Source organism: Lytechinus pictus, chromosome 2 (genome assembly GCF_037042905.1).
Source record: "Lytechinus pictus isolate F3 Inbred chromosome 2, Lp3.0, whole genome shotgun sequence".
Classification (NCBI taxonomy): Eukaryota; Metazoa; Echinodermata; class Echinoidea; order Temnopleuroida; family Toxopneustidae; genus Lytechinus; species Lytechinus pictus.
The window spans coordinates 45,438,529-45,510,617 of NC_087246.1; the positions used below are offsets into that span (position 1 = coordinate 45,438,529).

Genomic DNA, 72,089 nt, shown 5'->3' on the forward strand with positions numbered 1-72,089 from the left:
ACGAACCTGTTCTAGTTTTGGTTTCATCGTGGATGGTGCCCATCCGTATAATGTGTCCATCCAATTCTGTTAAGAATAAAAGGAGGTATGCAATGGATTAACACGAGTCCTTATCATTTTTCTCTTCGGGGGTGGACGCCCCTATGATTTTTTAACGAAAAAGAAGAGAAGAAAAGAGAAATAGTGGGGGGTAAGAAGGGAGTGTATAAATGGATTGCGATGGCTTGGTAGTGTGACTATAATACTATCAATCCCCTACCAAAAAATACAAATAAATGAATAAATAAATAAATAAATAAATGAATAAACGAATGAATAAATGAATAAATAAATGAATGACTGAATAAATACATGAATAAATAAATAAATAAATAAATGAATAAATAAATAAGTGAATGAATGAATTAATCAATAATTAATGAATAAACCAAACTCAACTTTGGGTCATATGACTATAGGACCCGTTGAAGAAAGAGTTGCCTTGAAACACGCATCTAAAATCAAACGCAAGACCTGGCTGCCACTGATTGGTTCAAAGTTTCTCTTGATTTCTGCTATTGCGTTTGATTTTATATCAACAAGTGGGTCTTCACACAAGATCAGCACAAATACAACTTGCAATTTCAGACATGTCAGACGAACCTTCTGCGCAAAAGACACACTGCCGGGGACTTCAGGCCGCACTTTTCTCAAGTGAAGGGTTTGCACAGCAAACTAGTTCCCATTTCATAAGTTTGATCAATGACGAGTTGTCATTTTACAATAATATATGGAGTTAAATTTCATGGTTTTGTTTGGTTTTATGGTAGCTGCTAACGCATTTTAACCTTATTGGCAACAACTTTTATCAAACGGGACCAAGTCACATAAAACCTGTTGTCATTTAAAAATGCCAAAAATGCAAATCAAATTAGCACCACTTAAAATATGGTTTGTATTGATTGCTTTGGTTAAATTGGGGGAAATGTGGACAACTATATTTTCAGAAATATTATCATCATTTTGTTTATGAAATGAAGATACTAGATAATTAAAGAACTATGAAACAAAAGTATATAATATCAAACGCAAAACAACAAATGAACATAAGCGCCCCCACCCATGCATGCTTGGAGCAAATTACAGTTTGTATAGGTGCAGATCTTTCACACGCGGTATATTTGTATACATAAAAAGGTTATTAGAAAATCGAACTCGACTTTGATTAGTTCATTGTAACATAGGTTTGGCATTAGTATTAGTTATCATTGATTTCAACAGAAAAACCTATTATTGATCTGGATTTGCTTTTGAACTAATACCTTGGTCACATTTGTTCTACGGCGGCCGTACGGCGAGTCGAAAACAGCCGTTTTATTAATTTTAATTCAAACCACCTATATGAAGTTGGTACAAAAAAATGTTAAAACGACTGTTTTCGACTCGCCGTACGGCCACCGTAGAGCAAATGTGACCAAGGTATTACAAACAGGCATCCCAAAATCAAATAGTAATAAGAAAACCCAAGTGACTAGCTTTTGGCACTTCAGATCAAATCTTCATTTAAAAACCAATGAAATTTTCTAAATCCCCTTTCATTAGCATCATAACATCATTCTTTAAGTGGATTTAGGGTTAGTGAATTAGTGTTCTCTGTCATTAGCTTTAACAGAATCATTTTATTTTTCTATAGCAAAATGAAACCTAAAATCTTATAATATGAAGAAAATATCGATTATTTGAATTTAGCACCTTTAATAGCAATCTTCTTTTAAAACATTAATCATTCAATTTCTCTTTTTATACGAGTGAAATTCTTAATATGATTAAACACTTATGTGTTTGTTGCATTTTATCATGAGTTTGATAAACATGATAAAGATGCAGTAAAGATCAAGTTAACTTTTGACCCTATGAAAATCACTTGTTCTTTAAGCAGAGAGGGGGGGGGAGGAATAAATACCTTCATCCATTTACAATCATTCTTATCAATGAAACATTAAACAGTTAGCACACAAACCATGCATTAATGATATTTATATCATACCAAATAATCATTTTCGTACACAAGTTGCTCACAATACTGCCCTTCAGCTAAAACCACTTTCCACATATCGTTTCTAGATATATTAGGCTTTATATTTTCATATTTATAAACGACAACCTCTTAAATATCTATTTTAAGTGATAAATTGATAAATAATCTATGAGAAGATATTAATTATTTTAGTATATTAAATTCAATGCATCTTCTGAAAGGAATACCGCGGAGAAGGGGGGGGGGTAGTTTTTTTAATAGAGTATGTGATGGAAAGTATGAGGTTAAAATTTGGGTAGTATTTTCACTGATCATAATTAATGCATATCAAATACAAATAAACTACTCTGTGAGATGTTAGTATTCTATCCTCACATTCATAGTTGTTATGATTTTTTTTTGTTAGGAATGTAGGACGCTACATGGGATGGTGCTAAAGCTAACTTGGATTCGGCAGGAAGCATGGAGGAGGGGATGGATGGGGGGGGGGGGTGTAATGACATATCAAATAACTTACTGAAGTATCCATGGTGATTCTTCAATAAATCAATACTTTGGTGATAAGAGTGAAAGAAGGCGGTGAAGAAAAGAGTACAAGTAGAAAAGTGTAAGTGATAAAAATATAAAAATGATGAAATCATCTGACATATCAACCAAAGCATCGCTTGTTGCTTGGCAAAACCTCGTATCTATTTTTAAACAGGCTTTAGTCTTAATCACTTGCGATTCCATCAATTAAAGTCATGTCCGAAACCTATAACCTCCTATATCTCATTGAGATTATGCCTGTCTATCGAATGGCAAACGAGTATTTCATTTCTTTTTAGATATATACTGTCGCTCCGGTCTTATAAAAAAAGGCGTGGGCAACCTGGGACCAGTGAGTCCTAAACCCGCAAACACATAAAACGGTATATGGGAATCCATTTGATTTTAATATAATAAATGCCCATACCTTTAAAAAACACGAAACACGGCATTTTACAAATTAACAATATAAAAGTAAAACAAGTAATTTCCAGTGAAAATTAATGGAAAGAAGATCTAGGTGGAATGGGGGAACAAAAAAAAATACCCTTAAAGAAATTCCTATATAGTTCGTCAGCAAAGTTAAAGTGCTCGGTATTATTTCATTTTTTTTTTTTTTTTTTTTTTTTTTTTTTTTGGGGGGGGGGGGAGTTATTAATGGTCCTAGTTTAAGTGAAATTAAGAATGTAATTTGATCCGGACCCCTTTTTAATGCAAGAGCCAGGGGTGCATGTTCTGTTTATACAGCCTGACACCAACTACCACAACCTTTACACTACTCAGACATTAAAACTTCGGTTTATGTAAAGTTCAATTATTTGCACAACCATGGACCTACTAGTACGTTTTAATTGGTCCTTTGTAAATATAGAAAAGATAAATACAAGCATTTATCGGTTCTTAAAGAGAAGTTTAGACGGTTGCCATGCATGCATTGGGTGAATTCAAGTATTTGTTTTAGCAATTCGATTAGATTTAGTATCGTCCTCTTCATATTAAACGGCCCTTAATAGGACATTTTATCTGCATTGCTCTTTTAACTTGCATGAAATAAATGAACAATTCTTTATGCATTATTGATACCAACGTGTACACGTCTTATTTTATATAAATTCAATTGTTGAGTCTTAAGGGACAGAACAATTTCCCTCATGATTGTGCGAATGAAATAAAATTTGTTACGAATATTTTATCTACATGGACGCTTTTACGCCTATCAACATGTACAACAGGTCGTGTCTGACAGGGAGTGTTTTTACTGCAAAAGCCAGTTCTGTTTGCTGTAAATTTGATGAAAAGTGATTCTCTAGTCTATTCCTTGGGAATTCTATTCGTGTTCTTTAATTCACCTTTTCACGTCAACAGACACCACAAATCTCGAGTGTAATAATTTCCATTAGTTAGAGCAAAATAGAAGTGAAATAAACATAATGCTAGGACAACATTAATTTGATTTGTTGCTTCAGATTAAGAGTGAATAACATTTCCACCTTTGAAATAAAATATATCTTTAACACTTGCAAACGCGGTAATATTTCTAATATATGCCTAATTGCGTCGCGCAATTTTATACTCGGTACACGTATTAACCAAGTTACTTTTACGAACAACAGAACAAATAATATATATCATCGACAAGGACAAGAATATCAAACAAAGGAATTGTTGAAAATACACGTATACTCTATATATATCATAATATATATATATTTATATATATATATATATATATATATATATATATATCAATATACAAACAGAATGCCTACAGGCATACCTTAAGAACAATAAATAGGGTTGTTTTCTTAGATAAAATATATTAAAAAAAAACAACATAAGCCTAATAGTATTCATTTTCTTATAAAAACGACAGAAATCAATAAAAAAAAATGATCACCTGGAGTTCAGCCATGTAAATCCGGGAAGTAAAAGATGAAGGTACGACTACAATTTATCACACTTTGAGACCGACTCATCGAACCTTTCCCGTCTCTACGCGAATCCGAAACCATAACACAACCGTTTACAAAAGAACCTCTTCCCCTTTCTATCTAATCCCACATATCTTCAAAAGACCAATTAAATTGAGGGGGCTGAATGTGCATTGAATCTATCAATACAAAAACCAAGAGAGGGGGCTGATACATAGACATTTAATCGATTGCTTTATCTATGGGTGATTGTTTTGCATAACGAGTTGGTAGACAATCAAAAAGCTTGATAATCTCACCGGGCGAGGGGGTCGTAAAGAATGGTATTTATGGGACCCTACGAAGCGGGACAATAGTGTTTGGAGTAGAAGCTGGTATACTAAAACGGACTACGGTCGAAAAAATATAAATGACACAATACAATGGTCATCAATATACCTTTTGCGCCGTCACACTCCCTGCTTGCAGGCTGGGTGCCGAAAGTTGATTTGTACTGAAGAAATGTTTCTTCGACCGGGCAGGCTGATCGGTTGACAATCCAGAAAACACCACTGTCTGTTGTAGAGTTCTTGAGGTAGTTGTTGATGTAGATAAAGGTTAGCGATCAAATATTAACCTTGTCAAGTTAAACACACATTGTTATACACGCTAAAGGGCGAACACCATTTCATTCTGTAGTGTATGTGTTCTCTCATTGAAAGAGTTCGCCTCGAGGTTGTGTGGGACACAGAGCGAGTCACCGTGAATCAATACCGTATTGAACCCTATCGGCGGTAGGGACACGAATTGTATAGCGTCGTCATAACGACCGAGGGTCCCAACGTTGGAGGGTGTCGTTAGTCTCCCGCGGTTGGTCTAGTCTAATTCGTATACTGTGATTGATCTTTTATCTGTTTATTCAACAATTCCTGACCATAAACAGTTTCTGAACTTTGTTCATCAGAAGTTTTGCTCTCTAGCTCAAGATATTTTTTAAAGAATTTGACCACCCCAAGAAAGTTTAGGTCTATTCCTCACACTATGACAAAAACAGGAATAAATGACCATAGGTCCAAATGATATGTCTATTGATACAATTTTTATACATTCTGGTAAGATACAAATGAAACTAGAAAATGTTGAACTTACATTTTGTTATCTTTCTGTTTTGTTAAATGATTGAAAATTAGTGGAGGGGACATACGCTGCAAAACTCCGGTATTGAAACAACACCAGTTTGGAATCAAACCGATGCTGTTTTAATACTAATTGGTGTTGTATAAACACCTTTCTGGTGTTAGACCAAAACGAAACTGCATTGTTTAACACTTCTCTGGTGTGGACATATATAGATTCCGGGCTGGTGTTGAATCAACACCGGAGTTTTTGCAATGTAACTGTAAGGAAGTCTTTCCAATGGTTGTATATACGGACTCGCTGAAAAACAGTCTAATGGCTGACAGCATTTTTTCAATCCCGTGTTGAAATAAATAAAACAAATAAAACAAACAAAAGTCAGTAACTTGACTAACATAATTGGAACGCCCTGCAGATTCTCTTATCGGAATTAAGTTATTTGGTCACATTTCATAAGTTGGGTATGCAAAAAGGGCAGAGGATGACCAATTTTCAACACGGTGCCGTGGATAATTTGTTGCTACATCTCTTGACCAAATTTATCGAGTAAGATCTCATTTTGAAGCTAGAAATATTATATTACTAGAAATAATAATAATGGTGGATGCGGCAAATGATAAATTGTTAATTAACTACTTTATACAATATGTAATATTACAGTCAGTCTCATATTTCTAGGCAGTTTAAAAGCGGGGAACAACTAAATGTTATGAAAATTAAACAAGTTTGAAAATATGCAAGAATTAAATACATGTGTATGTCAGCTTTGACTCTGCAACCTATGTATTTAGTAAACTGGAGAAATTTTGTTAATGATCTAATTCGTAAACTTCATTATTAGTATAAAAGTTGTGAATCGTTGCAATGAACATTTCTACAGCATGATGTAGTCATTTTGCCAAGCAAAACTGTGACAGTCATTTTTTTTTTTTTTTTTTTTTTTTTTTTTGGGGGGGGGGGGGGGTTGTGAAATAAGATATCGTTAATTAATAAGTGTAATTAATATGCAGGGCACACCCGGCCCATGCCCCTTTTTTTCAGAGGTACCAAACATCTTTTTATAGGGGATGTGTCATGCTTACGCAAGTGAGGGCCTTTTTTTGCTAGTCAAAATTTTCCTGTTATAAAATGCACGGGATCGATTTGGTAGTTGCTTGTAAAGTTTTTCTTTTACAAAAAGCCCATTCCCCCTTCCCCTTTGGAAAATCCAGGATCAACCCCTTGCTATGAAACAAAGTTGATTTAAGCCACGATTGATAAGGCATTGAATGCAACACGAAAAAAACATTACAGAACAGTAGTGTTTGCATCGAATGTTTGGTTTGATTCTGACCCGGTCTTTATAGTAATTTCTTTGTCTTCAAAATTTCTTACTCGTATTTTTCATTTTTCCTCTAATAATTACTAATTTCAACCCTGGTTTTAACACTATAAACACTTAAAAATGTTGGCCAACATACTGTCCACACAACAATTGGTTAAAACTTTATCCAATTCTGTGTAGTTTTGCACCAAAAATATGTGGTTTGGGTGAAAACTACAGAGTGTTGGTTGAAAACTACACAGAGTTGGATAATTTTTAACCAATTGTTGTGTGGACAGTATGTTGCCCAACATTTTAAGAGTGTATCCTACCCTAAACTTAACTCTAAACCTAACATAAGATCCCGTTGCATAACCCTACCTCTGTAAAGCCCGGTGCAATTGACACATGAGCTAATGTCGTGTCATCTTTAGATATAACATTTCATGTTTTGTAACCAACAAACATATATCGACCTATATTAAATAGAGAGGCATTTTTTAGAAATAGAGCAGTGATCATTCCAGAAAGTTAGGTGAAGTTGTAAACGGGAATATAGACTAATGGTTCCTCTTGCATGTCTTGCATTAGCCGGTATGAAATATTGGTGGCGCTGTTTAAGAAATGGTTTTTGCAATATAGGTGCGGTGTCCGAGTGGTCTAAGGCGCCTGACTAGACATTTGACAATCTGGGGTTCGATCCCCGGCCACTGCTCCTACACTGCAAAAACTCCGGTGTTAATTTAACACCAGCCCGGAATCTATATGTCCACACCAGAGAAGTGTTGAAACAACACCAGTTTGGAATCAAACCGATGCTGTTTTGATACTAATTGGTGTTGTATAAACACCTATCTGGTGTTAGACCAAAACGAAACTGGTGTTGTTTAACACTTCTCTGGTGTTGACATATACAGATTCCAGGCTGGTGTTAAATCAACACCGGAGTTTTTGCAGTGTACATGGATATGCCAGCATTTAATCGACAGTGCTCTTTTATTCGACATTCAAATAAATGGAAATGTCATATGCATACTTCAGTTGTGTGCACTTTTGCTTAAAATATAGGCCTACTCTAATTTTTTGTCATAGAAATTAAAAGTAATTAAAATCAGAAAAATAGTTGTTTTCCCACTTCTTTAACTAATTAATTAATTAATTGAATAGATAATTCATCACGATATGAGTGATGAAAATCTTAAAGAATGAGGAATTATACACGTTTTGTTGGTTTGAGTATATATCGTGATTTATTTGTAAATCGATTTAAAAACTGGATTGGTTCTAATCAACAGGATTACTTACATAATTGGTCTCACTTTTGTGTATCATTTTAAAATGCATTTAAATAAAGCAATGCAAGTTATTAAAAAATGAAAATATATATATATATATATATATACTAGATCATCAAAACGAGATGAACAATTTTCAGCTTTATAATTATAGAGTAATTATTCATAACAAGGTTAAAAACGAAGCCAAATATGCTAAATTTTGTTATTGATCGTTTTATAACCCATCTAGAATACTTTTAAAGACACACATGTCGTTTTCCATGAAATTTTCATTTGGCTTCCTTATTTTAAACTTTCACTGTATTAATAATAATATGATAATTAATAAATTAGAATAACCGTTCATGGCGAGTTTCCTTGAAAAGTGCATATTTCTCTTCTTATCACAGACGAAAGCAAAATTGAAATTTACATCAAAGCCATAAATGCAGTTTTCACATTAATTGTATTCATGCTTGTTGACTTGCCAAGAATGATATTTTATACCCCAACAAAGTTCGAGAAAAGTAGGCGTGAATCTGGAGCGATTAACACAACAGCAGCTCTAACAGACAAACTTGCATAGCGCCATCATGAGTTTAGTTAACATAAATCGCCCAACCACGATATCGAATGAAGTCATTTGGACCCAAATACATCAAAGATAATATATTAATATTTATTTTTATATTTTTGTTTATTACGAAGTCACTCCTCATCCGGCATCCGGCATATCATCATCCGGCTGTAATAAAAAGATTCAAGATTCGAGATCAATTTTTATTTTTATTTTAGAAATGTACGTTTACGTGATTCAAAATAAAAAAAATAAATATATACAAGGAATGTATACACGAATTGTCATTTTTTAATGGTTCATGGTGACTGACTACATTTTTCATAGCAGGTTGTAGTACGAAACCATTTGTCTGATTATGTTTGATGCGCGGCGATTTGGTGAGCTTTTTTTTTGTCTACGGGGTGGGGAGGGGAAAAGACCACCCTTTTCCATGGGGTCATAATTACGCAATCGAGGGAGGGGGACAGGTTCCCGGTCCAACCTCCTGGATCGCCGCCAATAGTTTGATGAAAAGGTATTAATTTCAGTTAGGATGTCTGGAAATAATGAAGACAATGTTATTTTACTTCACAAAACATTACGCAGAGCAGTTCGTCATCACTGTACCGTCACAAAATTAAATCTTAAAAGAATCATGACTGTGTTATATTTTTTTGACAGTCGGTTAATCTTTCAGAACTAATTTGAATTATATATAGACGCGTATCAATCAGGTATGATTATGGGGCCGGACAGATATTCACCGTCGCCATCCGAAAGTCCTGACACAGGGCTCAAAATCCCCACTTATTCTTTTGTATTTTACTAAATAATTTTTTTTTCATATTTTGTCCACGGAGAATTAAAAAAATGGATTGACAGCTGATTTTATGTGTGAGATAATCTTTGCTATTAATAATTTTGGGAGACACATCATACACACAGTCATGTATGAAAATATACATAAATTATATGACTGATGGATATGTTTGTATGTATTTTATTTTTTTCCCCCAATATTCCAGTACTTGTCGTAGTTTATATTTTTGGTTACAATATGTTAATGTTTTATACTAACTATAGGACCCCATTGGAAATAAGCCTTTCGGCTTTCATGGGCTATCCTGTCAAGGTATTTCCTCAATTTCATTGTAATCTCCTGTGATATTCTTGACGAATAAAATCAATCAAATCAATCAATCAATCAATATAATGATTATGGTTCATGTAATAAAATAACGTAAGCAAAAGGAAAGAAGGGACATGGCACTATCAGCCCATGTAATGAATGATGTGCTTAAAGGGGAATCCAGCCTTGGCCATAAAATGTTGTGTTGGGAAGGAGAAAAATAAATTAAACAGAATGGTGAAAGTTTGAAAGAAATCGGACAAGCAATAAAAAAGTTATAGCTGCTTTAAAATTGAGATCACTAATAATATGTAGATTTCAAATTGGCAACTGGGTAAGTAAATTATGACAAGGGGCAAGGACAACTTTCCCATAGGCCATGTACTTTATTATCAGGGATTTGTGGTTTTCTCTTAAGTACCCATTCCCCCGGGGAAGTAATCTAAATATAACCCAGGTAGAATATTGTTTTTATGTCCTCATAAAAGAAAAATACAATTTGAAATAAAACTTTTGGGAAAAATGACATTTTAGCCAAAATATGTATTGGAGTATAAGGAAGAGTAGTCCTTGCCTTACATCACTATGACACCCCATATGCGGCCAATTTAAAGTCTTCATGGATGTAGTGATTACCAATATTTACAACTTTAAAAAATCATATCTTTCTTGTTGTTTGTCCAATATTGTTCAAACTTTCACCTATCAACTTGTCTGATTTTTCTTTTCTTTATAAAAACAAGTTTTTATTTGGGTTGGATTCCCCTTTAACCATGTTTCACAAACATTTTGCTTAACTTAAAAATTCAAAGTTCGTTATTTGTTATCAGATTTTGATGAAATTTTCGGCATTTCTCTCGATGAATTACACTCTAATTATTACTTTCAGCGTGGAATACACTGCAAAAACTCCGGTGTTAATATAACACCAGCCCGGAATCTATGTCCACACCAGAGAAGTGTTGAAACAACACCAGTTTGGAATCAAATCAATGCTGTTTTAATACTAATTGGTGTTGTATAAACACCTATCTGGTGTTAGACCAAAACGAAACTGGTGTTGTTTAACACATCTCTGGTCATGCTGGTGTGGACATATATAGATTCCAGGCTGGTGTTAAATCAACACCGGAGTCTTTGCAGTGTACCCCTTTCATGACAATAATCAACGTTTTCTGAAGTACGGAAATACATTTTAATAATAATAATAACAGTACACTGCAAAAACTCTGGAGTTGATTTAACACCAGCCCGGAATCTATATATGTCCACACCAGAGAAGTGTTAAACAACACCAGTTTTGTTTTGGCCTAACACCAGATCGGTGTTTATACAACATCAATTAGTATTAAAACAGCATCGGTTCGATTCTAAACTGGTGTTTCAATTCTTCTCTGGTGTGGACATATATAGATTCCGGGCTGGTGTTAAACCAACACCGGAGTTTTTGCAGTGTAACAACAACAAGAACAACAATAATAATGATAATAATAATTATATGATGATGATTTCATATCATGAAATGATCTAAAGTTGATTATCAAGTTTAATGCTTAAAGGAGCAGATAATTCAAGTAGGCCTATTTTGGTCATACTAATTTTATGGAACTTACGTAGGTGTATATGAACTGGGAATAATGATAAAATTTGATCATTATTTTTTTGTTGGATTGGTGAAATCAAGCCACGTGATTAATTGCAGCAATTTTGTTATTCAAGAATTCACGGATCATTATCTTTGCAAATCGCTTGTTTGTTTGTTCTCATTACTATTGGGGCACGTTTTTTTTTTTTTTTTTTTTTTTTTTTTTGGGGGGGGGGGGAATCATATGAGTCTTCAACTCTTATGACCAATCCTTTATGATGTACAATACATCCACTTGATATGAAAATCAAATAAAGCATTTTATTTAGATAAGGAAATCAGTCTTATTGGCTGATCCACAGCGGGGGGGGGGGGGGGGGGGGGGTGAGGACAAAAGTGAAAAAATGATAGCTCGCTCCGCTTGCTTGTAATAATCAACGTTTTCGCGCACTCTGCAGAGCGGATTTGGTGTATAATAAATCATATTCATTGTCATCATTATTATCATCTTCGGAATCAGGTTCCGTAAAAAATAGACAACGAATATAGACGCCCTTTGTCTCCTCGTATTTTGTTGTTAGAAGAATGATCAATTATTGACATTATATTTACGATATAATTTATTGAAATTTCCAGATGTGCGGTCCATTATCTAATTGAGTGAGATTACTTGAATAAAGGTATAGCGTTTGATTTGATGTGCTTTAAAAGTAATCGAAGCTTTGATTATATACTGAAACGACGTCCTTACGACTAAATATTAAGTGTGTTGTATTACACGTGTGAACCGAACAGAAAAAGGATGACGGTGTTTATTATTTTCATCATTCACAACAAGGAATAAAATTTGTTTCGCTGCTGTTTTGCATAATTATTTTTGGTTGATTTTTGCTGTCTTCATCACGCCCAACACATTTTACACATAGCATTTGATAATAATACTAATTCCAATAATAATAATCCGCTTTTATATAGCGCTTAATACATCGGAACGATCGACGTCGCGACGTGTCTCAGCGCTTTACAGATATATCATTATTATTACATCGGATTCAATCAGTCATTCCCGTACACAATGTGTGTACATCCTCCACTCCCTGGGGAGTATTCCAGTCAGTCGCCGGTGAGGCGCACACAGTACTGGACAAGCTACAATGACTTTCACATCCTACCGGGTACCCAATTTAGCACCTGGATCGAGAGAGACGCCAGACCGCGATGGGATTCGAACACACGACCCTCTGTTTACAAGGTGAGAGTCAGAACCACTACACCACGGCTCCTTCATTTACATTCAGCATGGGGAGTGTGACAAAGCCTGGCATGATATTGCGGCTGACTTTTATTTAGGATATTCGGCGAGAAAAGATTATTTGAGTTTTCGGACTTCACCGTGATTGCTATACAGCCATTTGGGAATTTAAATAGATTTTATATGTTTTCCATACGGAGTGCAGTCTAGTTCTAGACGATTTCAGTTCTATTCTCCGACGTAATTGGGGGGGGGGGGGGGTGGGGCGGACAGGTTCTCCAATTTGCGCAGTCGCTCGGCTTGGGCGTACGCACGGGATAGCACGATACGTTGGAGAATAGGATTCAAATGAAATCGTTTTGAATAAACTATACGGAGTCAGCGTTGCCATTTGATGATTTCCATCCCCAAATTTTGAAAAATTTGGGATTTTTAAAAGCCTTTGGTAATGAAAAAATTTTTTTTTTGTCCAATTTAAGGGATTTATGAAGGTTTTGGTGAAAAGCAATAAAATTCGCTATTTTACAGTAAAACGCAAAGTATACGATCTACTGAAGATAGTTAATGCATAGAATGTACATCAGCGCATGTCTTACGCAATTGAAGTGATGAATTCAGTAAACTGAACTTATACGATGGTAGTGTTGCCAATCTACATTGCATCAAAACCTAAAAAAAAAACTTGAACAAACAAGCACACATTAACTATTTTGGGAGCAATAAACATGATAACACTCCTCTTTTTTTCAGAAATTATTGTGATTTAAAAAAAAATCGGGGATTCGGGAAGCGATTTGGGGATTTTTCAAGTGCCATTTTGGTGATTTTCTCCAGCTTGGACCTGGCAACACTGTTATGTGTACGGAGTGCCAAAAAGAGTCACAGGAAATAAACAAGTTCCTCCCACCCCCCCCCCCCCCCTCTTCCAAACATGCGCGAAATCAACCACCATCGACCAGGTGCGAATGAATTCTTCGCATTCCCCATCGTTCTGCGGTCCGGATGTTTGCGCGTTTATTGAAGGCTTCTTGCTTGTAGACCTCTTGACTAAATTCGAACTGTTATTTAATTGCACTAATCGGACTAATCGGTACAAAGCTGCCATTTACCGTTGACGTGGTGTCACCTTGGGGGTGGTGAAGCGAAAACATAAAAAGAAAAGGAGAAAAAAAGGTAAGGGATAGAGTGTTGAAAAAAATAATGATGTTGAAAGAGTAAAGTTTGAAGAAGTCAAGAGTGCAGGTTCGTCTCAAGAGATTATATGGAAGTGTGAAATACTTTGATTCAATGGGGGATGAAAGGACTTTGGTTAGGAATTTCAAGTCGGATTATGATACTTCGTAATTTGTATGCAGTGGCAGTTTTTGTTAAGTTTCCACGGTAACCGTGTAAATGTGGCGAATGTGTAACATTTTGGCTAGGTAAAAACTAATTGAATGAATGCGGTATGATCAGATAATAATAATGATGTGTCATAAATGAGCTCTAGATTGCAATAAACACGATAAGTAGCTATTTGATAATTAAAGGACAAGTCCACCCAAATAAAAAAGTTGATTTCAATAAAAAGGGACAAATCCATAAAGCTAAACACTGAAAATTTCATCAGAATCGGATGTAAAATAAGAATGACGTTTTAAAGTTTCCCATATTTTTCACAAAATAGTTATCATGCACAACTCAGCGACATGCAACGAGAGATTCGATGACGCCCCTCACTCATTTATTTTATGTTTCATTGCATGAAATACAAAATATTCTAATTTCCTTATCATTGTCCTCTGAAATAAGGATTTATTCCTCACTGAACACGTGGCATTATCATTAAAACATTTTATGGTTCAGTCAAGTTGGTCATTATTGTCAAATCTGTAAAAATTGAAGTATTATTATAATATTGATTCACGCATTAAAAAAACAACATAAGAAATAGTGAGTGACGGGCATCATCGACTCTCCATTTGCATATCTCTGAGTTGTGCATGATAACTGTTTTGTGAAAAATAACTTTAAAATGTCATAACTTTCTTACTTTACATCGAATTTTGATGATTTTCAAATGTTATGCTAGTTTGAGTTTTCTCCATTGATTCAAATGAACGATCATCTGGGGTGGAACTGACCTTTAAGCTAAACTCGTTTTGTATACTCGGCAAAAAACTAGTCATTTCGGGTAAATATTAGTATTTTTTCGCTTTTACAAAAACCTATATTGTGAGAGACTGAGAGGTCGTTATAGCTGCTAGATGTGTTATTGGCATAGAGATGTATACTAATTACGCGTTATTAGTATATATCTCTATGGTTATTGGTGACCCGACGATTGCTCCGTCGACATCCGCTCCATCGATATTTGCTCCATCGACAACTGCTCCGCCGCCATTTGCTCCGCCGATATTTGCTCCTCCGATGATTACTCCGTCGACAATTGCTCCGCCGCCATTTGCTCCGCCGATATTTGCTCCGCCGATATTTGCTCCTCCGATGATTACTCCGCCGACAATTGCTCCGCCGAAAATTGCCACGCCGCTGATTGCTCCACCGACAACTGTTCCAATTGCACGACAATTGCTCCGCGACAATTATTCCTCCGCTGATATTCGCTCCGTGGACATTAATTTGCTCCGCAATATTCGACAATTGCTCCGAAAATGCGACAAGTGTTCAACCGACATGACCGATAAAATTTTGATCTGGGACATCAATGCTATTTATCAAGGCTTGTCTTTTCCCCTTATTAATTTATTTGTAGTTTATGAAAACTGACAATGGGTAGCATTAATTATCAGTAACATAATATAACTGCTTTACACAATGGCCCTTTACGCATTTCCGACGGCGGCGGCGGCGACGGCGGCGTCGTCAACATTGAAATCTTAACCAAGGCTAAGTATTTGAAATGTCTTGGGGGTATTTATGGAGTTGTCATCATAACTTTAAACGTTTATGGATCTAGTCCATGAAAGAGTATTAATGTATCTCTGAATATCCTGTGTGCGTTTCAGGTCACATGACCAAGATCAAAGGTCAATGAACTTTGGCCGTGTTGGGGGTATTTGTTGCCATTGGCATCATAACTTAGAAAGTTTATGGATCTACACATGTAGTTCATGACACTTATCAAGTATGTTTTGCACACGTCTTACGTCACATGATTATGGTCAAAGATCATGTTGGGTCAATGGACATAGTATTTTATCATCATATGAGTGTTTTCTTTTGTAAATAATTATTCAATAGCGGTTTTCTAAGTCAGCACTGTTGCTATATTGAATCGCGTAATGCAGTCGAGACTGCCAGAGGCGTTCCACTTGTTTATAATTAAATCAGTAGATTTACATATAATAACACAAAACGAATCTGAATGTTCGATTTATTGAAGATTAGATATGTTAAAACTTTGCTATTTAAGATTTTAAAGCACTTCTTTTAAACTGTTAAACAAGTATTCTAAAATAAATAATTAAACAGCGTTGTATTAAAAAAATCAAATAGGCCTAGTGTTTTTTACTGCATGTGTAAAGATTATCATTATCAAAATAAAAATACACTAAAAAAAATTACATTACACCAGGCCTTAAAATGGTTGCATGTCGATATTCTCCTCCAGATAAATTGAGGATAATGCTTAGAATTGAATGGAACACTTGGAAAGTATCAATTTTCATATGGTGAAGAAGGAAATTAGCTATTTATGAAAGTTTGAAAGCCTCAATTTCCGTTCTTCGACGGGTTTAGTAGTATAAATCTTTACATTAAATTAATATATACTCCTATATCATCTTTGAAGATGCTGCTAATCTTTATCTAAATTCAACATCATGTTGCGTTTCGAACGTTTTGATACTTTTACTGATCCACTGATTTTTCACTGAAACCGCACATCGAAAGCGTTCGCTCTATTACGGATACTCAGGATTTATTTTAAGACGCTATTATAATATAGAAGTTATAATACAGCTAGATACAAAATAATCATTAACCCTCAATTCGATTATTTCGCCACCAATTGGATGAAACACAATTGTACAAATAACCCAGTATCATGTCATGAGTATAAAAAAGCTTTAAATACCTCAAAACAGAGTAATAATAACTATTTACTGATCCTCGTCATTCAAAGATTTTTGTCTTACACCATTTCAATCCTGTTCATTAAGATATTTGATTTGATTTATTTATTTCCACATTCCAATAACAAAAGTATATACAAGTGTAATCATTTTTTCTTAGCATAACATAACGATAAGCAAATGACATAATGAATAACATGTGCATACATATATTCTAACAATCTAAATGAAATATATTTATACCTTATATTTTTTTTAATTATTAAAACAAATAGCACAAAAACATATATCGACATAATACATTTTGAAATGACCTCCATCTTATATTAAGATTAATAAATAATTTGCTCCCTAACGTTGCAAGCAAAAAAGGGAGAATGTTGTAACAAACCCTCCCTTGGTCAGGGGCGGTAGTCTGGAGGCAGGGGGAACAACGCCCCCACTTTCAGGAAACACTTCCGTGAACCTGCATCATGGCATCTTTTCACTGCAGAAAATTATGGATGTTCGATGAACTCGATAATTCATCAAGAAAGTTTTTTTTAATGATTTTGATTGTTATATGTTTGTGTTTATAAGATCGTCTCTCTTATCTTCACATAAATTTGCTATCAGAATGGAATATCTAATAGCTATCTAAAATGAGTGAGATACGCACAAACACCGTGTTCAGACCCCCCCCCCCCGCATACCGGGACTTCCCGAGGGGGGTTTGTGTGTGGCTGTGTGATTGTTCCAGTCATTTGAAATATTGATCATAATTTCTAGTAGATTCTTTGTGATTGAGCCAATCACAAAAACATGCATGTGAAGGACATGTGTAATATAAACTGGGAATTTTGTTTAATCCCATCTCCTTTTATTGGTCTTTCTTTTGCCATTTTGTGACTTTGGATTCTGAAACCAAATGATGTGAGGGGGTATAGCCTCTCTGTGATTGAACCAATCTCTCAATTATTGACATGCTTAGTAAAGATTATTGAAGCTAGCTTGTGCAAAAATATTGTTCATTTTGACCAGCTGGAAATTGTGCAGCTTGTAGGGCCCTTGCAAAATTGGATCACTTTCTTTTTTAACCCAGTTTATGTTGTCAGAGACAAAAATTGATTACTACAATTTTATTTCAGAGGAATAATGCTTTACCTTTTACTGGAAATCCAGATTAGCGTTTCAGTAATCACGATAAACGCCATTTCTGCCGAGAGAACGTGACTTGTTAAATGATTAATGAACACGTGTTCTTTAATGGGCAATTTCCATGGAAAAAGGCGTCGAGTATTTTGTTAAAAAGTATGTCCTGTCAATCAAACTTGTTTAGAGACGGTTTGTTTTCTTCAATTTTTTTCTCCACTTATTGACGTTCTTTCTTTCGGAAGTGGTTTCAGTATAAACACACAACTTTGCAAATAGGCCTACTTTGACGTCCTCGCCAACTCTTGAATTCGAGGATTGCTCGTGAAAAACAGGAGACGAGATGTGTCCTTTTGTACATGTATTGAACTAAATATTTACCAGGTTTTTGAAATTGTTATGGTGAATCGAGGATGGTGTTAGGAAGAGCGAATGATATAAGACCAAAAACGAAGGGGGTCGAGATAAGAGATGCAGGTCGAGAAAGAGAGAATAAAGAGGGGGAAATGGACAGGTAGAGAGAGGTATATAATAGCATGTAGGTCTATGAAAATAGAGAGAAAGCAAGCAAAAATATCAATAAAGTAGAGAGAATTTGGAGGAGGAGGGGGTAAAGGTAGAATGAGAAATAGAGAGAAAGAGGGAGAAGCTGGTTGTTAAATGAATGGAAAGAGTGGGAGAGATAGAGAGAGAAAAGGAGAGGGAGAGAAAGAGAGAGAGAGAGAGGGGGGGGTAGAGAGGGGGAGCACCTGAGTGTAAATCTGACATGGGCGAGAAAAACAGCGCACCTGCGTTTGCGAGCTTGCATTACATACCTGTGTATAGAAAAAAAACCTATAGAAAACGTGTGAGATATTTGGCGGTCAGCTCGATCTCAAAAGCATCCCTCACAGGACCTGCAGATCTTATTTAAAGAACTCACACCTGACCGAGAAAGACTGCAATGAAAGAAACGTACCACTTACAAAATCGGATTAGTCGAATACCAAGAGGGATATCCCTTGCTGGGTAAATAGGCAGAATAGGTGTACAAAACGAATTAGGATTATTTACTTTTGATTGGGAATTAATAAGTGGAGACTTTTTTTTCCTAGTGTTTAGGAAGTCATCGATTTGATCAGATTTCTTGGGTGAGAAATTAAAGATCAATTTAAGTTATTCCCTCATCACAGGACAAAACGACTTTCACGCGATCTTGAAGTTATAATAGGTCTACTCTAAAGAAATGAAGATAACGAGATAACCCGATTCAATATGATAGCAGAGCTAGGAATTCTTGATGGTAGGTATTTATGACGTCAGTACGAGCTGCTTACACATGATGGCGGATATATAATTGCAAAATATAAGACTGAAAATTTAAGCGAAATTGGATGTAAAATAACAAGTTATATCATTTTAAAGGGGAAGGCCTCCCCCAAATAGTTCATTTCAATAAAATGAGAAAAATCATGACGCTTTCTTTAAAGGTCAAGTCCACCCCAGAAAATGTTGATTTGAATAAATAGAGAAAAATCAAACTAGCATTACGCTGAAAATTTCATCAAAATCGGATGTAAAATAAGAAAGTTATGACATTCTAAAGTTTCGCTTATTTTTCACAAAACAGTGATATGCACAACTCAGTGACATGTAAATGAGACGGTCAATGATGTCCGTCACTCACTATTTCTTTTGTTTTTTATTGTTTGAATGATAAAATATTTCATTTTTTACAGATTTGACAATAGGGACCAACTCGACTGAATCATATAGTTTTAAGCAATGCTAGTTCCACATGTACATGGAGGAATCAAGCGTTGTTTCACTTGACAATGAGTAGAAAATTAGAATATTTCATGTAATAGAATACAAAAGAAATAGTGAGTGGATGACGTCATCAGTCTCCTCATTTGCGTACCGACCATGATGTGCGTATAACTGTTTTGTGAAATTGAGCAAATCTTTAAAATGTCATATCTCTTATTTTACATCCGATTTTGAAGAAGTTTTCATTGTTTTGCTTGTTGGATTTTTCTCTTTTTATTCAAATCAACTTTTTGTTGGGGTGGACTTGTCCTTTAATGACAATTTCGCCTACTTTTCACAAAACCGTTGTATATAAGTTAGAGAGTCGAAGTTGTCACACAATTACTATTTCCTTTGTATTGATGTATGAAATATTATGATAATTATTTATTTGTTTGCATATTTGACTATGGACGTTGGAAACTCTTCATTGAATCACAATCATGAAAGTTGTATAAATTACAGATTATTAAGCGTTACAATAACAGTTTATGTTCAGGGAGGACTCAACATTGCAAGTGTGATGGAATCTGGCCCCTCATCCACATACCAACGAGGAAGTGCTTAACTGTTTTGTAAAATTGAGCGAATTTTTTCTTATCTATATTTCACATCCGATTTTGATGAAATTTGCAATCTTATGCTTACTTTATTCCCCTCCCCTGTTTTATTCACATCAGCTTTCTTTTTTTTATTTTTTATTTTTTTTGGGGGGTAGATCTCCCTCCTTAAGTTTCACTTATTTGAAAATAAAATTCCTGAGATCATGTGATAATCGCATCCTGTACAATGTGCTAATGATGGAAATGATGACATCACACAGTATATCAAAGTTCTATACAATCATTACAATAATATACAGCATTTATTTTTATTCAATGGCGCACTATACACCGCATCCCAGAAAAAAGGAAACCGAAATTTTGTGATTTTTTTCATATCATAATCATAAATTTGCCTCATGGAATGTACATGAAGGGAAATATATGCTTCTCCTCTTTCATTCGAGACCCATCTTAACGTGTATAGGCATTTTTAGCATTATTATGGAAAAAAAATTACATTGAATTTCGGTTTCCTTTTTTCTTCAAAAGAAAATGAATTATGATATTTCATATACATCATCATACAATTCAATTATTCCTCTATATTTTGATACCTAATATGAGACGAACACTTATGCTTAAAGGTATTGTTTAACTTTGTGAGCAGCCGATTTAAAAAATTATCAAACCAAGATGTTTTAGAACTAGTAAACCCTGAAAACAAACATTATTGAGAATGAAAAGCTAAAACTACAAGGCAAACCCCGACTTTGTAAATAGGCGTCTTATAGACGCCTAAATAGTACACATAAGTGTATGGGATTAAATTAAGATTGTCAGTTTTCGGTCACTTTATATTTCAATTTTTGAAGCACTAAATAATTATTTTCGAACGCAATTTTTTCTGGGCTTCATTTTTGTAACATATATATCACAGACAAAGGTGACAAGTGTGACCTTCTAGCTCAGATTTTTTAAAAGTCAAACCAATGTTAACCAATCACTTTAACGACGAGTTTGACATTTTAACGTCAAAATCAGATTGCGCAGAACACTGCAAAAAGGTTGAACAAGATTGGTTCGTGCATGGACCTACTAGAGTAGGTTCATGGTTCGAGTTTGACATTTTAACGTCAAAATCAGATTGCGCAGAACACTACAGAAAGGTTAAACAAGATTGGTTCGTGCATGGACCTACTAGAGTAGGTTCATGGTTCGTGATACGGCGATCGACGGTGCTTATTTGACGACTGGCTCATTAGCATTTCTTTTGTATTCTTTGTTAAGATTCTCTCACTGATCCCTGAAATGAGAGTGGATTCAGATTCACACAAGAGTTTCTGCGCAAATCATTCCTGACATGCCTCAATATTAATATTTGTAATCTGCCATGCGCGAACGAACTGCTAAGATGTTGGCCTCATTTTAAAGATGAGAATCCACTCTTACCGCAATTTTCAAATTGTCAAACACAAGTCATATTCAATAATAAAACTGTGAAATCTGTCTCTGAAAACGGGTTTCCTTTTTGTGGGAGGCGCTGTATATTACACCGGCTGTAGAGCTCCAGCTGCTGAAGGCGCTTGGTGCATTCCGTGTACCCATTCACCTCGGCCATGTCGGCACCTGAGTTGAGTGAAGCACTATGTGGGTAAATTTCTGGCTGAAGGGAAAGACGCCATGGCTGGGATTTGAACCCACGTCCCTCTGATTGAAAGACGAGAGTCGTAGCCACCTGACCATGACGCCCCTACATGATAAAATTTGGTTTGATATATGTAAAATAATAATTTTTTGACTTAGAATGATTGCATGGACCTTATTTTTCATATCGACAAGGATGTGCACTATTTTGTTAAAAGTCAAAATTTCCTTATTATACACCATATTTTGATGAAAGGTGCATCCCTTTTAAAAGATAGAAATCTCAGCAATAATGACCGTGTTTACATGTGATCGGCTGTTGGTTCAGAACCAAAAGCCGATGCAGAATCGGCTTTTGGTTCATCTTGCACCGCGTTTACACACTGTTACAGCTCGCGGTGCAGAATCGGCTCGCGTGTCAAAAACCTGAAATGATACACACACCAACAATATACGTCATAATAAAGACAACGCAGGATCGCAATTACGTCACAATGGTAAAGTAAATGAAATGCGCACCCACCGATTGCCGATGCAGAATCGGCTTTCTGTTTACACGTACGTAGTAAAAAAGCCGATTCTGCATAGGCTCGCGGTTCTGAACCTACTACTTTGGTGGTGCAAAATTGCCAATTCTGAACCGAGAGCCGATGCAAGTTAATCGCGTTTACACGCTATGAAAAAGCCGATGCAAAAGCCGATCACATGTAAACACGGTAATTCTTACACATTAAATCGGCAGTCAATCCAATCTTTACATTCCTTGAGGAGAAAATTCAAATAATTGTAAAAAAAAGAACGACCGAAGAAATGACATCATTTGCATGGGTCGCTCGTTTATGAAGACATTGGTGTAATTGGTGTACATGGTAGTGCCGTTTAACCAAAATATTGCGAAACTATTTCTTCATCCGATTTTAATTAAATCATGTTTTGCTTTTCTGATCTTAATCCTATCTATTGAGATTATTTATTTATTTACTTATTTAACGTGGAGAGCTACTTTAAAGGATCTCATGTACTCGCACACACCCCTCACACACCTATACTTCCGTGTACACTACCTAGACTGTCAAGGGAATGCTGGAATTTTGTTTTTTAATTATATCATGTTATATATGGAAATATGTAAATGAATCAGTGAAACGTATACCTATATTCTAGTTTCACATAAGCTTTTTTGAATATTAAAATGTAGATTTTACTATTTAATTAATAACCCGACATTTTTAAAATCAGGTATAAATTATTCTTGTGTTGCATAGATTAACAAGTTGAAGCCGTGATGCTGATATACGAATTTTTTTTCAATCATAACTACATCAACGCAAAACAATTTCACACAGACAAATATAAATTAAATTTCAATATCTTGTCTTTTAATTGACACGACTATGAATACAAAATAGGGCATGACAATTAATACATACGAATACACTCTTCCTTCTTAGACTGTACAAGGCACTATTTATAGTATTTAATTTTTAAATATTAATTACACACAACTCTGCTAACACTGTCGTCATCTCCCCATACACTCTGTGACGTCATAATAACGTCGCGTTCCACATCATTTGAATCAATAGAGGTGCAAGATAAATGTGCAATCTATATCAAATAACTTAAAGAAACTTATAAAATAACGGATAAGCTGTTCGCCAGAGAAAGGTTCAGATGATCAAAACAATATTAGAGATAAAAGCCCAGTTAACATAAAGGACATTTACACAATCTAGTAAACTCCTCCTATAAAAGAAAGAAAATAATTTCGGAATAAAGAGACCCGTTTTAAAACTAGAGTTGTCATGACATTAAAACAGCCTGCTGAAATATGAATGAAACACATACAACATTACATGAAGATAGTGTGTAAAGGGTATCGTAATTGTACGTAAAAGATAGCAGACACAAGGGTTTCAATAAACCTGCTTTGATATAAAAACAAAAAAATGTCAGAAAATTCAGTTTCAACAAAATGAATTGTTTCGTTCAGTCAGAAGCTGATGAGCTCTATTATAATTTGAAGTCTAGAACTACAGGTAAAATACTGTCCTGGAATAATGAATTCCATCCAAAATAGGTATTAGCTTTTTAATGTTAACAAGGCAAGGATGTTCTAGGCGAAATTAATTCAAAGACACATATAACATGTTACTTCAATTTCTAATTATCGAAACACTTGCGAATTACTAAGTAAATCACGCTAACAAACAGACCTGATTCATGCAAGTAATTCGAAACTTCTAAGGAATTGAACTTCGATATGATTTATAAATATTAATATTAAAATTAACGACAATAATTATGTAAAGTACCAAATCATGGCCAATAATGTGAAATTTTATGCAATATAATTATCATTATCATTATCAGATTATTATTCTTGTCTTTTTTCTGAAATAAATGAAATCACTCCTCTCTTTATTCGACAGGAAATAAACGCAAAAGGTAGCACCATGCTCAATATACATTATGTTAGTTTAAGAAATAGAGAGTATTACAAATATCAAGGTCTTTACTTTTAAGAAAAATAAATCATAGTAAATGCCTCCTATACCAAATGGAGAAATCGGATATATCGACATGGAAATATGTAGATATATGATATTCAGATGAAAACAAATTTTTTGGTTACCTACCCTTTTATACATAACATATAAATATATGTACAGTTGTCATAAAATCGATTAAACTAATGTGGCAGTGTAATATTCATAAACACAAAACATGAATAAATCTTATAAGCATAGCGATACTTTATAGTGGAATATGAATACTCTAAAGGAATAAAACAATTTGGATTCATAATACATAATAATAATAATAATATATTGTCATGATTAAATTTTACATCGCTATTTACAATTTCTGTCGAACATTCTCCATTTATCAACAAAATGTATAATTATGTTCCAATATTCATGATATTTATGGAATAAATGACATACGATCCCAAATACAATATGAATCTACTATGATAGCATTTAAACGTATTGTCTCCTTTTCCTTCGAATTATGAAAATGGTACGATTATGATAAGTTACTTTAAACGTGATATTGCTATTCCTAAAAAAATCTAGAAAAACCCCGAAAATAAAATGCAAATGCAATGAGCGCAGTTATACCTCGTGTAGCTTAATATTATTTTGTTAATGTTATTATCATTATTTTTTTTTTTTTTGGGGGGGGGGGTAGAATTTTCAGACTGGAATAAATCTATATTTTACAAAGAATATTTTGTTTTGTTTCGCGATTGGTTAAATATCAAAGAACAAAAAATTGCTAAGTTTGAGTGAAAAAAAGATCCCTTTAATAAGAGTGTTCTTACATGTATTCTTTTTTTTCAGATTCATAGTGAAATAAAATAAATAAGTTAATCATTTAATCTATTACCGTTTGAGAGCTATTTCCCAAGTAGACAACATCGCTACACTGAATCAATAAAATTATGATTAATTGTAGGGAAAATGTTCACTTTATTTCTTGAGGTAGCAATACAAGTGAGAAACTTCATGAAATAAGTATCTTGTCGTTTAGAAAGTTTACTACTGAACGATATTTGAACGAAAAGAAAATTTCTATTCATAGATAGTCATTGAAACCATACGTCTACCACTGTGTCCTGCAGATGTACATGATAGAGTATAGAACGGAGTAACATTAGTATTTGAGCGGATTCTAGGTAGTGAATACAAATGAACATGATGAATACTGTTGCTATGATGCTAACATATCTTAACCAGTTGCCTACTGGAAACAGGTAGTCCGTGTACAAAGCCTAGAGAACTCAGCAATCAACGGATTAATGAAGTAAGACGGCGCCTTGGCCTAGCAGCCTCTTGCCAAAATAGCGTCCTTTGATCTCTTACTCTGCCATAAATTATTTTCGAATGAGGCAGTACAACCGATATCACAGAATTGGTAGAAAAAGCCTCTTAGAATATTAACAGCAATGACAACGGCGGATTTTGGCTCGAAGTTCCAGTTCTAGTAGGAAACCCGTCGCTTCCCGTCGTCTTCCTCGTGGTCTTGGACATACTTTGAATCTATTCACGCAGTTACATGATACAGGAACACCATGGAGGGGCTTGGCCCCATAGTCCCAGTGCTGTTTTCCATGTTCCCATGAACATCGATACCAGTAACTGTCTTAGAGTCCTCGAATGTTATCACACTCGCTACAATGCTCACAGAGTAAAATATACAGTTTTTTAGTTCTTGCGGCATTGTTCTTCTTTGATTTCTGTATATCAGTAGTGATGTCTATTGTACACAAAGTTTGGCTTTTCTGTGCGCGCGGGTGATGGACTTGATGCCGTCTCTGATGCGCATTGCGTTTGTTCTGTCTTGACATCTCCGCGTCGATTTCCGTGCGCAACGCCTGTAATCGACCAGCGTTTCGCAGGGATCGACATTCCCTGATCTTAGTGATGAGATAAAGTTCGTATTGCAGGGTTCCATTGTCGACCTCAAACACGTATGCGAGGATCTAAGCAGGGTGGTCGGGTCCACGTCCGTGTTCCTCAGACTATTGCTATGCCTCGACCTGTGACCTGTGGGATGAGAACACAAAGTGACCAATTATATATGACAGAAAGAAATGGCGCTACAGGTTGCAATTAGTTAAACTTTCCGGAAAAGGTATGTACACTTCATAACACTATCTACCAGCTAGATGTCTACATCAAGGTGTAGGCCTACTCTCTATCTCACATTTTTCTCGTCTTACACAATTTTCTAACTTTACCAGCAGGAGACGATGGAGATTGGGCACCTACAGTTGTATTCACGTCTTCGTTTTCATCCTATAGAGCTATGAAGATTCTCTTCTACAATTATGTCTACCAAAACTTTATTGTGTTCTGTAAGAATTAAAGGAGAAAACCATAAAAGAAGGGCTCACCATTCTTAGCTGATCGGACCTGTCGCACCCCTGATGATGGGATTCCCGAGACGGTTTCATCGTTGACGTGAATGTTTGGACATATTCCTGACCGGATAAAGCTGGCTACGGTCTGTTTGACGTCAGCAACGTAGTCATCTAGGCCACAGTATTTGTTTTCCCGGCTAACACATTCGATGTGTGTCTGTGAATAAAAATCAGGAGAGTCAAAGAATAGTTGGTGATTCTATACGTATACCTAAATGTAAGTTCGAAAACGTTGTTTCAGACATGTTAGAACTGCGTGCATGGCTACATGCAAACTATTTTACTTCAAGAATTTATTCGCTGAGGCCTCTTACAGAATTGGGCCATCTAGACAGTAACCTTTGCCCAAACTTGGTTTGAGCCAATTCCCTTTCTTAATAGTGCAAGAACAGGAAACCTCGTATAAGTTTGATTGTAGTTTAAAACTCAATGATATAGGCATGTAGCGGGTTAAAGCTGTAGAGAATCAAGGGCCAATTACAGGAAGTATTACAATCAAACTCAAATCCAAAAATCGAACGCAGCTTAATTTTCAACAAATCAGAAGAGCTTATTTTGGAAATGATTTTGATTTTTTTTTGTTCCACTCAAACGCAATTCATTCTGCAACGGGTCCTAATTTCATGATGGAGAGTGAGAGAGACCTTAACATTTTAAAGAAACTAGAATAATTTCCCTGCACTGCTTTCATTTTCGTACGATGGATCCAGAGCTTTTTAAAAGAAAACGTCATAAAAGAATTTTTGTTGGCGACCATAGAAATGCTGACCTTTACTTGATTTGAATATACTGGCATTTCATATTCCGCATGTTATACAGTGAAATATACCTCGCAAACTATTGTTTAAAGCACTCCAAGGTATCAATGCTTTATCATGTATTTGGAAGGACGTTGCTCTGTAAAGATACTCATCAATGAACTTACCTGTAAAGCCCTGCAAAGTGTATTATCGGCTGTCTCTTCGGCCTCAATTTGTTCCCAAACAACCAAAAATGATTCCTTGTCACAGATTTGCATCGACAGCGTTCTGCAGTTAACTGTATAAAAAAGGAAGAGAAAAGATAAGAGGGTTGATCAACCTATTCATAATTTTATACGAAAACATGCATTTGTGAAGATATATTATGCTTCGGGCTCTACCCACGAGGCTGAGGATTACAAATGTCTACATCAAACTATTTACTTGTTTATTTATTATATAAACCTTGCATTAGCTTTTTAAAACATGTCCAGTTGGTGAATAGTGGACTTTTACATGGTTAAAATGACTCATGTTGTCTAGAGTATATATTCAGTTTACATTGAAGTTCAGGGGCCCGTTTCATACAAATTGCTACAATAAAAAAATAGCAATCACAGTTATAAGCATTGGAACATCATTCCCCTCCTAGAATATAGTAAAATAAAGAACTTCTCTAATTCCCAGAACAATAATTGACAATTGAGGGTAACATCAGAAAGTATTTACTCTGTCTTCATGGTGATATGGATTTATTTGATAACACAGACATTTCTATTTACATCGGTTAACTGAAGGAGACATATGGTAAATGCGGGTTACCCGTTGTTCTACGCCAATGTTTAAGTAAGGTAGTCATTGGAAAACCAAATGTGTTTACCGAGTCACTGATTTAGTTTGTTTGTATCAGACATATGTCATCTTTTGCGAAGTATCAATGACAAATCTTCAGATTATGTATATTAAATGAAAAAAACCTGCACTAATATTATTATTTCTGACCAATATATTCAAAGCGCGATATAGTTGAATGGGTTGAAGAGGACGATCATATTTACCAATAACTAGTGCAAAACTAATACAAAACCATTGTTAAGAGGTTGCAATAAGCAATTAACATGATGTATGCAGACTGATTCGTTCATTTTTACGTTATAAGCATATAAAAAGGACAAGCTACCTGGTTAATAGATCTCTTGTAAAGGAAAACACTGATTAAAAGTTTGTTTAAAAAAGTACATTATAATATTTTGACACGGTCTATCTATAGGGAAGAAATTTCTTAACGGATGAAATATAAACATAAAAACGGAGGGTGCAATGAAGAAAGATAGAGAGAGAGAGAGATAGAGAAGGGGAGGAGGAGGAGGAGGAGGAGGAGGAGAGAGGGGTAGTGGGATAGTTGAAGAAAAAAAGAAAGATAAAAAAGTGAAAGAGAAGAGCGGGTATAAGAAAGGCCCAAAACGGGAAATCAAATTTTCCATAGTGTGCTGGCACGGTACCAAATAGCGCATATTGACATAGGTACTAGAGCAAAGAAAAAGGTATTGTTGTTTAAACAAAACAGACAATGGTTTGAGAAGGAAGGTCAGAATAAAAAAGCATAAACCAAGAAAGAAAAGTAAACAAAAAATAATAATTATGCTTATTGAGTTGTCATTCATTGCTATTCTGTTTTGCACGCAAAATAACCGCGAAGGCAAGTTGTAATTTGTATCAGAGAACAAGCTGAACAATTTTCAAAACATCGTCTAATCGATTTAGAATTTTATCAAGGAGTAGCCCATCTATATAATTGATCAGAAAGTAATCAGTAGAACCCCTTTGTAACCCAAGTCAAAAGATTGATTTTAATAACGTTAATGATGTATCCCAAATTCTAATTCTGATATTGAGATTGATTTTGATTTCAATAATCAATAATAGTTTCGGTCAAAAAGTTAGGCGTAAGCATTATGTGGTATCTACTGTAAGGAAAACGAAAAACAATTGAATTGACTCATTGAATTTAAGTGACTGGAATGAAATAGTTTTGTGGTCTGATCATCGTCTGATCTGATACTAATAATATGTTGATATGGTTGAGGTCAGATGCCGTATAAAAACTATTTTCAAGAGATGAATGGATGTTTATGGAGACGAGCACCTGTAGTGGATTTGCACACTTTTTTTTCAGTATTCATAGTAATTTCCGTTCTGTGTCGACATACCGCGGCGTTGTGTGAACGTGTTCGAACGCATGCAACGCGTCACGAATGTTCTCTCACTCCAATGTTGTTGCTTTGGTTAGGTGTAAGCGGCGCGTGTCAATTCAAGAATAAATAACAACTGCTGAAGGTCAAATAACCTGGATTATATGAGTTTTTTTTTCATCTAAATCAACGAAACAGTACTGCCGTAATAGTTGATGTTCCTTGGGTGGGTGGGAAAGAAGAAGTGAATACTTAATATTGTTTGTGAATAATGTGCGCCACAATGGCGACTGGCTGGAATTTCATCCCCAGGGTGTGGAAGGTGTGCATACGTATTGTGCGGGAATGACGGATTGAACCTGATGACTGGGGTAATAATAAATTTGTTAAGGCTCAGGTACTTACAAGGTATGTCTTCAGATAATTATTATTCATATTTATTAATATTTGTGGCGAAGCAGACCAAAATTATGTGCATATATATGTTTAATGAAGAATACCGCACCTTTTCACCTAAGCTACGAGAACGTGTCGATGTTATTCTAGTTTAGGACCATGGATAATAAGGAAGGGGTTTGTTTTGGATACAAGAATTTGGGTATCTCTTATCAATTTCGCGATTGTCGCAGAGCAGAACAAAAGCTATCTCAGTGAGCCACATTCAGTCATGACTTGTAAGGGAACGAGAGAGCTGCTATCTGGAGCTGACTGGTTGAGGTTATCAGAAGGCGACCCCACTCTCATTTTGTGGCCCACATTTTGCCACATCAGAAACCTACTCTTTGAGAGCGGTCGACTGCCCCGTACTCCCTTTTGTGTATACGTTTTCTATCTCTTCTAAGGCTCCTGCAGTATCCTTTCTATGCTTTCATCAGTAATTATGATCTTACAAAGTGGCGTGAAAAATTGACCTAATAGTAACAGGCATTTCATGCAAGGTTTATTTCAAACTTTTGTATTTTATAGTAAGCCTAATTTGATGACAACTTTTGAATGCGTAGATTTAGGTCAGCAAGTGTAAACAAAATCTGTACTCAATGCATTATAATCAACATGAGATCATACTCTCATGTTAAGGAACTATTCTTCTTTTTAAATCACAGTGTCAAGCTTCATTTCCCCCTATCTGTAGGTAAGTCTTCTGGCATCATCAGGATTATCTCCTTGCTTGGTTTCAGTGGACTATGGCTTATCCTCCTAGATTTTGCCAACAACACATTCAGGTTAATTTGACCATGAATAAGTTTGGGATCTGACGGCTTTTCTCCACAGACAGAAGAAGCTGGAACGTAGATATATTAATTTATAAGATGCACGACTTCAACTTTCTTGCTGAATAACTCAATTTCATGCCGATCGTTAACAGATCATTTTGGGATATGAGGTCCTACATCTTGTTTCTAAAAAACATCGGTGTTAATAGATTTCCGGTTTATGAGACCCAATATTGGGAATTGAATCTTATAACTTTGAATATAAACTCCGTCAAGTTTTCCTTCGGGGTTGTTGATACTTCGCTCTGCGCCCACCATGGTTTAATGCTCTCATCGGCTAAGCTGCTTTTATATACACGGACCTTCTTAAAGTTTACAGTCAAGCCAATTGTGTCGCCGCGTTTGAAACTATTATAACACCTTAACAGCCGGTCTCTATTTTTCTACCAACAATAGAATCGGAAGTATTCAAGGGGCCGTGATACGGTGTGGGGTCGGTGTACTTTATCGCAGCTCGGTTCGAGTTGCTACCCTGTTATTTAACGCTAGTGCCTTTCATGATTTTAGGGGTTCTGCACCGTTCCGCTCTGAGGGCTCCTCCCTTTGTTTCCTCACCAAAGCGTGTAACGAGACTAAAATATCCCGGAAAAAATATCTCCTTGGAAATCTTCAGATCTCCCCCGTAACCATAAAGCAGGAAAATGTAATCAAGGGGAAAATCTCTAGGCAACACCAAGAGCTCAAAATATGATTTGAAAGCTATCAAATAGAGTTTTGCGTGCTATTTCTTGGAAGGATCATTAAAAGTGTAGCTCCACAGGTCGTCAACACAATGTTGTTTGTCTTTGTCAAAAGTAACCGCCAAACGTTTTAATTAAATTAATCAATAAATCAACAAAGACTATACACTTACATGGTGGTATAATCTTAGCTCTTCCCCAAATCCTTACTTGCTAATTCAATAGCCAATGAGTTTGGTTCAGAAAAAGAGATTCATTTCATTCCCATAACTTGCCCACCGGCAGGCGATAAAAAGTATTGGTGTTGAGGCTTTACCAGAGTATTCAGAGTAATCAGCGGGTTTACTCTCTTTTCGATGAAATGACAAAATGATTCAGGACGTCTGATAATTTTCTTTGACATCTTTGACATTTCCGTTGGGGACACTTGAACATATATAACGACGTGATGTCTCAATGGAAATAGCTTTCGATATCATAACCGCAGAACTCATCCTAAAATTGCAAATAAGCAAAAAGATGAAATATTCTTTGGTTTGCACAAATAAGCAAAAGATGGAATATTCTTTGATTTGCACAAATAAGCTAAATGTGGAATATTCTTTGATTTGTATCAGATTTCCTGACCAGCTTTTCAAGATTATTTTTTTTCTTCAAATGATGCGCCCATCAGCGGAAATCTTTCTACGATACCATCTTTGATATAGTGAAGGATACTTACATAGATTAAGTCTTCAAATAATGATTTCCAAAAGAAGCTATAGTCTTGTATTTTCCTTGGTTCTTTTTTAAAACTATTTCAAATTCTGAGATGATATCAGCGGGATAAGTTCAGTGGGGAATCGAAAGCACAATAATGGTAAAGAAAGGTATAGATTAATTTTACTCACAAATGTCGCTCTAAATGGGGTACTCATTTCAGTAACCGCCGCATACGGATCGATGCAAAAATTTGGAATGTTCGGATAGTCCTATAACCGGAGAATCCCTCGATTTCAGCCGAGAGCCTATACCTATACCCCAAGACTATATTACTATTTAGGTGTTCTTGCATGGGATCTTAGCGGATTCCAGAAAAGTGAAATTGGGATGTCTGTGCTAAACGTACCTTCCATCGGGTCAGGAAGTTGGCCAGCCACGCCTATCTCAATCTCTATACCGGTGCCGTCGACGATATTTCCACATAGGTTCTCTATGTAGATGTTGCCGTCGCAGTCAGGATCGTATCTCTGGAAGACAAACGACATTTCTAAATCCGTCATGTTGGGGTTGGCCTGTCTGTACTCTGCTTCCGTTACACGTCCATCCTCGTTGAGGTCTGTCATCTGAAATATCTCCTCGCAGGTGTAAATAGGTCCGTCGTCAACGACACTAAGAAAGCAGAAAATGAGGAAAAGAAACTGAATCAAAAAGATTCATCGCATACATGCATTTTGTGAAATGTATCAATATCAACTCTAAATCAGAATTCGAAATATTTTTTTAATCTCTCCTATTTCTTACTGTTTTGGACGCCTTCATTTTTGTAACAAAAAAGCAAGGGTCTGTGAAACATAATGCAATAATCTCACCTGTTCATACTGTACTCTTCATCTATTGATGGGAAGTCTGCTATTGCTCCCGAGTCTATCTTGGTCAATGATTTGGTGTCGGCATCTGTTTCCTTGACAGATCTGACGGTGAGGTCCATGTGCTTCCGGTTCGTTCGGGGATGCGCGCTCTTCGGCAGAGAGCTACTTGACGTGATGGCGAATACGTACAGGAAGCAGAACACGGTTATCCTCGTTTGACAATGCATTCTGGGAATGAGAAGATGAAGATTTGCAAGTGAACGAATGCCAGAATAAACGTCTTACTGGCCTGTTAAGTGAGTACTAGCTAAGCGAGAACAATGCCCTGATTAAGAAAGTTCTAATGGATTTTCACAAACTTGATAATGAAGATCTATTGCCTTAAATTATAGTCCATAATACAATAGATCATTATTTGACGGAGCCTTATTTTAACAAGTTGTTTTGACAATAGGCCGATAAATGCAGCGAACAAAAAATCCCCGTTTAAATAGTCACGTAGATGTAATTTGATATCGGGAGTACGAAAACCTAATCCCGAGGCAAACTTTATGTATCTTTCGGCGATGTGCAACTGTGATTTGGTCGTCAAGACGAAATTTTTTACTTCAGAGTAATCCTCCTGGAATACACGGGAGATGAGATGAAGACCAAGTAACGGCTGATTGTCAACTGCTAAGAATTGTTTTGAGACGCGCCTTAAATGGATTCGAAAAAACCTCGTGCTTCTTCTAAGAGTATAAGTGTAATGTAAAGGTGATCCAAAAGTACAAGACAGAAGGGGCAATCTGCACAATAGATCAAAAAACAGATGAAGGAAACAGAGGTATGATTTAATCCATAGTACAATAACCATGCAAAGACAGCGAAAACAATCACAGAGGAATGCGGCTTTTTTTTTCAAGTTTGCCGTCTTGAAACGAACAATTAAAACCCAGAAATTGTTCCAAAGAAGACGTCCGATTTCATTAGAAAGAATTGCGGCCATTTTTAAAGACAGGATGCATACAACGTTCTTTGCCTGCCTAATGTTGATTACATAATGAAAACAAATAAACAGTATACATTGAGACAGTCTGCGGAGGAAAGTACAACATCACACAGCGAAGGTTGTATAGGGAAAAGTGCTTTAAAGGGTCGGTGTACTTTAGGCAGATAGTACATTGCCTTCTTCATCCATAACTCTAGTATACTTGGTACTCGTTTAATGAATATGTATCATACCAATTCCATGAATGAATGAAAATTGTTAATACACTGATGCGGCTAGATACAGGGTCCTTACAGATGTCTATATCGGCAAAATCATCATGTACAGCACGCATTCTTTAACTGTTTAAGGGGTCACTATTATTATGACCACGTCTGGAGGAAGACTCGAAGTCACCAGAGGAAATTAAAAGAAATCCTAGCAAAGTTTTCCTTAATATGCATTAAATAGATGGATTGTGGATACCTTGTCAGTTTCCACTTCTACTTTGTGCGATGAAATCTAAATTTAATGACAATTTTCAGTGTTTTGTAACTTCGCTTTTCCGTCTTTTCCTTTCTGTCATTTGGCACAATAGGTACCATCGATTGGCAGTTTTTTTTTTTACAATGTGCATGTAACTAAAAATGATTTCAAAACAAAACATCTTTTATAACCACCGACCCAGTTTATAGAGGATTGGAATTGTTGTAATCATGTTAATACGACAAACTGGGATGAAAGTTGTGACACATCTACATGAAAATGGACAATTAGTTGTATGGTGTATCAACTCTTTTGTTAATATGTATAACAAACATCTACTGTAGATTATTTAATGTATCGAAACGGGTTTAGGTCCTTATCTGTCTTTGGCAGCCAACTGATTGTATTAAAAAAAAAGTTATTTAAACGTTAAACCCATGGTATTTTCATATCTTCTGAAGATTGTACAGTAGCCATGGTAGCATAACGAGGACATTGGTGAGGATCAGGATGGCATTGACAAAATAATCGCCAACAAGTATGATTACTATAAGTATTACACAGATATAATCAATGTTGAGATTTTTAACAACGTGAATAGCTACAGCAACAAGGATAAAAATCATAATAATACCACATCTGTATAGCAGATATGGTATAAAAACAAAGGCATTAATAATCATTGTACGATGCTGAGGCATGTCAGCATGCAGAAAGGATGGAAATACATTTAATAGTATTAAGGACGTGCGAGGGTGTGTATAATGTGTGGGTGTAAGGGTGTGGGTGTGTGGGTGCGCGGTTTTGTGGGTGTCCTGGTCAAAAGGTATGCTTCATGCCCTCTTCTAATTCCCTCAAGAGGTGGGCATTTGGCGTGATCGTTCCGTCAACACGTTGTCCTCGAGACCACTAGAGGCACGCACCAAGGAGATATCTCTCCTTGCACACACCAACAATCTATACACGCACACGCCCGCCACACACTCACACTACCCGCCATTCCACACCTGCGCCCCTTAAAAGTGGATTGATTAGACCCCGTTCCACACGTGTCATATCCCAAGGGGAACACTTTGTGCACCTTTTCCATTTCTTTATTAACCACTCATTCCTTTCCATCAATAGTTATTCCTTGTTTGATTGATTTCAAAACAACGTCGATATGTCAACAGTTATATTTGACGTCTTTCGAACGCCAGCTTTTGATTGACAGGCACCAAGATATCTTAATGATGGCAATAGAGAGAGAGGGAGAGAAGTTATGAGAGGGTGAATATATGCGTGTATCAAGAGAGAGAGAGAGAGGGAGAGAGAGGGGTTTCTCGTTGGTTCAGGAATCTGAACAAGACATGAAAAATGGCGTCACGGATGACTAGCCGGCTGGATAATTGTGAGGTGCTGTTTTCTAAATGCGAACACACTCCGATCATTTCCTGGAATGTTGTTTGCAGTATTATTAGAACTAAAGTTGTTTGTCTTCTCCTTCTGTGATTTCGGAGAGAATGATATCTAGAGAGGTCGAGGTGAAGTGAGACATCTTTTTATCTACCATTTACCGAGACAACCCCTCTACTCTCATTCTAACAGTGACAGAGATAATAATAATAATTCCAACAGCCGTCGGGTCACGAAGCAGTGAATAAAATTCTATAAAATGGATAATCATAAAAACTGGTCATCAGAAAGCTACATTATAGCTTAATTTTTTAAAAGACGAAAAACCTGCATTCAAATGCCACCAGACCTGTTTTTTTTTTCCCTTCTTTTCAACATCAACATATCTGGCGCCGAGGAGTCCTGTACAACCACAAGAGCTGGCCAGATAGTCCTGTTGCTCGTAGCGTATAAACGCATTGCCAAAAAAGCGTACTCATTACAAAAGAATCCTAATTACCCCTGCTATCTATGTCAATTAAGAACACTGTTCATTTGAAAAAAAAGAGAAAAGATCCCTCTATTTAATTTGTTGCAATTAGACCTACGTAAATCACAAGGCAAGAAGTAAAAGAAAAATAAAACCTAAAACGGATGCCCCAGAACGATTGGAACAACATCGTTAAGCTCATAAATGCATCATTATTGTTACATCGACCTTCCTGTCTCCTACCGACGAGCATGTGAATTGTCTGAACGGAGACGACGTGCCTAATATCTTTCAGGATCAATATTTAATATTGAAATTGGGATAAATATTAGCCATCTACCGAGCAACCTCGTCCGGAACTTCCTATATAGCCAACGATATACATGAATGAGGAATATGCATAAATATGAAAATAAATAAAACTATATGCATACATATGTCTGTAAGCATGGCAAGGGTATATATCTCTTTGTGTTTGGTTTTAATATTCGAGCAAAGACCTTGGGCCTTGGAAGAAGTGCCTGGTTAACAGCTATATAGATTGTTGTTTGTTGACTGGTGGTTGCACTGAGTAGGGTCATCATCTGACTAATTTATATTGTTCCCCGTTTATTTAAACATTATTCATATGGTTTTTAGTGCAAGTATTCTGATGAAGTAACTCAAATTCAAAAGCAAACTATCTTTTCCGCGCTCATTTCAACCAATTGGCATTAAGTAAGGTATTTCCATGATTACAGTCATGTTTGAATGCGTTCGGGTTTTTTGTGAGGAGGGTGGAAGGGGGGGGGGGACAGGGAGTATCTGGAGTAGGTGCTCATTAGAGCTCAAGTATATCGACCCTTCCCCATCGGAGAAGCAATGCACCTGGAACGCCGTGTTTGATAGGCATATTACAGTCCTATCATTCAAGAGAGATTATAATCGTGATCAAACAAATCAAACTAAAAATTGGAACCGAGCCATTAACAGGGGACCACTCTTGGTGTGAAGTATACTAATACATCAACAAGTGCTAAAATTCGAACCTTCTTACCCCTAATTCATTATCGTCCTCCCTAAACTATGAAAATCACTTCTCATAACTTCACCTGCATCGTGAAAAATAATAGATTCAAGTTGAAACGGACCACGTGTGATAATAGATCAATTCTTTTCTTTCATTCTATAGTGAAAAAGGGTCGACACTAATCTGTACGCGCAGGTGTGTCACTAGAAAAGATCGGCCCCGTGTGTTTCTTTGTTCTAAGCGGTTTTAGGAGGTATTTCGAAATTCATTCCAAACGATTATACCCTCTTTAAACTTGAAGAGGTTTTATTTCCTTTCTGCATGTCCTGTAAAAGAACAAACTGTACGTAGTTCTCTGCGCGACACGGCAGGTGCGAACTAACCCTGGTTCATGGTGTGCAGTAGTAGCCGAGCTCTTTTTCTCTCTCTGATATAAGTTCACAATAGAGTTCGTGCAACGTACAAAGAGTACTTTTTACACCCATGGACGATAATGAAGTAGGCACTTGATAGAGAGCCTAATCTTTGGTAGTAAATACTAAGAGCGTTGTAGCCCAGGTGTCTGAGCAGCTCCCGGGATGTAACAGGGGATCACTAGAGTACCAGGGCACGATTTTACAGGTGAATGCCACACAAATGTTGTAGATCAAAGCAACAATACAACACCCAATGGCATATTGCTGTCAAAAATCATGATAGATAATCTTGAAATATTACCCATTTCCTCTCTTTTTAAAAATGTCTCCAAATTCGTTTTCCGAATTCGTTACCTTGAATACGTTCTGAAAGTTGGCATGATGTTTTACGAGTACAGCGTACTTATTCCATACAAGAAGCGGCGCCGGTTTTCCGAGGGAATCCTGCTTCTTAGCCGCAGGAAAGATCTTGAGAAAGAGGTATTTGACGTAAATATAGTTATAACACAGGCACATTGTCGCCTTAATATATACTCAGATCTATCAATCATGCCTTTGCAATGTACATATTTACCAAAGTCATTTTCGATGTTTTTACAATCCATTCTTGGTTTGCACTGATTTGGATCTCGTTTTTCATCGGGTGTATTGTGGTCCTCCACCGGGCGTAAAAGTAGACACGGCGAACTTCCCGCCCAAGCATTCCAAGGAAATTGGTGGAGACGAGAAAGGTCATGTGTGGTACAAGCAGTTTGTCGAGTAACGATGGAATAGTCTTCCAGGAAGGGATGGACGAAATTCGATGATCGCAATTCGTAATTATATCTCGAAATTTATCATGATATTCGCAGACCAGATCACCGTTTGTGAAAACAGTGACAAGTGTTAAGTGTCCGTTATCAGGTTATAAATAATGTAAATCCTTACTGATTGATTGAGAGCATATTAATTATTTTGTCAAAAAAAGTTTTAAAACAAGATAAGCATATTCGATAACAACAGGATAGGGGTCCAATCTACATGACATGAATGTAATTTCATAAATAAACCTAAATCACCCAGTTATCATAAAACAACAAAATATTGGAAGTTGGAGATGCTGGAGAAGGATTCGAATTTGCAGTATAAAACGTATTTTTAAAAGACCAATTGCTGAACGTTTGGTCTATTGTTATTTTCAAAGGAATAGGTCTAATAAGAAGAGACTTAGCCTTCTAAAGTAATCAACAAAAGAAAATGCTAATGACGTAGCAAAGCTCACCTCATTTGCAAAATCAAAGCATCCAATCTGAATTTAAAAAAAGAACAAGGCCAAAGATGAGATCGTGGTGAATATAAAGCACGTAGAAAAAATACAGAATTGTTATTCCCTCGTCTCCAAAATGTATACTCTTGTGATTATCCACCGAATATCCTGTTATGTCGGAGCACGTGGGTGACGAAAAGAGAAGTGCGACTAGCTTGACGTGTCCTGTGCCGAACACCGCCACTGCTAACATCACGCCGACACACACACGCTTCTGTTTTTTGAAATAACGCCTTTATGTATTTCATGCAATCATTCATTTTCTCACTACTTTTCCCCCCATTTAGTCCATAACCTTTAGAATCCTAACCGCTTCCAAAGTTCACACTATTTTTTTATTATTAGAGTTTTTGTGGAATTTGTTTACTTTGCTGGAAGCGTATTTCGGTGAGCCCTTGAGAGGCTATACGGTTAATGTGATGTTGGGTATTCGGTGACTAATTATTGATTTCTATTGATCTGTGGTCTTATCCCTTTGTTTTTATCAAATCAGTACGAACTGGTGGTTTTGAGAATTAATCCTGGGTGTAATAATGTGGGTGAAGCGTAGGTAATATTATCGCAGAACCAAGACCCCATATGCACCCCTCCGTGGGTAAATCTCCTATGAGGAAAGTTTAAATTCATGCCAAGAATATCATCTGCATTAACCAAGGAGTTTCCATAGTCATGGTGGTTGAGAAGTGTGTTAGAACATGATGGTGGGTTTAAAATCAGCTATAACTTCATTACTTTACGAACGAAATCAGTTGCAAGAGTCAAACGGGGTTCCCAAGATTCTTTCCGATGTGAAAATATCACTGTATTTTCAAGGAATATGAATGCATTAGGACTACTTATCCATGCAAATGTCTGTAACATTGATTAGCTATTCTTTCAGTATGTGCCTAAATTTATCATCGTCAAATTCAATGCTTATTGCCTGGTCATAGGCAGAATGCCATTGGCCAGTAGGTTCTCACCCGCGATTTCATGGCGAGGGTGCCCTAACCAACAGAACCATAGTTCGTTATCTCAATAACAATGCTGAGCCAAACTCATAAATTGAGCTCAGTTTTGTGCTCAATATTTCCTATTGAAATTATTCTTTGTCACATGATCGCGAATTGACCAATCGCTTATCTAGAATACTCATGAATATTCATAAGAGGGATATAATATCAAATATTCATTCCAAGTTCAACGAACACATGCTTACTTTCGACTACAAAAAATCCAATCCCATTTTTTGTGCGTCTGGGGAAATCAAAGAACAATGTCGCTACCCCATCTGCTATAAAGTTTTGAGGTCAAAAATTTGTACCGTCTATATGACTTGTCTTTGAAAAGATTATTGTTATGTTCATCCACACCAGAATAATATTCCACTTCGATAGCAAATAATTCACTGAACTGTGGCGCAACTATTTCACTGAGTTGAAGAAGACACGATTCAAATAAAGAAAATGAAAAAGGAACCACCTTTATACTGTACTAGAGCGATTCATCGAGAAAGAAAAATACAGTATCATTACTGTGAATAAAAAAGTGAAGAGTCAGTAATCACAAAAATAACAAATTCCATAATCCATTTATCTACATATCACAAACAGACAAATCTGTACTGCCGGTCGAATTGCCTTTTTTTTCTTATTCAGGAGGAAATACTGCATTAATATTCTATTTGAAAGGGAAAATTTAGGGGAATTTTGTATGTCTTAAATATCTTATTGACCTCATCATGGTTTTTTCAAAGTTAAATGGCTGTGATGAACTGAAAATGATAACACAACCCTGATACTCTAACCTTCATTTCTGTACTGAAACGGTTATTCAAACTACGGGCGTGCCTGATAGGCGCCAATGTGTTCAAACGCAGATGACCGATTTAAACATCCGGGTCAAATTCGAGGTACAAACATCACTAACACAAGACGCAATTCATGTGTCGTCATCAATGCCTAATTATTAATATTTCAAGCATTTTGTTTTATTTTATTTCATAACCATACCGACATGTTGATAATAGGTCGTATTTTCACACACAATAATGATCATACCGAAAACAGATCAACGCAAGGCCGAACAAAAAGTTGATTCCTGAGATTGGTTTGGAAACAAATTCGAATAAGTTCGATGTTCGCTGACGTAATATGCTTTTAAGTAGACTTGCAACCTGTGCATGTGCATGTTTGGTATCCAGTGACCTATATCGGCCTGCTCGGTAACACATATGGCTAAAAATGAAGTCCAATGTTTGGAATCCAGTTTGCATACATTATTCGTTGCTATGTCTGGCAAGTCTTTGGCACTGCTTGAATTTGTAAAGGACACAAAATGTGTGCGTAAGATTTATAAACAGGCCTGAAACTTTTGGTTTTCTGTCATATAAGCCTCTACTGAATTTTCAAGTAGTCAAGAGAAGCATTGATACTTAAAATTATCATAGAATATAATCATGTTTTACAGTTATTCTCGGTATTAAAATAGATGTCTGAAATTCAAAACATTCTTGAATTGACCTATCAGATAGGTCACTATGCTTTTGTAGAAAATTAGATACGGCTATAACCTATAAAAAAAACCAGCTTGTCAATAATAATTTATTTTGGTAGCAATGATTACTGGAATTATTTTGACGTCATTATCAATGGAATCTTATACCGAAATCGTAGTGTTTGACTTAGCGGGAAGCACCCACGCAACGCAAAAAAAAATACCAAGTGACCGGGCCGAGGCAAAGTGACGCGCGGGTGGGAATTCAATACGCGGGAATCATGCGTGATGAATCCACAACGAGATTAATTCTCGTTAAATCTCGTAAATTTGTAGTTTCTAATCGAAATAGGCGTTCTACTTGATTACCGCCGAAACCGATGTCGATTTCTTAATTTCTGGTATACACCTGAAAAAAAGGGTGCTCACATATAATGATCATATAAAGCTGAATCATAGCTTCATGCTATATCATCATGATGGGTTAACAATCGATATCATCAAACAGACTTTGGTGACATCACAGAATTATCTTTATTACGTCACACTCTACTGCATGCGGGTGTTTGCCCCTCCCGATATGAGCAAGGTCGTTAGGTGGAAGACTTAAGTGATAAAGGTAAGCCAACTTACCTTTAAATGCACATTGACGGAAACCCGAGTTTTGAAGTAAGTGATGTATATCTACCGTTCTGTGATATCATAAAGTTTCCATTAACAGACGGATCAAAAGATTTTGATAAATCAGTGTTTTTCGGAGACAAACTAACGATCCAATGCAGAGATACACGCGTAAGTGATTAACACCTGCGCGTTGGATTGGAAGAAATTTCTGAGCTTCGATCCACACATTTATCTAGGTTAAATATGGAATACATTTAAAAATATAAAAGCGCGTGCCCTTACATATAAATAACATGATGGTCACATGGTATGTCTGTATTTTATCGTTTGTTGTAAACGAGTTCGAGAAGGATTCTGGCGCCATCGGGTCGCTCGAATTCCTGGTTCGAATACCAACTCACCATAACACCTGTCGTGTTCATGGAAGGCGCTGCTTGGTTGGCGAAAAATTAGCTCCTTTCATTTCAACTTTATTTATATCCTTCGTCTTTACAAATAGGCACAATCAAGATTTGGATATTTACAAAGATGGCAGCTGCCCTACTCCAAGACCCCACCTATTGATAACAAAGTAGTAATAAAACCCATTTTAGGCTGGAAATTCGAGCTTCAATTTGGAGACAAACTTTATTTTTCATCAACAAAATGATTTTTTTTGCCATCGTACAGATTTTCGTAAGTCAATGCCATATGTGAATCACGAGGGAGCTTCGTATTCTATAGGCATTGTTCGTATGTATTGTTCGCACACAGAAGAAGAAAAAAATGGCTTGTGTGAAGGCCTGCCGAGATTTTATTCAGTTCGGTCAAAATGAGGAGTGGGAAGGGAGAAAAAGAAAATCGGATGTTTTCATTCAAGAACCGAACGCCGCAGCGGGCACAATTCGGAAGTTTCGGCTTAACTCCCACGGGTACTCGACATGGGTGACAATTCCAGGCCGAGTTCAGTGAAGAAATATTTACTCTCTCTATTTTTCTTCTGATTTCTTGGAGCACCGTTTTGATTTTTAGTATTCTTGAATTCCTCAATATTGGCTAAAAAGAAAAGAAGCATACTCTCGAAATGCAATAGTCTAAGAGCTAATTTGGGGTGATACTCGGGGCTAATAGATTTGGGGGTGGATATTACACATTCTTATAAAGTGTAGAGTGTATTATATTATCTCCTTCTTGAGTGAACTTTTTAGAAGTAGAAGTATTCACTCTAAAATCCACTCTCAAAAGCTGCTTGCAAACGGAGTGCTCGCCTCAGCCCGAGAGGAGTATGTTTCGGGATTAGTTTTAGATCTCTTGCATTTTAGAGAGTAAATTTGGATGCGATAAAGAAGAGGAATTTAATTTGCATTTCAAACGGTTATTTTTTTTGTCTTTTGTAATGTTTTGTAATGTGAAATAAGCTAAACGAAGAAATAAAAAAATATTTGATACTGAGCTATACTGTAACAAGGCATTCCCGATTCTGACTCCCTCTTCCGCCCTCCTTCCTCCTCTCCTGCCCTCTCCACCCCACCCCCCTCTTTCTGCTTTCCCCCTCTATTTTATCACTCCCACTCAACAGGTGCACAGCCCCCTGTCACATATCAATATCTTGGGTAGGTTAATAAAAAATTGCAACAAAACCGGGAACAAATGAAATAGCTCGTATATTTTTCATCGACCTTAAAACCAATCATATGTCGAATTATGCACTTTTCCAAGAGGTCACTTCAAGTTTTTCATTCTTCACTGGATCCATCCATCCAACCCAATTGAGAATTTGTTATTAGCGATTGAAGGCATAACGGAAGGTGATTTGTAATAACATCACCAATATAGATTTGACATGAGTACAAAAATCATGTTCTCACTCTATGTAAGCCTTTGTATGTAACAATTATCCTGAATGGAAGCGAGGATAACTTCCAGAGTCGATAAATGGGCTACCCTTCTAATGCTCGAATAAAATAAAGCCATCTTTCCCCCTATTATGATTGCGTTTTGCCATCTTATGCATTATTATGAGAAATGCGCCTTGTGTGTATCGTGTCGCCCCGGCAAAACCGCGTATATTCGTACTTATTCTAGTTTTGTGTGTGTGTGTGTGTGTGTGTGCGTGCGCGCAGCAAATTATATTCACCTGGACAGTACCATAACTATTATGTTGTAACCGAGAGTCAAATTCTTCTCAATCAAAATCAAATTTACATATTTCTCTTGATTAATGGGAAAAATGCGGATAAACAGCATGGTTTAACTGCTGTTTATCCGCATTTTTCCCATTAATCAAGAAGGCCGGCCTATATTCAGTGTTTGTCCTCTTCTAATATTCGTGTGTTTACTACTAACAGGCTCTCTTTCCGGTTGACTTTCCATGTGTCTTTTGACTAAGGCCTAACGATCATGAGAGATAAGAAAAGAGGTCAAACTTTTTGAAAAAACATAAGTCTTAAAAGTAATAATTCCATGAAATGATTTTAACTATTCATCGAGTGATTTTCAAGTAAAGTTTGCTACCCTTTACCGTTTATACAGATACATCTACATATATGCACACCCAATATGCACTTATCGGCGTTTTGCTGAGATAGACGAGAAAAAAAGTGCATTGGCTTCGATCTAGGCCGCAGTTGTATATAACATATTGCGGCAAAATACATATCATGTTTATGCATGAGCGTTTGATATGATATCAAATTGCGAGCAAGGAATGACAATGTAACTGGCATGACTGTATTGGCTTGGTTTTGGAACCGTCATAACTATTACATACGAGTGTTTCGTAATGACATGCTCTCGTTGCGTTGGGAGATTGTTCTCGACGTCATTTCATCTGCAAAAGGTTCATTGCACTTTCCCCGAGATTCTACCATTTTCACCGCGTATAGTGGAGCGACACGTCTCCACGGTAACAGAATGAATTATGATTGACAAGGCGGGCGGTTCCTCAAAGATTGTTTGATATTGGTACTCCCTTTCTATGTAATACAGGTGCTACGGAACTGCGTTCATTCCTTTGGAGCGCATGTGTGCATAAGTACCACTTTAAAATAAAATTAATTTGAAAGGAAAAAAAGAATATTGTAAATTTTGTTTCTTTAGATGATTATGACTTACTGGCAACGTGGGGAAAATACTTTCGAACTTTAGATGCGGTTAATATTATAACCATACTTCAACTATTTCCTCCCCTGATACTCCTTTCGCCCATTCTTGCAACTCTGTATGCTTTTCCATTTTTAGAAATACATTTCGCTACTTTTTGTTTTACGATGTGAATGCACTATTGTGCACTTTTTAGAATGTCCACCACAAAACCTCATCATCAATTCACTGCATGCCGGAGCCCCTATTTTTAAGATGAATATAAAAACGACAACAGTCCCAAACGTTAACAGGCTCGGGAGGTCATGTACTTCGCGCCCTAGGAATAGTAAAAGGTCGTAAGAAACAACGTTTTAATAGCCACCGTTTAAAATTCTGCCGATGTCGGCACACTTCTACCACAAATGTCGTTTGATCAATTTCAAAGAAAACTAATTCTTGTGTCGTATTCTTGAATTCGTGTTGATACTCTATCTCAAGGGCTGTTATTTAATGGAGAAAACCATGGAAAGACAAAAGGCAGTCTTCTTATTAGCACATGGACTTACTTCTTTTCATCAATCAAGGAAATCTGTTGAGGAGTAAGTTGACCATAAGAGTTCAAGTTCTCTTTTTAGCCTCCTCAGGGGATAGAGATACTATATTCTCTTGACAACCACGTCAATTCTCACTCATACAAACATCTGATCTGGGCCTCCGTAACACAAAGGTTAGTGATTAATCGCTAATTTGAAAGGACAATTCTGATTGGTTCCTACTCAGTCTTTTGAGCAAAATGCGCATGAAACAATGACCCTTGATAGGCCATTTCATTTAGCGATTATATTCTGATCTTTTTGTTTCGGGACCCAGGTGTTATCCTTTGGTTATGATGTCCTGCCCTTGAAACAAGCTGGACCAAACCTTTCAAAATTGGAACAAATCTTAATTTCTGTTTCTCCCTTGAATTCATTTTCCTTGAAGACCACATAATATTTCATGCAGCCTTCACCTTTATACTCTACTAGAGCGAATCATCGAGAAAGAAAATACAATAGATTTGACACTCGTTTACAACAGAAACCCAATACCTGAAAGGTTAAAAGTTCATTCCAATTTTTGAAGATCATTTCTATGATTTCTTTTCTTCTGTAATTATCGCAAAACCTCCGGACAAAAATTATATGGTATCATTTAGATGAGCCTGTAAACATTTATTATAACATAAACTCTGTTCTGGTATTCCTTCCTCCTTTTTGTTTTTGTGTTTGTTTTGTTTCTATGTTTATTTTATAGATAATAACGTTTCTTATACTTCGTGAATTTTCGTTTGTATGTATGTATTATCATGTTTAGGTTCTATATCTGTTTTTAAGGTGGAGGGGTCCGTTGTAAAGCAGTTTTTATAACTGAACCGGACTACTATCCATCTTAGTTTGTCATTTATAATTAATAAAACATGAATAAATAATCAATTAGAGTATTTTCCATAAATTGATTTGCATAAATTTGAGTGTTTTATGCATTAGAATGCCATGCAGTGATACAATTTGCATTATTAATGAAATACGCTATAATTTCTCACTTTGCTATAGAAGTTTGTGTATATTTGATATACAAAACGTGTGGATACCCTAATGAAAATAGAACTAGGAAATATATTTTGACGGAAGATTATGTAGATTCTTTTAAAATATGAAACTACAATTATTATTTAGACGTTCTCGTTAGGGTGACAATTTATCCATTCCATACTTTCTTCGTTACAAATATGAAAAACTAAATTGAAATATAGATCTATGAATGTGGTAAAATCAATAACTTTTTCACTAATTTTTTAAAGAGCCTCTGAAACCGTATACATGTACATGTACATGAATTAATCATTATCCAATGCAGAATTAATAGTCTACGCAGCAGTTCACGAAGTAAATAGCGCCCTCATCTCTCTGTACAGGGGTGTTAATATGAATTTTTATATATTCATGTTATCTGAATGATGAAAACAAAAATGAATGTGATACATGCATGGATTTACTAAAGTACTCCATGTCGAAATGCTTTAAATTACCTCTATAATATTGATTTATTATTCACTATCGATATCTAAATCTTTCCTGTCAATAGGGCTCAAAACAAAGTTTTGAACAAAAGTCTTCATAATAGTGTTTTGTTTATGTCACTTGGATAAATCAATACAAGTCATGCATGTAATAACAATAAGTTAATTTTAATTAGCTTTTTTTCATTTCGAACGCTTCCTGTTTTCAAGGTTGTGTTTTCGTGTAATGAATAACACAGCATCCCCACACTGAAACACAAAACGGCAAGCACCGTTTACGATCGCTCGTGGGCGCGTATACGCACACACAAATTTCGTCACAAACGCACTGAAAAGTGTTAGGACTTTGGGACCACTGAGAAATGCGGCAACTGGCGCCGATTTTGAGTAAAGAGATTGTCAAGGCGAAGGGAAAGTGCGCCAGTTCGGGGTTATTTTGGCACCCTCAGGAGTTCGACAGACCTTATTATTCCGGAAACAACGTCTCGCAGTGTTTGGAGCGCTTGGTCTAATCCAATGTAATCATAAATCATTTCGCATTCGGGATCGGCTTAAGCTGACCTAAAATCCTTGGCCTCAAGTCACTGGCGAAATTGATACTTGGAAGGAAGAATTGAGGGAGGGATTATGTTAAGAAGTCCGACAGTAAGATCAGAGCATTTGGGAATGTGTTAATAGTCCTCGAATGCAGGAACCAAACAATTCTACTATAAATCTCCCGCCACTCGTATATTTTTCTATTTTTTAGGCTTGAAAAAACTTGATGGCGAATAAAATTCTCGATCAAGCTAAGGTACCAAATATGGCCTCACAAAATACATTAACGATCATTTTTGTGAACTAGAATTTGGCATTTGTAAAGCACTTTGACATCATTGGTGATAAAGTCCAACGATATGAGGAAATATAAACACCTCGTGTTAAATGGACGAAGAAATTAAAGACATTTACTCGATAAGCTTGCTTGCTAATCAAAACATAAGAGTTTTTTGGTAAGCAAATAAATGCGAAGACATATTAGTAATAGTATGTTCGGTAGTAGGAGTATAACAAGGACGATAGGTAAAGGGGGCGTGGAATTCTAAAGTGAACATTTAATATTATTAGTAATAATATTACTAATAACAAAAAATACAGGACTACAGAGATAACGAGAGCAGAAGGGGAAATTAGAGAGAGAAGGGGGGGGGGGGGTGGGGAAGGTGCGTGTGTATGTGTACTTTTAGCATCCTTTTGTGTATGAGAGAGGGAGAGATAAGACAGAGAGATACATGTATACAGTTTACAAATTTATTTTAATAAAACTGCACCCCCCCTTCTTTTTTAAACAGACCTGTTCTGTAAAATTATAGAAAAATTGTACAAAATCTTTCCTGTTATAACAATTTACAAAATGATTTGGTTATTCATTTTTGTAAAATCTGTTTGTTTGTTTATTTTTCTTCTGTAAAATCGACTGTTTTTTTTTCTTCTAACGGTATGTAATGAGAACGCCTTTGCTATCTTCATGATCTCCATGTGATGAAAACGTCGAAGCAGTGATTGTCATAATCACTATGTATTTAAATTAAAAAAAATATATATCAGTAACTGCTCACCGCTATGCTCTAGAAAAACTTGTGGCAGGAGGGTCAATATCCACTATCAGACATGTCAAAAATTCGAATTAAGAGGTACAAATTGTTATAGTTAGAAAGAAAGACACATAGCATACTTATCATACTAATAGTCATTGCACGTCGATTTTTGTAGGATAAATCCATTCTCAAACAGCCAAAATCCGCGTCGCGCCAATTTTAGAGCACGATTTGCAACAAGAATTTTCCCGAGTATACTTATCACTATACTTCGATGACAAAGTACGTCATAATTATCTAAATAATTTTATCAATTTGTTTGCAAAAAAGTTTTGATATTATTCGATTTACACTCGGTGATATGTTAGTCATCTAATTCTTTTGAAACGTTACTTATGGGTTAAACTGTGATTCAGCACTGCAGAAAACATGGTAAAACCTAATATTTTTGTACAAAGGTTCAAGCTGAAGATTGTGTGGGCTTACATTGAAATTGGCAAATGAATACAAAATGTTGAGAATGGATGTTGTGTTTATATCTAATGAGAAATATTTACGTTCATATTTTTTGTTGATTTAGAAATTCGTTTTCCAAAAATCATACCGTAAATTGATGATATATTTCATTCCCAAATTTCCATCAAAATGGAAAATAAAGGAAAATTAATATGTATACATTTCCATTGCCGCCATCGCAACTTGTTATCAAAATTAAACACAATAACTATATTAGTCAATAAAAGTGAGTTATTGTTTACTAAATTATCTGTAGACGGCCAAATGAAGTATACAAGGAACACATTACAAACAAGAAATACACGTACTAAATTAACTTAATCACGACAATAAGCAATTGTCAGATTGAATAAAATGGTAACTTTAAATAGAATATTGTGAGAAAATGCTAAATATTTATAAAGCAAATTATATTTCCTGCAAGTGTGGAGATTGACCAGTTGTATTTTAAGTGGTTTTCATTAACATTCATTAAAACACTTACCTGATATTATTTATAGGATATTTCTTGGACCGAAGAATAGTAAAACTTCCAAACGGCTACTACCAGTTTAAATCCTTTGAAAATTTGCAGCTCATCTGCTACAAATGTCTCCTACCGATTGACCAATACCTATTAATCGTCATCCAAATCCAAAAGAAGATAAGTTTCTTTAAAGCATAAACATTCTCCAACTTGTTTCGAAACCTCACAATTTAAATGGTAGAACTCAGCTCTGGAACCCAGTAACAGTTGAACACATTCCCTAGATGATACGGATACAGATGTAATATTTTCAATCTTAAAGTAGTTGCAGTCAAAGTGTTGAAATCTATTTCGATAATTCGGTAGAAGATCTGATATCTGGATTTCTGACTCAACTGTTGAATGTTAAGGTTTACTCTTCTCTTCCTATAGCCAGAACATGTACATGATGTGAGTCCTCCGGCGTCTCATCTCTCTATGAATGAACGACGATCGGAAAGGGAAATCTCTCTCTCTCCTTCTTTACAACTGGCAAGAGACTTGTGACGTTTCTCGTCCGGCAAAGTGTCGATCAGGATCTCTTGGCAGCAAACTCCAAATATTTTGTCAATGAACTGGGGGGTTGATGCAGAGACACGTCGGCGTGCGTAGGCGAGCAAGGAGGTGAATGAAAATCAACCAAAGAAGAGGTCGTGCACTTGCGAAGATTTGGGAGCGAACTGGGAACGAGTGATGTTTGGTCGTATGCACACTTGTGACTGATCCCTGTGCAGTTACTACAGTAGACTGATCATTTCCTTCCAACACACCTGAGTAAAAAGGAAAAAGCGTGCGAGGGGGACAGAAAAGTGGAAAAAGAACAAAATACGAGAGGAAAACAGAGGGGTGGGTTGGTTTACCGGAAACTAGTGTAGTATGGACTGCTGGAGAAGCAATAGTGCGTAGCGGCCACCTAATGTCACTTCGATTCGTTGAGAACAATACGAGCTGCACGATGGCAGGTATTGAAAGAATAATGGTTGGAGCAAAGCAAGCGTTTTTACTGGTCCGTTGTCACTGGTCCTTCTGACCAATGGACGGACGGCTCGTAACTTCTAACTTCTTGAGACTTTGGGTGCAAGCTGCAGTCTTGTGGGATGAGGTAAGAAGCAAAAGAGAGCGTCATTAGCATCTCGCGGTCGTTGTGTAACATCCACAAGAATAAGTGCTTGGGCTAACGTCATTTTCAATCCATTTCACGACTGATGATGAAGCAATACATATCGGACGCGTTCGATTTCAACTGCCAAATGATATTTCCTTCACTTCTGCCATTCACATTATTACTCACATAGAATCACTCGTGTCCTTTCCATGTTTTCACACTGTGTTGACTAAATATTCCAAATCATGTCAGAAACAGTCTGCACTTTCTGTTTGAGTCACACCTTCATTTTACCCCAGATTTTCTGCACTCTCTTCCTGAAGAAGGAACAATCTCTAGAGGGGAAAAAACAAAATCTTCATTCCCCTAACTAGACTCTACTTAATGTGTTGAAGATATTATAATAGTTAGCTTGCAAATTTTGAGGCGAGACACTGCCGGAACCGGCCGAGCAAGAACCCGTGAAATCAAGTTTCGAAAAGTGTACGTGCTTGTGAAATTTGTAGAAAGATCTGCCCCCATTTTATATTCTGCTCTATCCATTTTCCCTACTCATATTTTCTACCTTCCCGTTTTAAGATATTGAGTTTATTTTATTAATTTTCAGATTCGCATGTGATCTTTGCATGTGATTCTCTTTTTTTTCTCTCTCTCCAATATCATTGTCTTTCCGTCCCACATATATTTATATACATTATTTCCCTCTCTTCTTCCTATTTACTTCTGATTCTCCTCCTTCCCTTCTTCTTTTTTTCTTCTTCTCCTTCTTCTTCTCCTTCTTCACCTCATTCACCCCATCTTCCTTTTCTTCTCTCTTATTCTCTTTAACTCTTCTTGTTCTTGTCATCCTCCTACCCTTCTTATTTTGCTTCTCCTCGTTCCTTTCCTGATTGTTCTTGATTTGTTGATCTTTATCTTATTTTGCATCACTCTTTTAATCTTCTTTACTTCTTTTTCTTCTTCTTATACCTCTACTTTTGTCGTCGTCTTTTTTTTTATTTTTGTTTTTGCTCTTGCCCTTGTTCTTCTTATACTCCTTTTACTCTTCTTCCTTTTTCTCTTATTCACCTCCCCCTCATTCTTCTTCTGCTGCTACTTCTTGCTCTTATTCTTATTCTTGTCCTTCTTCTTCTCTCTCTTCTCTCTTTTGTTTTGTTGTTGTTGTAGAATACTTTTTTTTCTTCTTCGTCATCATCATCATCGTCATCTTTTTTTCCTCCTAATCTTCAACCAAACTCTAAAATCGGGAACAGGAAAATATATTAACTAGTACTTTCCCGGAGTCGAGGTTGATACTTTATTATTTTTTTTCAACATGTTTTTATTAAGGATTTCATTCAAATGGATGAAATAAACTGAAGATGAATACAAAAAGTTAAAAATCTTCATTTTATATCAACAAGGATATTCCAAAAAAAAATTTACCCAAAACTGAAGCAAATAAGGATGGAATGAAATTCCTTAACAATATACTTTTATATCTAAAAAAAAAAAATTAACTAACTAAACTGAGCCCCCAACCCTCTATGTATTTTAAAAACAATTGATACAATATTGAATGACCGAATGATTGAATGATTTGCAGGAAAATAGAAATCAACATACATGTATTATCATTGCATCCCATTTTACATCAAGCTTCAACATAACTTTACATAATTATACACACATACACACACACAACATGACACTCATACACACATGCACATACCATGCATACGTAAACAAAAATAATATATACAAATCTGCATATAAATGTTTAATTTAACGCGAAATAGGATACAAAAAGGAAAGAACCTGCAAATCATATTGATACAAGAGAAGGGGAAATTGAAAAGAAGTAGTAAAAAGAAAAAAAAGATAATCAACATTCACACCAGGATTCACACTCGCACCACACTAAACACATCCCACCTGTTTACATTCAAATCTCTTTTCACCTTCAGTTCATCCCATTTCTGTAAATGTAAACTTAACTTGCCTGACTTCGTTGCCAGGCGACTTTCTTCCTCTATACAACCCGTAATATATTTTTGTATTTTAATGAATGAAGGTACCCGGCCTTCAGCTCTGGAATTAAAAATTGCATATTAAATAAAAATAATAACAGAATTGACACACTTAATTCTACAAGAATTTCCAGGTAATTCTAAGAAAATTTCCCTCCAATTCAAAGTTCTTAATTCAACTAAAAAAAAAAAAATGATCAATACAAATTTGACACAGAGGTTTAACTTTTATGCAATCCATGATTATATGAAAGTACGATTCAGTTTTTGTACAGCAAAACGTGCAGTAATTATCTCCCACGAAACCAAATCTCATCAAATGTTCTTTTGTATATATTGCTCCATGTAAAAGCATAAACTGAAATTCCCTTTGTTTTCTTATAAGAGTCGTACTCCTGATATATCCATATAATTTACAAATTATATACCATCGCTTAAAGTGATCATTTCACTTTGTTCTGATTTAAAAAATTCTCCTTTTGGTTCCTGAAAATAGGCTAAACATAAGGCTTATAGTGTAAAAATACCATCCCAAAAGTTTCAAAGTATTATATTTACAGGATCAATTTTAAAACCTTGGAGATGTAAACCAAAGTTTGAAATAATTGGGAGTTGGTTTCAATGACTATGTGTACACAGGGAATCTGTGCACCACAACACATTAATTCTAGATGAACACAGCATGACCTACATACAGTGTGTACAAGGTATACACTGAATGTACAGTGCAGCTAATAGTGTGTGTATAGGAGATGCACACAACAGAAGGCAGTCAAAATAGCCAACGGACTTTTTGAGTTGGAGAAAACTGGTCATAAGCTGAACCCGTCTACTAGACGGTTCTCAAAATCAGGCCAATAAATTGCTACTTGTATCTAAATTAGAGTTTTTCATCCTATATTGTGGTCTGTTTCAGGGTTTTTGAGGATAAATACAGGCACTCATACGCACGTTTCAACTCAGTTTGAGATTTTTTTAAATCAGCTGCTCACAAAGTTAAACGATCCCTTTAACTCACTGACCTCTGACATCCACCCTCACCCACACTCATACGCACACATGCATTCCCCACCCTACTCTACCGTATGTTAACATGGTTAAGATGTATTGCTTACAACTTTATCAATGATGAACAGAATGATGTTTTTTTTCTCCAAAGATTTGCTTATTGTATGGCATTTTATCTAAATGTTCCGTGCTTTTAAAATAAACATCCCTTAAAAAACAGCCTACAAAGTATCTTAAATGGTAAAATGTATCATTTCATCGCCTTTATGATGTTCAAAAGCTTAGGAAGATAAATAAATTATTCCATGCCTTTTAAAGAGTTGATAGGTTAAAAAAAAATTGCAATTGAATCTGAATGATTACTGTTAGAAACTATACGTCTTCTGATTCACATGCATTGCGACAAAGGCTTCATTGGTGGGTTGCAGAATTCCGCCAATGCGATCTAGAAGACTTTATAAAGTCTTAATTTTTTAGTAGGACTAATTTTCTTTGCACACCTTTCTCGTAAAATCATATCGATATATTTGTGCAGGGAATGTTTTGTTCTTTAGCACTTTGCACTGTCGCATAGAGAATGTTAAAATTATAAAACCAACAATTTAATGAAACAAGCTCTACTATATATAAAGACACCGATTTTTATGTCTCATGTTTTCATTTTACCCGTCTCAATGAGTGAGTCTGAAAATCGTATATAATAGGTACGACAGCAACAATAAAAACCCCTTCACTTTCTGTACCCCCAAATGGCCATTTCACACTTCCCTATCCGGTTTTTACACTCCTGTTAATTTACTTCCTTTAAGATGATTTTGGTTTCCATTATGTACAAATGTCTTTGATGGAAAAGAGAACGAATCGACTCTTCAATTTCTCTTATTACCGGATATACTTATTATTATCACCCTAATTATCTGATTATCAAATAGAATAGGAGTAAATGAAAGAAAATATCCCCCACAGTAGCAAATCCATTATGGTACTCGTCGTTAATGATTCTGAGAGGAAAGTTGGTCCTCTTTTAAAGAATGCAAGCTTTTTCGTCCTACGCACAGCCACCCACCACGCCCTGTAACAAAAGTGCCTCGCAAATCAACTCTTAGGCTAATCATGATAATTTCCATAGTGTAAAACACCAAATAATCCTCCTTTCATCGAGATGAGAAGTACATAGCTCAATTCTGTTTACCTAGGTATTTAGATATAAAAGGTTGGTGGAAATCATATTCATCCGTGTATAGGATGAAAATTTGAAGCATCAAAGACACCCGCATATACTTGAAAAGAGCGCATGAAGAGAGATCCGAATAAAGACTTATTATGGGTTCTTTCTTTAATCGTAATTTCAATGTTGCCAGCCCACGGGCAGGGTGTGAAAGAGTACAATTTGAAAGAATTATGTAACTCTACTTTTGGGGATTGCCATTTATGAATCGGCGGATATTGAAGAATAAATCAGAGATGGTTAGAAGCAATGGTTCCGCTGAGTACAATGTAATGGTAAATTTTAAAATCATTGCAATACACTGTAGCTTTGTTTACTTTATATTTAATATTTGTTACGAAATGTAATTGATCTGTCTGTATCATATTGAATATGTATTGTTAATTTTGAAAATTTTGTTGGACGGAAATAAATAAATCTAAATCTAAATGGTAATTTCAGTCGTGTGGTAATCGATGAAATTGTATTTAGATTAATGGACATGATTTTACTCTTGTATTTAGGTTTGTATTGATTAGCTTTATATGCCCGATCTCAAACAATAAACGAGACACCATTAAGTCTACTTATTCAATGACATTGTTAATTACCTAGCCCCAAAAGGAGATTCTGCCTAGGTCTAATTTGTGTGTGTGTGCGGGGGGGGGGGGACTGCCCCCTTACTTCTGTAGCTTTGCAAAAATCTGTGCTGCGGTGTCCTACATGCTGTTAGTGCATGCAATAATGTTTCAAGAGGAAACACTTAAAATTTCATTCCATGTGCCTCATTACAAGTCATGCTCCTGCAATAAGTAAAACAAAAGTGATTATCTATTAGGGCGCTAAGACTGTCCGCAGCAAGAATCCTGTCTGACTTTAAGGTTTGTAATTATGATTAGCTTCAAAAGAAAACCTTTTTGAGATCATGAATGCAGTTTAACGGTCCCTTTAAAGGGATGCTCCGGGCTGAAAATATCTATATCTAAATATATCCAAATAAATAGAGTAAAATTCACAGAGCAAAATGCTTAAAATCAGCCCGGAGTATCCCTTTAAGCCTCGCAAGCTTTTCATTAGAAAAATGACACACACGACATGCCACACGAACAGAGAAGAAGAGCTGAAGATGATGAAAATAACTCATGAAAAATGACTCGACCAACAAATAAATGATAAATTAGAGTGATTACCAACTTTTTCATGTTTTATTCCGTCGGCAGGAATAGAGGGATTGCCTCTTCAATGGCGTCCATTGAAACCATTGTATACTGCGGGTTAAAAGGTATTGTGAAAATCGAATAAGGTTTTTTTGTCAAAGTCACTACAGGAAAGAGATGAACACACTGCAATGAATGCACAAACATTATGAATGAAGAAAATCACAATATAACTGTACCTGGCGAAGGAAACAAGAAAAAAAGCGGAGAACTAACAGAGAGATTTATCATTTTTATACAAATTATATACATTCAGCGAGTGATACTAAATTTGACTTATCCCCTTTTGCTGGGGAGACATATTAATTGGCAAACTTTGAAGTCGTGGACGAAGCAAGAATCGTATGATAAGTACATTGAGGAGACACATGAAATTAAAGAGTACAAGAAATTGATTGCATATTATAAACAAACAAGGATTCTTGTTGAGTTACTTGTTGTAATTGTAATCTTGATTTTCTTTTTTATGTGTATTTCATGAAAAACTCTTGTTACCATGGCATTAGCAGTATCATCTATGGTTAAAGAACACCGATTTTAAACATGTAGAATGCTCTTCGAATTGCCAGGCTTACTATCAAATAATATTCATTTTCGGTGTGACTTCTTTGACCCCTATCCTTGTTTTATAATCTATACGAGGCAATCGTGGTAATGAAGATCTGAGTTATTTTTGTTTACAGACGCGATTTCATTTAATTACACATCCATAAGCAAATGGGGAAAAAATGAATCTGAAGAAAATAGGTTTATATTAGCCTACTCCCAAACAAATGATATTTATTTTCTTTTTGATTGGCAGTCAGCTATATCAACGACACTCCTAAATTCTGTACAATTTCGTACGTCAACATGGTCAAGGCTTCGCAAGGTTCATAGCTGTTACACCTTCCTACATGATCTACACTCTATTTATCTAATGATTTGTCCGTCGTAGATGCCAGAAAGTGGGCAACATTTTTATTTACACAACATTATGATCATAAACAAAGTATATCGATAAATACAAAGAATTGATGGATGATAGGCTATGACTAGTTTTGATGCGTTTTTGCTATCTCGGTTGTTTTCACGGACTGATAACGCGGAGGAGACAAAATTCGTAAACAGCTTAACGTTTGGGTACACTTGAATCGGTTCGTTTTTTATCCAAAAGACGAATTGCTTCAAAAGATTGGGTTCCGATAATCCTAGTTTAATGAACTATTTGTAATCCAAAAGTCAGATATGTCAGAAATAGATGGAATACTTCCTTTGCGAGATGACGGGTGACTTTTATTGAAAATATTGTCCCATTTTAGTTTGAATTATCGCTGAAAATTCCACATAGAATGATAATTGAGAGACACATTTTTGCATTTACATTTTCGGGTAAGTCTTCACTTGCTGTAAAATTTGATCTACCATTCAATTCGAAAAAAAGGTTCTGGGGATAACTAGTACAATATGAACTCTTAGAGATGATATATATATTTATTCACTTAAATTTAACATTACTCATGGCTATTCTATAATCATGTAAAATGCACACCCTAAATGCCACAAGATAGCAGCATCTTTTTGGTTGCAATTGTGCACCCCAAATGATAAAGTGAAAATGTGCACCTTGTTGATAATGTTTTTACTTCTTTGCACCAATTTGTGCAAGTTTTTTTAAATTTGTACCTTTACTTTACTAAAGGGTACAACTTCGCACTCTTTACATGCTTTGTAGTGTCAACAGTCACTAAGTGAACCCCTGACAGGGTTAATTGAATGTGCCAACAGCTCCATTGGATGAAAAAGTGCACCAAATAAGGAGATTCCAATGTGGAATTTGAAGAGTGCTTTGAAAATTGTACCTTTATTCTTAGCTTTTTCTTCCCTCTGCAATTTTTTTCCAACGAAACCTGAAATCGCCAAAGAACACAAACATTTATTTCTCTGATAACATTAAAACCATCATACCGACGGTATTGCATTTCTTCCAAATGGGAAGCAAGGAAGTGCGATAAATAGAATCACTGAAAATAGAATCAAAATATTGTTTGTTTGTCTGAAGAGATAAAACTGCTCATAATAAACAATGATTTTGTGATATACCTTTTGTTCCACTTGTAATTTCTTTTGGCTTTGATCCACCGCTATTTTAAGGGTTGAGCAGATGTCTACAATCAGGGATCATAAGGTGTGAAATGAGTACAAAACTCTTTACTATATCAGATATGATCATTATTTCTAGAACCTATGGGCCCATATCAGAAATAGTTGACTTTTAAACGCCACTAGAAAAAACGTAAATCCTTAGTATATGTGCGTCTGTCTGATCGGCTGGAAACAAGTTTCATTTGATCTTTAAAGTTGCGTTTATAATCTCAGCTCATTCATATAAGATGATAAAAAGTGAGCGATAGAATATTGTTGTTTGTTTATTTCCGCATGCTAAACAAATCATATAAAATTACAAATCGAACGTATACAAATGCTAATGTAAAATTACGACTGGAAACCCATTTTCAGCTGCATCTTTAACTGTTGCTGCTGCACTCTAAAAGATTATTGGTTGAAAATGCTCCATGGGGGTAATTATTTGTCCAACCAACATTGGGCATTTTCGGCATTTTTTATTTATCCAGTGTGATGTAAATTTTGCACATTCTAAAGTAATTGCTGCTTATTTTTTTAACCTTACTGATTCCCGCATTGGGTAAAATACTGCCCCAAATTGGATTGACACATAATTACACTCGTGCTGGTTAAAACTTCACCCAATATCTTTTTACAGTGTGGACGCATGAGGCCAGTACAATATAAAACAATGACTTAATATGTAAATATACATGACCATAATCTAGATATGAAGTGTTATGCTTATTGTTTTACTATATAAATATAATATAGATATGAATATGGTTTAAATATAACATGATTATATCAAAGAAACAGTCGATTAAACTATTCAACCAAGCATGCATTCGAATCAATGCATCGATGCAATCATCATTTATTTTCAAATATTGTAAAGATTTTAATCTTTATTTCTAGGTTTGTAAATGATATATACGCTTTTTTGTCAATATGCGTTTAGATTAAAACAATATTTCTTGAGTATCATTTGGTTCCAATAAGAAAATATTTTAAATAATTTCAGATGGAGAATGCATGAATATATAATTTCTTCTGAGAAAATATCAATTTCTCTATCTTCAATGTCATGCAATAAGTTAGTTTTATATAAAACATGTAATGGGACATTACAGTGCGTCTTATTACCTTGGTTTATCTTTTTATGATTGGGTTTAAAATAAATAATTCTATACAAGTAAGTATTAAATTCTTCATTTCCTATAGCTATACAAGAAAGTCACATGAAGACCATGTCAATGCTCAAGGTTTGTTGATTTTGTATTGGACGGCAACAAACATTATGGGCAGTAGCGTAATGAGAAAAAAATAAAATAAATAAGTAACAATAAATGAAGGGACAGACATGGAGTATTGGGTTAAAGTTCTAAAAAGGTTGGAGCGAGCGAAGAAAGCGAGTATTTTTTTGTTTACCTTTATTGATATAGAAAATAGATTTGAACATAATGTTCAGAAAACGATATCATTTTTTCTCTTTCCTTTTCTTTTTTTTCTTGGCCCTGATTTTTTTTTTCAATTCTATTTTTTATTTTTTTTGGTATTTTTCTTTTTATCTATTTAGTCACTTTACTTTTATTTTTATTTTTCAAAATTTGTTTTATTATTAATTATTATTTCTTACTATTTTTTTTTTAATTTATTTATTTTTTTTTTTTTTGGGGGGGGGGGTGGGGTCCATGCCCTCATCTGTACTCTGGTGATAACGGGTAATATGCAATATAATCGAATTCAGTGGCACTTGCTTTATGCGTGTTTTGGAATTAATTCCAGGCCACATCCACATGCACATTATACTTCTATTTTATTTCTTTTTTTTTTTTTTTTCAATTTCCAAAAGAGAGCAAAATTAATCACTTCCGAGTGTAAAATTACAATCGGATTTTTCATAGTCATAGCAGCGGCGGATTGAATATCAATACGACCAGTTGATATTGAACTAGTTTTCCTCAATGAAGGAAAAGTAGATTAATGTGCCTGGTAGTTTTTATTTCAGACCACCGTAAATGCATGCTTGAACACGGATTTTTTTTAATCTCCACTATCACTTTTATTCTTATTCTTGTTGTTATTATTGTCAGTACTATTATTATTATTATTGTTATTACTATTATTATTATTATCATTATTATCATTATTATTTCCATTGTCCACAACTTGATGTTCTGTTGGTATATTAAACAGTAACCGGACTTCTTCCAGAAATCTAGGGTTATTGTTCTATATTCTATCAAATGGGTCCTCTTCTCATTGTTCACTTCTCTTTCTAATTCAAGACATTCCGTAAGATATGAGCTGATCCAAGCAAGCTTGCCTTCTGTATCGTTTCAAAGGACACCTCGACTCCTAGAACAGCCAGAAAGCTTCTGTGTCTTGTTGTCACTGTTCCTAAGGCTCCGATGACTATTGGTACCACCTTATTATTATTATTATTATTATTATTATTATTATTATTATTATTATCATTATTATTATTATTATCATTATCAATTTTACATGAATAGATTAACCGCCTGTAATATTAATTTGTCAAATACTATGATTTCTGTAAAATATTTTCTGTATTATGAATATTTATTTGCCTTTATGAACGGTTGAACGGTGTTTTGTTTGATTTATATTGCAATATATATATATATATTTGCAATGTTCCATTATTTGTATGATTTGAACTGAATGGATTTAATAAATACTATTACAAATGGACCTACTAGGTCCACGGTGATACCCGTACATCCCTGTATTTTGTTTAGAATAAGAGCATTTATTATTTTGATATCTGCGTTGTAGCCGTCTTAAATTGAAACTAATATTTAGTTATTTCATCAATGACTTGACGTCAGACATCGCCCCCTGTAGAGTCTAGGCTTCCGACCAACATGAAGTATTTGACACAAGGTTTTTTATAATTCAAGATCTATCCTTGTCACCAGAAAGAAGGAGGGAGAGAGAGAGGGGGGGGGGGTGGTCAGCATGATCTCGTTGCTACTATATCAGGTCTATTCAAAAAGTTTAAAATGCAACTATAATGACGATAGATTGCTATTGCTCGGAATTGCATTACACCTGAAAAGCAGTTAATGAAATTTATTCTCTACTTCATCATTGAACATGATCCGTGTTTACTTATCCTTCAACTTCGTTTTTCTACCCCACACGTGCGACAACTGAGCCCACCTTGTCATGCAGTCCTCTAACTGGTTTGATCTTCACCCAATAAGAAGAATCACTCAGTGGTGTATGGATTGGGAAGGGATGCCTTAGGAGCACTGAATACCCAAAAGCTCCACGGCCAAGAAAAAAAACGAAAAAGAAAAAGAAATAAAATTTCACATTTTTTGCTCGCTCGCTTTGCTTTCTAACGTATTTTCGAATTATATCCCGTTGTGCCACACGTTGCACCCTTCATTTTTTTCCTGCTAATTCCGCCACTGTTTTCAAGTACATTTTTTTATATGAATAGATAGGGCCAATCACACACAGTGGCGTATCTTGCAAACCCAGTCCGGAGGGGCAATCATAATCTTACATGCAAAAAAAAAATGCATTACAAAGGCCGCCAACGAGCATTCTCACGTCATGTTTCTTACCATAAAAAAGTATAACATTTCTTCTCTTCCTTTACATTATTTTCAGGTGTAATGCCAGTTGAATTGTAGCTATTAACTTCAGATATCATAGAGTGAATCCTTATTTTAAGATATTGCCAGTGATAAATTCATACTTATTTCACCAGGTTGTCAAAATAAAGAATTGTAACTAACACAGTGGAATAAAATTGTCAGGTGACAATTGCCTGCTGACGAAACGTTGGTTTTGATTATAAGCAGAAAAGAAAAATAGTATCGATGAAGGTTTGATGAAAATCCGTCAATGAATTGCTAAGTTTGTAAGTTGTAAAACTTGAATTTTGTGACGTCACAAACGAGCAGCTCCTCCATGCATGATAATTCATGTCTTGTAATATTAATCCCCCAAAAAATGATATTCTCTAGAAAGAAAATGAGAGTGATTTTATTTGAGCAGTGGATATATCAGTGTACACATCGTTCCATATCCCCTTCCTCCCGTTCTACAAAAAAAAAAATCCATTCATCATGTTGCGTTAAAAATGACCTGTGTGAAATGCTATGAATTCTCTCAGGGATTCGCTTGCCAGTTAAAAATTTCGCCGTTTCAACGAGATTTATTAAATCCTGGGAGAATTTCTTGCCTGTAGAGATTCGTCGGGTTGTAAGGGCACCGCACACCCGTAGCTTTGCCCATTCTAACTTGCCAGCAGGTCGCCCATTGAGGTAGTCCAAACCACCAGCACTCTTGGACAATACAAGTAGCTCTCATTTGCTTCACCTGACCGCCTTCAATAACTACCCCTAAAGAAAGCCCGCCAACCATGCAGAAAACCCCCATTCTTCGCTATTCTTCGACGCCACAAAAGAAAAGGAAGTAACGTTTTCCTTTTTTTTTCTCTCTCTCTTACAGGTCCTACCTCTTTTCTCCCAGATTGAATGTTGAAAAGCAAAGCTGATGCCAAAAACATCTTCAACATTATGTTCGTTTATCATCTTCTTATTCAAATGTATCGCAATGTCTGGTATTGAACGAGAAGAATGCTTATATAGAATGCTAAAATATTATAGCCTCAAAGAAAAGAAAAGAGGAAAAACATTTATTTGGCAAAATTCATTTTGCCAAAGGATTCAGATTTCCATTGACCTAATTTTCTTTTTAACATGTTTAAGGCACTCTGACTAATTTCTTGCTTATTTTTTTTGGTTAGTTTCCTGGTTCAAATACAGTAACCGCCATTTATCTCTCTGCAGAAATCATGATGGTGTTAAAGAGTTTTCAACCGATGCATTGTGGAATGTTGCATTGAAAATCTGTCTAAGACGCCAGCAATACTGTCCAGTAAAATGCCCTATATATACTCTAAGAAAATTTTAACAATACTAATTACTAGATTAAAAATATGTATGTTTTGGGGGAAACTGTTCCAAAAGTATAAATTTTACCAAATGTTGCATTGAATTTTACCCATGCATGTTGCCTGATGTGAGACAAAATCTTACCCAACAAACGGGCATGTTTACTTTTTACCCAATATCTGGTAATTTTTTTTAGTCATCTTATTTCTTTAGAGAGTACGATTATGTGATAGTTATTTGAATCATTTCATCAAGATGTGAGAAATTAATTCTAATCATCATCAGATCTTGATTTTAGTGGATTGAAGTGGTTATAAGAATTTCCCATTTATAATATTGTACCATATTTATGATATTTAGCCGGATGTTTTTTTTTTTGTCGTAACGAATCGTCACCAAATCTTAAAAAGGCAATGTGAAATACTGTTTGACTTCGTGGTCAAGTTAAAGTGGACATAATGATATAAATAAAAAATATACTTAACTATCATGATCATTCGTATTTTCACATAATTAAACAAAAATTGCTTTTACGTTTCTTTCTTTTCGGGAATATCTGTATACTTCCGTTATAAGAAAATAACAGACAAAACTGCTTGAATACAAAGCGGATTTAGGATAAGATAATTGCGCTCGTAAAATCAAAACTGTAAATTTTAGCTCCGACCTCTGACATTTTTGCGTTTCTGGTGCTAATGTGACACACCATTGTGCATGGTTGCTAAGCATTTGGGATATTTGTGTCAATCTTGGTAATAAACATTTGTCCCAACCACCACTTGGTCTAATACTCCCTTGGGTTGACTGCATTCCGTCTAATACCCAGGTGGTTGAATTTCCACATTAATTGCACTTTGTCAAATGAAAATTTAGATCATAAACTTCATCAAATCATATAGACGAGATGGTATTAGACCAACTCGATATCTAGACCAGATGATATTAGCCTATAAATAGAAATTAGACGAAATGGTAAATAAGTTAAAGGAACAAAAAATTGCTTTGAGTAAAAAGAGAAAAATCCAACAAACATAACACTGAAAATTTCATCAAAATCGGATGTAAAATAAGAAAGTTATGACATTTTAAAGTTTCGCTTAATTTCACAAAACAGTTATATGCACATCCTGGTTGGTATGCAAATGAGGAGACTGATGACGTCATCCACTCACTATTTCTTTTGTATTTTATTATATGAAATTTGAAATATTCGAATTTTCTCCTCATTGTCAAGTGAAACAGTGTCAATTCCTCCCTGAACATGTGATATTAGCATTGCTTGATAATATATGATTTAGTCCAGTCGGTCCCTATGGTCATATCTGTAAAAAATGAAATATTGTATAATTCAAACAATAAAAAACAAAAGAAATAGTGAGTGATGGACATCATCGACTGACTCATTTGCATGTGACTGAGTTGTGCATATCACTGTTTTGTGAAAAATAAGCGAAACTTTAAAATGCCATAACTTTCTTATTTTACATCCGATTTTGATGAAATTTTCAGTGTTATACTATTTTGATTTTTCTCAATTTATTCAAATCAACATTTTGCTGGGGTGGACTTGACCTTTAAGTGGAAAATAGAGCAAATGTTTTTTTTTAGACGAACTGGTTACATACCATCATGTGTGATGACACCATATATGATATAGGCCAAGTGGGAGTAGACCAGGTGGCAATGGAACCGTTTGAGGTACGGAGTATTGTATTCCGACCCCCTGCTGAGGGTTTCCATGAACTTCATCCAGCATTACGTTTTAAGCCTCAAGAGAACAATCCTTAATCAACGATGTTGGTTATGATTATATCGAAAGATGGTGTGCTTATGGAACGGAAATAACAAACAAGGGCAGTGATACAATCTTCAAGAATTTGGTTGGGAAAAAATGATTACTTATACGGTGCAATAATGACCCTCTTATTAGTGTGAATTCCGTATTTGCTTTTATTTGTCCATTGCTTATGAGCAGTCATAATAATAAGACGGAAAAGATGCGTTGCTGATATACGCTACTTTTAGAACCTCTTATATTTCGGGCTCTTCAACCCTCCTTCGTTCAATATGTCGATTATTAATTTTCACCGATAGAGATGATGCGATATAACTATATGATGTTAACGATCCGGAAAATAATCTTATTCATGTTCATGAATGAAAACATAAAACACATACTCATTGACTCCCTTCTTGTATATCACCACCATCTGTGGTAAATACGGATGTGAAGCAAATGTAAGACTGATATTTTTCATCAGGTACATGGTATTGCTCTACTTCGTTAAAACATTCTTATGGACGTAAGGTGCTATCGCAGCCATGGCAGCATGTGATTCCTTCTCATTATTCAACGACGTATATGCCCTTAATCTTTCTCATAATTCATAACCTTCCCAATTTTAAAGTTTGGTTGCTGTTTGAGTCACATATTTCTCTCTGTGCATCAAAATATGTCTTATGTCATATTCAAATATGGCCCACTATGTTATATTTGCCCTCCTTGAAGAGGAAAAAGAACAGATAAGACTATTCTTTAGACCCGATCCCCTTTTCTTCACGGGATACCAGTATCCCATGCCCAAAGACTTAATGCTATTCTATGGGACAATACAAGTACATGAGCTGAGCCCTGCCCAATTAGAACAAGCATTGTGTGGTTGTGCAAGTCCCCGCAATCCGGAACCAATAGATCGATACGACTCTATTAAGGTACCTTTTGTTGATGGCGGAGGCGATAGATGGTATTGTGATTGATACCCATAATCTTATGAGGGTGCATGTGGGGGGGGGGGGTGTTATTGGTGTCTTTGGTCAAAGGCTTAATCATAGATATGATAGTGTGCAACACGCAAAGGGATAGATTTACATACTTCAGATTTCGAAGTCATATTTTTGTCTTAACGGATAAAAAATATATGAAAGATGAACGAAGGACCGTTCTGAGTCAGTTTACAGCAATCTATTTCAAATTAACTGAGGTTACTGCGAACTTTTTCGAAAAAAAGATTAAAGTGAAACGAGTTTCTCTTATTTCAAGTCTAAAATGGACACTCCACCATCTAATCGTAACACATTTTTCAATTTTAAGAAATAGTATAGTAACGAACTATAAGAGAAGCCATATTTCATACATTTATGTTTTACACGTTAGTGGTATTATGGTATCAAATTGTGTAAACACTATCCTGCGTTTTCCTTGTAATTTTTATCTCTATCATTATCATCCCCCTTTCCACTTTTCTCACTTTTTCTTTCCCCTCTCCTCTCCCCATTTCCTGCAATACGTTTCCTACACTATATCTATATTTTTGTGGATTGCTTGTCTATTTTTTGCCTTGACTGTGTCATGAATCTTTTCCCGGGCCAGATATCTGGGTAAGGCCGAGCGAAGAAGACGCCATTGGCGTAGGAGAATCGGCGCCACGATACGGCTCTCCGTGCACAGGCGCCAAACTGAGGAATACTTCGTCATTACGGATAGAGGACTCGTCATGTACATTTCCCCCTCTTTATTAAAATATGATGATTAAATCAATTATGGCGAATGATAGGACACAACCTTATGAACATGTGAATTCAAAATATACTGTACATCGTGTACTGCATATAGCATCATTGTTTGGGATCTATGTGAGATGATCGCATGTGAAAGAGAAATGACGAATACAAATTAAAATCATAACAACTTTTAAAAGGCGCTAAGTAAAAAGACATGTTGGAAATTTTCGACCTGCAATAGTCATTGCGACATTAAGAAAAAAAGGGATACAATACATACATTTTCAATGGTACGGGCAAACCCACGAAACCGACTCCAGACCGATCAAAGTTACTTCATTATATGACAGACCGGCCATCGGTCGGTTAGGAGTCGGTCTCATTGGCGGGACTGTATGTATATCTTCACGATATGTCCCTAAACGGGTGCGCTGCACAACAACATATGTAAGTGGAGCCATCCGATTTACCGAGCACAAACAGATGCACGATCGGCTCGAAGGTCTGGAATCATTGATGAGATCACTTATGCAAACATCCCTCTCCGGATCGGATGTTTTTGCTATCATAAAGCTATTTTCTAGATTACCTGGTGCAAACAAACACCGACGTGACTTCTACAAACATTCAATATTTGCCCAGGAATTTCGAAGAGCACCCCTGGTTCAGGAATACCACCGGACCTCTTTATTTTGACAAACCTTGATTTTCCTTTCATAATGGTTCCTTTTTTACCCTTTTGGTTATTTTGACAAGTCTTGTTCTTTTCCTTGTATTTTTTTTCGTCTTATTTTTGTGTCTTGGAACCTCTTCTTGCTATAGTTCACTGTTCCAGAAATGTTCATGACTGATCGCATATGTATTCGATTCTAACATAAATTTAATATTATCCACCGGTATTGAACGTCACTGTATATAAATCATACCCACGATACTGCAACACCAAACTGTCTTTCAAACTTGTAGAAACTACTCACAACGACAAGACTCGTTTGAAACCAGCTTGGCATGCATACCAGTTTATGTGATATGCCCACACGTATTGGGTAAAAATTTTCCAACCAGGAGAGTAATTGTGTCCAACCAATTTGGGACAGTATTTTACCCAATGCGGGAAGCGTATTGTCCAGTAAGGTTAAAAATAAGAAGCAATTACTTTAGAATGGGCAACATTTTCATCACACTGGATAAATAAAAAATGCCCAAAAGAAATGCCCAATATTGGTTAGACACATAATTACCCTCATGGAGCACTTTTACCCAATATTTTCAGAGTGTAGTCATTTTTTCACCAAGTCTGTATCATTCTAAAAAATGTAAAGCACCACCAAATATGCTAGATTGTCGTGCACATCTACAGGAGAAAGAAGCTGGACACTATTTTTTTTTATCGGACAATAATAAAAAAGACACCAGAAACATTAAATCAATAATTACAGGGATACCGGGAAGACACGCGTCCCAATGTCGAATTATACCAATCATTAACTTGCTTATTTATCTCTCGGCATTGCGAACGACTCTCCCCCCACAAACAGAACGAGCTGTAATTACAACCCATTGTTGACAGCGTCATTTCTATTATGCAATGTGTATAGGCCAATATATCCCATGTTAAATGGTCTTAATTAAACGACATTGTATATTCCATGATACAAAAACGAAAAAAATAAAATAACAAAATAGTTGCGGTGACTTTTTTGGCACTACTATATAATTTCTTTTTCCTGATGCGGGTCAGTTCATATTGTTTTTTTTTCCAATGAGCTAAAATTCTGTTACGTAATTAACGATTTTTTGTTGAATAATTCTAACCTGTGAGGTCTTCATTTTAATTGGGTAATCATTTTTAATGTACATTTCACAATGATAAGGTATTAGGTTTGTTCCTTCCACTTTAAATATGATGAATTTATTTGTCAACCTTTACCACGTGCGTGGCGCCTTACGCTGTCTCGTATAGTCACGTGATCAAGAAATGGCGTCTTGCTGAGATAAGAGAGGGAAAGAGAGAGAGAGAGAGAGAGAGAACATGAGAGATACACCAATAATCACATTTCCTGAACGATAATATATGGTATTGCTTTTGCTATATCATGTCTATGATAAAACTTGTTAAAAATGCAATTCATGGTGGCGCTGTGCTTATTCCAACATTTAATATTGCAACCTAAATCGCAACATGTCATATTGTGAGAAGTGCATGATGTTGAATGATGCGGCGTGTTGCCTCATTCGCATGGGAACTTACCGTTGCATAAAGATCCAATGCAGAGCTGCCAACCTCGATTGTGAAAAAAATAGATATACTTAAATCCTATTTTCAGGCCTAAAATCATATTTTTCTTTAAAATGTTGAAAATCATACCCCCCCAAAAATCCACTTTTGAGAGGGAAAACTCTTATTTAGTATCATTTACATGCTTACTTACTAAATTTGGTAAAATCCTACTAATTGGCAGCTCTTGCTAGTCATGCTAATGGTGACCCTCCGATATACATAAGGAAAGTGTGCAATTTTGCACCATCTGTATTGGGGTGCGACTTTGCACCCTTAAGCTCAATGCACCATTAAAGGTGCAGTAAGCTTAATTATCATTAAACACCCTAAAGTGTGCATAATTCTTCTTTTAAAGGTTAAGTTCACATTGAACCAAAAATATTGTAAAACTAGGCTAGCAGAAAAATAATAAAAAGTATTGGTGAAGGTTTGAGGGAAATCTATTAATGAATAAAAGAGTTATATTAGAATTTCTTTTTTTTTATTTATTTGTGACGTCATATGCGAGCAGCTTTCCCATATCATGTGGTAAAAATCAGTGTAATGTCTTTTTTCTCAGAAAATTGAAAATGTTTTTTATTGTACCGTCAGTATATCAATAGACGAATCATTTCACACCTGCTTCTGAAAGAAATTGAAAAAAAATGAGTAATCGCAAAACTTTCCTCAAACCTTCACCAATATTTTTTTTTTCTTATTTTTCCTGCTATTTTTTACAACAAACTTGTCGTCAGGGTAAACTTCTTCTTAAAGTTGAAGTAAGCTGTATGCACCCTAAAGACGTGAGCAGAGTTTTTTTAACGCAAAAATCTATATACTCCATAATTATAAAGTATAACGTTGCTAAATTTTGGATATAAATAAGCTTTGTTATATAGGATACCAAGGAATAAAGGACTGTTTTTTCACCCATTTTCACTTAAAGAACATTATTTCAACAGAAAAAGATTCTTGTCAGTGTTGCAATAAGAGAGGAGAGTCTTCTACTTTTTTCTTTATGTGTACAAAATGTACATAATTTCTAATGGTACCTGGCGAGGTATTGTTTGCGGACGGATGTCAAAATATGAGTTAACATATAATTATTAGCATGGTTAGACATGTCAGAAAGTGGGACAGTTCATTCATTGTTGCAAATCTGACTAACTTTGTATAAAGTTCATCAACATCAGCATAATTTAGATTCAGCAAAGGACTAATGTGATTTGACTTGATTGTGAAACCCATCGACATCCATTGTCATTATACAGTGCGTATCCAAAAAAAGTTTACACTTTGAAAAAGCCCTGGGGTGGTATTCTGAAAACGTTCTTATCTTTGTTCTTATCTTTTGTCTTATCTCATTGAGATAAGAAGACGCTAAAATGTTTGCAAATCGGTATTCTGAAAATCTTCTTAACGCGTTCTTATCTTTGTAAGGACTGCCTCCTTCTTATCTTCAACACGCCCATTTTTAGGATATAACCAATCAAAATGCGCTTTATATGGGCACTTTAACCAATAGAAGCGTTCCTTGTGTCATAAGAATATCATGTGCGCTGTGCGTACACTGTTTCTGGCGCATTGCGCTAAATAGGCATTTTATACGCAATGACTGATTATTATTTCGAGACACGTGCACAAAATAAAGAAAGAAAGAAAGAAAGTGAAGAAAAAAAGTAAATAAAGCAGTTACGAATAAAGAATAAAATATGAAGAAAGAATTCAAAGTAAGAAGACAGAAAGGTGTCAGAATGAAGTAGAAATAAAAAAAAAAGATGAAAGGAACAAAGCAGAAAACAATGAAAGAAATAAAGAGTAAACGAAAGTAAGCAAGCAAAAAGGACTTTAAAAAAATAATAAAAAAATAAAATAAGGAAAAAGAAATAGAACGATTATCAATGATAAAGTGAGGGAAAAAAAATAAAGAAAGAAAAGAAAGAAATTTTAAGGAAAAAAGTAAAAGGACAAAATAAAAAAGATTAAAAAAGGATAAAATGAAGTAATGAAGAAGCGAAAAAGAAAAGTTTGATAAAAAAAGACAGTGTGAAAGAAAGAGAAAACGAAAGAATAAAAACATGTAAAAAGTGAAGGAAGAGAGGAAAAGGAAAATGAAACAAAGAAAAAAAGGTGAGAGAGAAAAAAAGAAAGGAAAATTAAAGCAAAAATTAAGATTACAGAAAGATAAAAAGAAAGAAAGGTAAATTCAAAGAAAGAAAAGAAACGAAAAGGGAAAAAAAAGTCAGGAAAAGTGAAGAATGAATAATAAAAAGAAAACGAAAAAACATTAATGGAAAGAATAAAGAATTTTTTTTTTTTTAATTGATAGAAGAAAGACCCAGGGAGGAAAGTAAAGAAAGAGAGTAAATAAAGAATGCACGAAAAAAGAATGAGCGAAATAAAGAATAAAACACAAGAAAGAAAGTAAATAAGACACAAGAGTGTCAGGAAGCAGAAATTGAAAAAAATGAAAAAAAGAACAAACGAATGAACGAAAAAAGATAAAAAAAAAGAACCCAAAAATACAAAGAAAAAAAGAAAAGAAATATATAAAAGAAAAATAATATTAAGGGAAGGAAGAAAAAAAGAAAAAGGGGA

The 72,089-nt window shown here is 35.5% G+C and overlaps 2 protein-coding genes across 7 annotated transcripts in view; both read right to left on the bottom strand.

Moving 5' to 3' along the window:
- The window catches only part of LOC129254174 (uncharacterized), a 10,806-nt gene extending 5,571 nt beyond the window's left edge, over positions 1 to 5,235 (bottom strand). The window contains exons 1-3 of one of the 4 annotated variants that reach the window (XM_064094907.1): positions 4,915 to 5,180; positions 2,535 to 2,569; positions 7 to 66 (exon numbers count right to left, since the gene is read on the bottom strand). In XM_064094907.1, the coding sequence (XP_063950977.1) occupies positions 7 to 66; positions 2,535 to 2,546 (72 nt within the window). In that variant the 5' untranslated portion in view covers positions 2,547 to 2,569; positions 4,915 to 5,180. Of the gene's footprint in view, positions 1 to 6; positions 67 to 2,534; positions 2,570 to 4,442; positions 4,728 to 4,914 lie in introns of those variants that run through there. The other 3 variants (XM_064094906.1, XM_064094908.1, XM_064094905.1) reach the window with 3 other exon arrangements.
- An 18,000-nt stretch (positions 5,236 to 23,235) lies between these two features.
- LOC129254173 (uncharacterized) lies at positions 23,236 to 39,531 on the bottom strand. Of its 3 annotated transcripts, none has more exons than XM_054892633.2 (6): positions 39,272 to 39,531; positions 33,266 to 33,493; positions 32,803 to 33,065; positions 27,734 to 27,846; positions 26,782 to 26,965; positions 23,236 to 26,431 (listed from the first exon to the last, which is right to left on the bottom strand). In XM_054892633.2, the coding sequence occupies exons 1-6, from the start codon at positions 39,274 to 39,276 to the stop codon at positions 26,142 to 26,144; spliced, it is 1,083 nt and encodes a 360-aa protein (XP_054748608.2). In that variant the 5' UTR covers positions 39,277 to 39,531; the 3' UTR covers positions 23,236 to 26,141. The 3 variants fall into 3 exon arrangements, with proteins under 3 accessions (XP_054748608.2, XP_054748607.2, XP_063950979.1); XM_054892632.2 differs by lacking the exon at positions 39,272 to 39,531 and adding an exon at positions 38,365 to 38,629; XM_064094909.1 differs by lacking the exon at positions 39,272 to 39,531 and adding an exon at positions 33,873 to 33,936.
- Positions 39,532 to 72,089: the final 32,558 nt, after the last annotated feature.

Bases quoted from the DNA above. Each gene is read 5' to 3' on its own strand.
- LOC129254173 (XM_054892632.2), bottom strand. From the start codon at position 38,390: ATGCCAACTTTCAGAACGTATTCAAG. The intron at 26,966-27,733 runs GTAAGTTCATTG...TTTTATTCACAG, and splicing joins CACTTTGCAGGGCTTTACAG to ACACACATCGAATGTGTTAG. The intron at 26,432-26,781 runs GTGAGCCCTTCT...CTCATCCCACAG, and splicing joins GGTCCGATCAGCTAAGAATG to GTCACAGGTCGAGGCATAGC.